The 72,089-nt window shown below is 32.6% G+C and overlaps 1 protein-coding gene and 1 pseudogene across 1 annotated transcript; both read right to left on the bottom strand.

The window, feature by feature from the left end:
* Nucleotides 1-44,292: 44,292 nt before the first annotated feature.
* On the bottom strand, nt 44,293-46,123 carry LOC120119874 (annotated as a pseudogene).
* Nucleotides 46,124-52,021: 5,898 nt separating this feature from the next.
* Nucleotides 52,022-55,004, bottom strand: LOC120119200. The gene is made up of 5 exons (XM_039139059.1): nt 54,957-55,004; nt 53,162-53,875; nt 52,900-53,091; nt 52,224-52,349; nt 52,022-52,137 (listed from the first exon to the last, which is right to left on the bottom strand). The coding sequence occupies exons 1-5, from the start codon at nt 55,002-55,004 to the stop codon at nt 52,039-52,041; spliced, it is 1,179 nt and encodes a 392-aa protein (XP_038994990.1). The 3' UTR covers nt 52,022-52,038.
* Nucleotides 55,005-72,089: the final 17,085 nt, after the last annotated feature.

Raw genomic sequence — 72,089 nt, 5'->3', positions numbered from 1 at the left:
TCATTCAAATAAGAGAAAATAACTTCAGTGACCGAAAATGCCTTATAATATACGATTTTAATCAACCTTTTTTTTGATTTGCGAAAATGACCAACAAATTCGCAACGCGAACTCCAATTTCGCAACTCAGTTTCCAAATTCGCAACGCGATTTTCAAATTCACAACGCGAATCTGTAAATCGCAACACAGAAGTCAAATTCGTAACGAGATTTCCAAATTCGCAACGTGATTTACAAAGCGTTGCGATTTACAAATTCGCAACACTGAATTTCAAATTCGCAACTCGATTTCTGAATTCGCAACTCGATTTTCGAATTCACAACACGAATTTTAATTTCGCAACAGGTTTTATTTTCGCAACACAAATGTTTTGGGTATATAACTACGCAGCAGCATCAACTCATAACCTAAATCCCTAAATCGCAACTCATTACATCTCCATCTATCACTCTCTCCGGCGACATTCGTTCCTATATCCAACGACATCCTTCCCCATCTCTAATTTTTTTTACATAATTTTATTTCTATATAATTTTTCAATGATTTCTCTCCCAAATTATCAACTATCAACTTAATAAAGGTATATTCTTCTCTAAGTTAGTGATGATATGTAGTTTATAACTCGTTTGTTTAGTAAATTAATTTACAATTTGTAGAATGAAATCATCTAATGTTGATCATGTTTGGATAGATTTGTGGTTTGGAGGGTCATGGGAGAATGTTCATGGTGTTTTACGATATATGTCTTTACCCATGAATCTTCAACTAAAACTGTCATTAAAAAAGTTAACTTATGAAACTCTAATGTTACGTGTTGCAAAGAAATTGAATTTAGAGCCTCTAAGTGGATTTAGGCTATCTTATCAGAGAAAAGGTAAAGTTTATTTGTTAACCGACAATGAAGATGTTGAACGATTCATTGCTTACATTAGTGTTTCACAAGAAGATGATGTTACATTGTATGTTGTTGAACCTAGAAGTAGTGAAGTTGGGTCAGTAGCGGGTAGTAATCAACTAAGTTCTTCAACCCCAGTTTATGGTGCTCACAATGTACAACGTTATTATCAACCTCAAAATTTAATGGTTCTACCACAATTTCATGACCAATAAAATTTTGTTTCACCACATTTCCAATACCAAACACAATATCAAACACAATCTCGAAACCCACAACCTTTTCCTAATCCAAATCACAATCAACTTTCAGTACCAAATTCTGGTTTTCGTATTGAACAGTTAGACCATGATGAGCCAACAGAAAAAATTGTGAGTACTAGTCAGTATTCGAAATTTGATCTTGGTCAATACCCAGACTTTGATCTTGGTCAATACTCGGATTTTGATGATGTTTCAGAAGAAGAAACAGACCATGCGTGTAATGATTTTGATATTGGTCAATACCCGAATTTTGATGATGAAACAGCCACTGCCGAGGAAGATGTTATTGATGATAATGAGGAGGAAGTTATGTAACACCCCCAACCCGTATCCGATCCGGATACGAGTCCGAAGTGTCACATTGACTTTTCAAACATTTATTCGTATAAAATAGTGAGTAATTTAAAAACTTTGATAACATTTAACTTATTCAAAACGTTTACAAAATATATATCAGAGTTCATACAATTTATGTCTTTAGACTACATGCCAACTACACTCTATATACAGTACATATATTTCTGATCTGACAATTGGGTAAGGAGAACTGACCTGTCTTGCTCCTCTTAGCTCTTTACTCTTCTCACTTCTGTATCCTACGTGTGAAACAATCACACGCTAAGTCATTGACTTAGTGAGGCATAAAACATATAATAAAACTCTAACTCGTAATCATGCTTGAACAATTTCTACTAACATATCACATACAAGCATCATACCCACATATACATGTAATGATTCCTACTAGCACCTTTCATATATATATATATATATATATATACATATCCATGCATACATATAATTATCTTCTTTCCTATCATTATCATATTATCACCTTTCATATTTCTATTCTCTTGTTCATATAATCAATTAAGCTCATATCATATATCTTATAGCTATACAATAATCACTAACACATATATCATATACAGTACATTCCATGTTATCTCTTATTAGCCCATGTGCACCTGTGAGAACTGTAGATGTGAGTCTATTGAGGTTGTGCACCACTATGCTGTCACCACAGTCATATAAATGTCCCGAAGGACCTATCCAGAGGTCACAAAGACCCCGGTAACTGTCCAGAGGTCATAAAGATCCTCGGTAACTGTCCAGAGGTCATAAAGCTCGGTAACTATCCAGAGGTCATAAAGATCCTCGGTAACTGTCCAGAGGTCATAAAGATCTCGGTAACTGTCCAGAGGTCATAAAGATCCTCGGTAACTGTCCAGAGGTCATAAAGATCCTCGGTAACTGTCCAGAGGTCATAAAGATCCTCGGTAACTGTTCAAAGGTCATAAGATCCTCGGTAACTGTCCATAGGTCCCGAAGAACCTAGGTAAACTTTCCATATGTCTCGAAAGACATAGGTAAACCCTCGACTCTTGGCATGCCAACTATACCCTAGCTCTCATGACACATAACATGGGCGTTATCATTAATTTCATTTCAAATATTCACATAAACTTGTAATTCACTTTCACATATCACGTATCGCATAGCTTCTTTTCATATCATCACATAGTCATATATCATGTTTTCAGATAATTTCTATCATTTCTCACCCAATCACATTTATTCAGGTAAACATACTTATCATATCTTATTCACATAAAATCATATACTTCATATAACATATAGAAACACCTAGAACACTTTCACGTAGCTTATAGTCATGGGTCTTATCTCAAACATATCCTTGTTTTCACATATATTTCATATCATTTCTTATACCATCACATAATTCCTTTAACATACATAACATATAACATTATAATAGAAATACCTATAAGTCATATCATGTAACATAAACATAACATGTATAGGCTTACGGTTTTATCACCTATCATGTTATTTCACTTATACACTTTTATATCACATAAACTCATATATATAGATCATGTCACATAACTTATCTCATAACTTATTTGATATTCCTATATATTCTCATATTACCCTATATCAACCATACTTTGTTTATCTCACTTTTCATATCATTCATTCAAAAGCATGTTAACACATATAATCATGCATACATACAAATTATGTCATGCATATACATATAATCATATATTCATGCATTAAACATAGGAAATAGACTTGTCACAAGTCTTGTTTCCATATAGCACCATAAATGAATTAATATGCACTCACCTGGCCTCACTAGTCCATTTCAATCTCTTATCTTCCCTTTTTATCGATCTTACTTGTCAATGATTCTGGAACTCGTTTAGGCTCTGAATCTACATAATTATACATTTTAAAACAATTATTAGATACCTACACCTTTTAATTGGATACTAGAAACTTAAACGAACTTATTAAACCAATATTAACATTTTCCTTTAGGGGGGAATCGGTTCCCTCCTGTGGGGGTATCGGTTCCCCTCTGGCATTCTGGAATTCTGTCGTTTGAAGGGGTATCGGTTCCCCTTGAATGGGTACCGATTCCCCTTGCCCAGAAATCATATTTCAACCCGAAAATTACTTCATTTTCTCTCAACACTTCATATATCATCCCCTTTTCATTCTTAACTCTAGTACACATACTTAAACCAATCTCTATTCATTATTTCATCTTAAACCTCAAAATCCTATCTTCCATATGAGATTCAAAAATCATACCAAATTTTCTATATGTTCTAAATCCAATTATATCACTCCAAATCTCTTAATTTAACTATTGACAAGTCAATTTAACTTCAAATTCTACTTATCAATTCCTTCCAAAATTTCATATAAAAAACTCCAAATCTTTAATCTCTCTTAACCCCTCCATCCTTGTTTTTAAGATGATTTAAGCTTTCCTTAAGCTTAGTTATCATCTAATATCAAAACCCAACCTTAAAATCAACAATTCATTTACAAACAAAGAAACTTACCTTTGGCTTGCTCTCCCACGTATGAAGAAGAAGAAAGGAGAAGAGCACTCTGGAGAGTTCTCTCCCCTTTTCACGTGTATAAAATTCCTTGAATGATCAAATGACCATTTAACCCTTAATTTCCTTTAATAATTACTAAATAACCTTCAATATATATTCAAATAATCATTGAATTATTTCATTCTTCTACTTTAGTCATCAAATTCTGAAACTTTACAATTTGATCACTAACCCGGTATTGAGGATGTTACAAATCTCCCCTCCTTATAAGAAAATTCGTCCTCGAATTTTCACTGCACCTCTTAATAGGAACATATCTTCTAATGTTCTTATGTTGCTTCCCTGACTTATTCTTTCTTGTCATCATCAGAAACTTACTTTTCAATCCTTTAGTTTTCTAACTATCTTTTTCGTTTATACATTTATCTTCTGTTGCTTATTATATAAGCAATAACCAGTAATACCAATCCATTGTTGTCTTTTCTCTCATTCGATTATGCATTTTTTTTTCCTTTGACCTTTCTAAAATTCCATGTATCATGACAGTAACTCACATCCATCTCTCTCTATCATAAATCCATCTATTCTTCATAACTCTCTAATTACCTTATAACCATACCAAACTTGTATTTCGTCATTGACCAAAACAACTTTAATCTTCTTCAATTGTGATTAAACATATAGTTTAAGGAGTCAAACAATATTTTCACATCACCTTGCACACTTTTCGTGTTTCTATATCGAACATATCATTTACACTTCCATACGAATCCTCACTTCATTCACTATATCACATTTACGTAATCAAAATATACAACTATATCCAATACAATTTCATCACAAAATCTTATTAGTCAACGCTAACTCTTTCATTCTAAAGTACAAATCCTTATCATCTCCACACTTTTTCTTATACACAATACTATCCCTTGTTTCAAATTCATAACTCTGATTCCATTCATATAATGTTACTTATCCTGTAGACAGTAACATCAATTCTTATCACTCACATCAAAATCAATCAATTGATTTCTTTCCTCATTTTCTAATTAATTCACCGCAATCCAACTTTTATCATTCTTTCATCCTTGTCTGTATTACGATACACATAATCTCTTTATCATTTTAATCCTTTCATTATCAAATCTCTTATAACATAACTAAACTATATCTTTTCATAACTTTGATAATCAACTTTACTTGTATAGAACCTCATTCTTATCATCTATTGTACTTGTATTTCCTTCAAACATACAAATCTTTATCTTCTTCACCACAACACCTTACTATGAAACTATACAACTGTATCCAAATCCTCTTCATATTGGTTATCATAACCTGTCAATATATTATAATTCCATTACATTTCATCACATACTCTTGTTAGCCAATGCTAACTCTTTCCATCTAGAATACAAACTCTTTTACAAACAATAACCGCGTCACTTGATCTTTTAATATCCTTATGGTGACATCGTTCACCATATTCCATCTTATCCACATAATAACAAGCTTCTCATTTAATTTCTCCACTATGGAGAAATGAACATCTTCTAGCATTATCTTCATATCATATCCAAAGGTCTGTAACAACAGAGCCTTCCTCAAATTCCCTTGAGATCGGGTGCTCATAACTCTTTTAACTATTTCGATACATTCATTCTATGAGTTAACAAGTATACAATTTAAAATACATCGAAATATCATTCAACATCATGAATCATTCTCTAATCTTATACAGGCATTCCCTGAGGTTTTCGCTCTTCTCCCTGCCTGGCCAGGGCAGGTGAATGCTATTACCTTCAGGTCTATCGCCTTGTGCTTCACTTTGGAAGCTCTCATATATTTATGTGCTCATATCATTACTTCTATCAGATATCACATGTGCATATGCTCATCCAATTCATATTGTATAACATATGTCAATTGCATATGTTCACATGTCATCCATCATATCATATAAACATATATAGATTCATAAATCATTCTTAGTATTCACTTATCTTATATAACATAACAATTTAACTCTATTAACAAGACAGCACACTCCTTATCCTATCAGATCAGAAATATATTTTTTTTTCTCACTTTGTGTTGGCATGTACACTTTTTAAAACACTTTCGACTTCGTTTTAAGCCTAGAATCGGCTAAACCGTAGCTCTGATACCATTAAATGTAACACCCCCAACCCGTATCCGATCCGGATACGAGTCTGAAGTGTCACATTGACTTTTCAAACATTTATTCGTATAAAATAGTGAGTAATTAAAAACTTGATAACATTTAACTTATTCAAAACGTTTACAAAATATATATCAAAGTTCATACAATTTATGTCTTTAGACTACATGCCAACTACACTCTATATACAGTACATATATTTTCTAATCTGACAATTGGGTAAGGAGAACTGACCTGTCTTGCTCCTCTTAGCTCTTTACTCTTCTCACTTCTGTAACCTACGTGTGAAACAATCACACGCTAAGTCGTTGACTTAGTGAGGCAAAAACATATAATAAAACTCTAACTCGTAATCATGCTTGAACAATTCTACTAACATATCACTTAAGCATCATACCCACATACACATGTGATTCCTACTATGCACCTTTCATATATATATATATATATATATATACATACATATCCATGCATACATATTATCTTCTTTCCTATCATTATCATATATCACCTTTCATATTCTATTCTCTTGTTCATATAATCAATTAAGCTCATATATATCTTATAGCATATACAATAATCACTAACACACATATATCATATACAGTACATTCCATGTTATCTCTTATTAGCCCATGTGCACCTGTGAGAACTGTAGATATGTGAGTCTATTGAGGTTGTGCACCACTATGCTGTCACCACAGCTCATATAAATGTCCCGAAGGACCTATCCAGAGGTCACAAAGACCCCGGTAACTGTCCAGAGGTCATAAAGATCCTCGGTAACTGTCCAGAGGTCATAAAGATCCTCGGTAACTATCCAGAGGTCATAAAGATCCTCGGTAACTGTCCAGAGGTCATAAAGATCCTCGGTAACTGTCCAGAGGTCATAAAGATCCTCGGTAACTGTCCAGAGGTCATAAAGATCCTCGGTAACTGTCCAGAGGTCATAAAGATCCTCGGTAACTGTCCAGAGGTCATAAAGATCCTCGGTAACTGTCCATAGGTCTCGAAGAACCTAGGTAAACTTTCCATATGTCTCGAAAGACATAGGTAAACCCTCGACTCTTGGCATGCCAACTATACCCCTAGCTCTCATGACACATAACATGGGCGTTATCATTAATTTCATTTCAAATATTCACATAAACTTGTAATTCACTTCACATATCACGTATCGCATAGCTTCTTTCATATCATCACATAGTCACATATATCATTTTCAGATAATTTCTATCATTTCTCACCCAATCACATTTATTCAGGTAAACATACTTATCATATCTTATTCACATAAAATCATATACTTCATATAACATATAGAAACACCTAGAACACTTTTACGTAGCTTATAGTCATGGGTCTTATCTCATAACATATCCTTGTTTTCACAATATATTTCATATCATTCTTATACCATCACATAATCCTTTAACATACATAAATATCATGTAACATTTAATAGAAATACTTATAAGTCATATCATGTAACATATAACACATAACATGTATAGGCTTACGGTTTTATCACCTATCATGTTATTTCACTTATACACTTTTATATCACATAAACTCATATATATAGATCATGTCACATAACTTATCTCATAACTTATTTGATATTCATATATATTCTCATATTACCCTATATCAACCATACTTTGTTTATCTCACTTTTCATATCATTCATTCAAAAGCATGTTAACACATATAATCATGCATACATACAAATTATGTCATGCATATACATATAATCATATATTCATGCATTAAACATAGGAAATAGACTTGTCACAAGTCTTGTTTCCATATAGCACCATAAATGAATTAATATGCACTCACCTGGCCTCACTAGTCCATTTCAATCTCTTATCTTCCCTTTTTATCGATCTTACTTGTCAATGATTCCGGAACTCGTTTAGGCTCTGAATCTACATAATTATACATTTTAAAACAATTATTAGATACCTACACCTTTTAATTGGATACTAGAAACTTAAACAAACTTATTAAACCAATATTAACATTTTCCTTTAGGGGGGAATCGGTTCCCTCCTGTGGGGGTATCGGTTCCCCTCTGGCATTCTGGAATTCTGTCGTTTGAAGGGGTATCGGTTCCCCTTGAATGGGTACCGATTCCCCTTGCCCAGAAATCATATTTCAACCCGAAAATTACTTCATTTTCTCTCAAACACTTCATATATCATCCCCTTTTTCATTCTTAACTCTAGTACACATACTTAAACCAATCTATATTTATTTCATCTTAAACCTCAAAATCCTATCTTCCATATGAGATTCAAAAATCATACCAAATTTTCTATATGTTCTAAATCCAATTATATCACTCCAAATCTCTTAATTTAACTATTGACAAGTCAAATTTAACTTCAAATTCTACTTATCAATTCCTTTCCAAAATTTCATATAAAAACTCCAAATCTTTAATCTCTCTTAACCCCTCCATCCTTTGTTTTTAAGATGATTTAAGCTTTCCTTAAGCTTAGTTATCATCTAATAATCAAAACCCAACCTTAAAATCAACAATTCATTTACAAACAAAGAAACTTACCTTTGGCTTGCTCTCCCACGTATGAAGAAGAAGAAAGGAGAAGAGCACTCTGGAGAGTTCTCTCCCCTTTTCACGTGTATATAATTCCTTGAATGATCAAATGACCATTTAACCCTTAATTTCCTTTAATAATTACTAAATAACCTTCAATATATATTCAAATAATCATTGAATTATTTCATTCTTCTACTTTAGTCATCAAATTCTGAAACTTTACAATTTGATCACTAACCCGGTATTGTGGATGTTACAAGTTACGACTGTGAATGAACATGTTGAACATCCATTTTATAATTCATATAACCCTGAAGAAGACAAAAAAGAAGAAGAAGTCCCCGAAGAAAAGAAAAAGAAGAAAATGCCACGGGAGTATAATTAGAATATGTCAGAATTACTTCAGATACCAGAAGAAGAGTTGGTAAAGATAACAGTTGATTGTTACACAAAAGTTATTCGTATCAAGAAAAATGATTGTTTTGATACAAAGGAAGACTTGAAGATAGCTTTGTATACGAAATGTGTGGAAGATGGCTATCAACTAAAAGTTAACAAATCAAGCATAGATCGTTTCGAAACAAGATGTATGATTGACAAAAACTGTATGTGGCGTATGATTGCAAAGAGGATAAAAGATTGTGAAATGTTTCAAGTTAGGACTTTTATTGATAAACATACATGTTCAAGAACCCAAGTTTTTTTTCACCGTAGACAGGCAAACAAAAAAGTGTTGGGTGGTTTTCTGGCTGAGTTAATGTTTTTGAATGGCAGGGTATATCGGGGACATGAAATTATGTCTGACATGAATGCTCGGTTCAAGATTAGTATATCATATTCTCAAGCTTAGAGAGCCAAATGTTATGCCTTGGAATTGTTGAGGGGGTCGCCAGAAGCATCATTTGCCCAACTGCCGGCTTATTGTCACAATTTAAAGCTGAAAAATCCTGGGTCGGTAACTCATATCAAAACAGATAGAGATGGACGCTTTGAGTTGCTATTTATTGCCATTGGTGCTACGGTTAGTAAATCAATATAATTTTGTTGACTTATTTTTTTTAGTTACATGCATTTCACATTTAAATGATTATATTTCTTGTGTATATTATTTTGTAGATTCGTTCATTTATTACTTGCATGTGCCCAGTTATTATAGTTAACGGAGCACATTTGAAATGTCGATACCTTGGAGTAAACTTATTAGCAGTAACCATGGATGCTAACAATGGGATACTTCCAATAGCTTACGGGGTTGACAAATCTGAAACCTCTGATTTATGGACATGGTTTATGGGGAATCTTAGGGATTACATAGGTCCTATTAGCAATATGAAAATCATATCCGATAGGGCAAACTCAATTGACAACGTTGTTAGAAGGTGTTTTCCAGATGCTTTTCATGGACTTTGTGGTGTTCATTTGTATAGAAATCTAAAATCAAGGTCTGCTAGTATAAAAAATCACAAATGGACATACTGGAAGGCTGTAAAAGCTTATCGGGAAGTGGATTTTAATAAGCATATAAATTGTTTAAGACGTGTTTTGCCTCAATGTGCTCAAACACTAGAAGATGTCTGGTTTGAAAGATGGTCAAGAGTACATCAACTTGGAGCAAGATATGGTTTCATGACGTCTAATAGTGCAGAATCAATCAACTCTCTAAGTCGTCATTCCCAAAAATTACCCATTACTATGTTAATGGAGTTTTTTCGAGCCTCTATTCAACAGTGGTACTACAAGAAAAGAAACCATGCAGGTATTATTTCTTTAAATTTGTAACTTATCATATTTAATATATATTTTACTAAGTATTATTTATTTAAATTTACAGGAACATTGGAACGCCGTGTTACACCATGGACTGAAAACAAGATAACAAAATGTGTTGTGAAGTCAACGTCATGGAGAGTTGAACCATGTTCAAACACTTTGTTTGAAGTATTGAATAATAACTTAAATGGGCTTGTCGATCTAAATACAAATACGTGTAGTAATATGAAATGGAAAACATCTGGTTATCCGTGTGTCCATGTTATAAAAGTTGCTCTTCATCTAAACCAAGATGATTCAAGCGCATACGCTATGGATTGCTACACTACAGAAGTATATCGACAGACTTATGCCGAGATTGTCTACCCTATTCCACATCCTTCTGAGTGGGACATACCAGATGACTTACAAACAGTTTTGCCACCAGTCATAGACATCAGGCTACCTGGCCGACCAAAAAATCGCGATCGTATACCATCTAAGGGTGAAGAGAAGAGGATATCAACATGTAGTCGGTGCAAGGAAAGTGGTCATACAAGGTTGACCTGTGTATCACCAGTGCCATCACAATCATCTTTTCCTCTACCAAAATATGGATCCTCATCAAAATCCAAAGCTCATATGGTGCCAAGCAAAAGGAAATCAAAATCGCAATCAAAATTAAAATCTCAATCACAACCGGCTTCACCTTTTGGGACTATTAATCAAAATATGCATACATTTTCAGTTAGACATACATTAGTAACTTGAGTTTGAACATTGCTATGATCTGTTCAGTTGTTATCACTTATCAAATTGTTGTCTTTTATCTTTTTCAGTTGTATTTTATGTAATCAAATATGCAACGTGAAAATCAAATTCGCAACGAAAAAATCGCAATGCGAATTTGACTTTCGCAATAATCGTAACGCAAATTTTACTTTCGCGTTGCGAAAGTGTACCTTCAACATAATGCAGATTGAAAATTAAACAATAAATCAATTAAACATTGTTGTGGGTACATTATTTGAACATTATTATGGGTATATTATTTGGAAAATAATATTCTGGACTTCGTTAGAAATAACCCTTTTTCATCGGATTAATTTCGTTGTTGTGTGTACATTATTTGAATATTGTTATGTATAAATTTGTTGTGTATGTATGTTTTGGTTTGATTATATTGTATGTATATTTTCATTCAGATAGGATGAGTTGTGCATAACAAAACAATCTATCTCTTCCATGTGAGTACTTTATTCCCACCATGTGACAAGTGTGACAACCACATCAACTCATAACTAAGCTTTCAACTCAATCAATATTATCTTTTAGCTTGATGGTTCATAAAGCATGTTACTTGAACATTATGAATTAATTATGCAATTTTCATGTTCAATTTAACACTACATTTCAAATTCATTTCATATGTAATTAGAGTTTGAATTTAAATTTCAATTTGAGTTTAAATTTCAATATAAATTTCGACTCCACTATAAATATTAGCCCAAGCCTTTGTTCCATCCAAACAACAATTTACTCAATGGAATAACTTAGCTAATATGCATGTTATCATTGATTATTCATAATTTCCATTGTTTTTTCCAACTTTAAACGCGAGGAAAATCCCGACCATCGTAATTTTTGGTTAATAAGCAGGAAGATTGGATATCCGAAAAATGCTTTTCGGATACTATCCATTTCAGTCAGCTCACTGAGGTAGGTTAACCCTAAACCGAAACTATCTTAGCCAAACATACTTAATGTAGAACCAGCTGCAAATTTAAAATCTCAATGGTGATGCATTTGGTTCTCAAACAGTTAAAGCGTCAAAAACGTTTCGGACGTATGATCTGGGTGGTACACGGGAAATGCAACAAATGGCAACTAAAAATCACGATAATTTAGGGCTACAACTTGTAATAATAACAAAAATAATTGAAGGGTACACGTGTATAAACTATCGATACTTTGCTATTCTACCGGTGCAATGGTAATAGGCGTACATGACAAGCGTCTCAACTTGTCATTTACGACTATTTTCATTATACCGGAGAACTTTTATCCGTTTACATTGTTAATTGTATCGATACTTATGCTTTACATGTGTATCTTCCATTATTTTAACATTATTATTAAAAGATCTAGCGTTTAATTCTCGAGAATTTTTTTATGCATTTTGTTGCATTACCCGTGTACCACCCAAATCATAAGTCCGAAATGCTTCCGATGCTTTAAATGTTTGAGAACCAAATGGATCGCCTTCCAGATTTTAAATATGCAGCTGCTTGTACATCAACTATGTTTCTCTCAGACTGTTTCGATTAACGGTTATACTATCTTCATGAGCTGGATGAAATGGATAATATTCGGAAGGCATTTTTTTACATAATTTTATTTCTATATAAATTTTCAATGATTTCTCTCCCAAATTATCAACTATCAACTTAATAAAGGTATGTTCTTCTCTAAGTTAGTGATGATATGTAGTTTATAGCTCGTTTGTTTAGTGTTGAGTTAATCGATCGACGAAATCGGCCAAGAGGGGGTGAATTGGCAATTAAAATTTTGGTGAAAGCTTTTGCAGAAAATTAAAAGTAATTGCACAGCGATTTAGAGTTTTTCGACTTTCTCAATCAAAGTCTACGTCCACTACCTTAGCTATCCACACTAAGGATTTTCCGATAAATTCACTAATTTGTTCTTTCTTTCGATGCCAAAGAGATAACCTTATGTTGAAAACATTTTGATGTTTCGATATAACAAATGAATTTTAAGATTTTGCAAATGATTTTCTAAGTATATTCGATATAATTATTCGAATATCAAAATATTACTCCAAGTCTTTCAAAGTTCATTTTAATCCTTACTAAAGTGTAAAATTGTGTTTTATACTTATCTATTTTAAAACAATTTTACAAAGTATTTCGAGCTTTAATCGAGCTAAAAATATTTTCTTTTTAAAGGGTTTTAAGAAAAATCAGATTACTCAGGGGGTACCGATTTCCCCCAGGGGGAACAGATTCCCCCTTGTCTAACGGTCAAAAACAGATTGCAATTATGGAACCGATTCCCCATGAGGGGGTACCGATTCCCCCCACGCTCCAAGCTATTGTATTAATTGTTTCTCATCCCCAAATGGCTCCAAAATATCCCCAACGACTATATACGACTTCAAACACATTCCAAGCTATAAATACAAGCTAAGGACACTTGAAAATGTAAGAGAACAACTATCCAAGCAATCAAACACAAGAGAAGAGTTTTTCATTCTTATTTCATTTCTTGTAAATATTTTGTTCTTGTGAGCTCAATCTTGTAAACAACTACCTTAGAGAGGTTTTCTTGTTTACTTATTTTATCCTTTTGTAAAGGGTAAAGGTTCTAGCTTATCCTGTGTAAAAGCTAGGGAAATGTTCTAGTTTAGCCCGGAAAAACTAGGGAGTTGTAAGGTTATCTCTTTGTCCTCAAAAGAAAGAACAAATTAGTGAATTTGTTGGAAAATCCTTGGTGAGGAGCTAAGCTAGTGGATGTAGACTTTGGTTGAGAAAGTCGAACCACTCTAAATCGCTGTGCAATTTTCTATATTTTTCAATCTCCTTACTCCCTAAACACAAAACCGTTCTGACCCCTCTTTGTAAACCGTTCCGGTTGTCGATTCGAGCTTCCGAAAATCCTAACAATTGGCATCAGAGCCTAACTCGTTAAAAAGGTTTAACCACCTTGAGACGATCCTAGAAGAAGCTCTACCAATTCCCGACGCAACCGACAAAGAAATGACTTTTTCCTCCGGTGCTTATTATCTTGAAGAATATCCTATTATGGATTCACAACCGGTCAACAAGCCACCCTTCTTCAATGGAGCAAATTATGCACATTGGAAGAATAAGATGATGCACTTCATTCAATCATACAATCTAGGAGCTTGGTACTCAATCATGGACGATTACTCCTCTCCACCCGGCAAGTACAACGATTGGAGTAGAGAAGAGCAGAAAAATTTTCAGCTTAATTCTAAGGCTATACATATTCTATTTTGTGCTTTAGACCCAAATGAATATGGAAGAGTCTCATCTTGTTCCAGTGCCAAAGAGATTTGGGATAATCTCCAAGTCACTCATGAAGGAACCGACGAAGTGAGGGAATCAAAGAAAAGTCTTCTCAACCATAGCTACGAGAACTTCAAGATGAAACCCGATGAAGACATAAAAGCTATGACGGATAGATTTTCTATGATTGTCAACGGTCTCAATGGATATGGAGAAGTAATCCCAAATGAGAAGCTTGTGAGGAAGATGATTTACTCTCTTCCAAAGGAGTGGCAATCAAAAAAGACGACCATTATCGAAGCAAGAAACCTAAAGTCTCTCACTCTCGACGAGCTAATTGGTTCCCTTCTCACTCATGAGATGATGGTGAAGGAAGATGAAGAAAGGGAAGAGAAGAAAAACAAGAAGAAGAATGAGGACATATGCATCAATGAAAGCTATTCAAGTGATGAGGTGGATGAAGACGATGATGAACAAAAAGAAGAGATGGTCAAGCTCTTGAAGGAACTCAAGAGATTCATGATTTCCAAGGAAGTGAAACATGAATCAACCAAGAAGAAGAGTCCCCCGGTATGTTTCGATTGTCAAAGAAAGGGGCATGTCATGTATGAATGTCCTCTTCTAAAGAAAAAGGGGAAGAAGGCATTTGTTGCATCTTAGAGTGATGAAGATGATTCCATTGATGAAGATGAAGTAGTCAACCTATGCCTCATGACCACTCAAGAAGAATTCGAGGTATCTTCTAACTCAAATGAATTTAATTCATTTACTTTTGATGAGTTACAAGATGCTTATAATAGGTTTTATTTGGGATTTAAGACCATGAATTCCAAATATACGAAATTAATTTCAAAACTCAAAATTGAAAATAAATCGATTTTGAAAGCTAGAGTTGATTTTGAAAATCAAAATGAAATTTTGAAAAATGATTTAGAACTTTCAAAAATCAAAATAAATGATTTAGAAAAGAAAATTTTTGAGTTAGAAGTTAAGCTTGAAAGTTTAACAAAAGAAAAAGAATTAATTTCTAAAAACAATCTATTATGTTTAAAAATGGCAAAATGCTCACATTGTCATTATCATGGTCATATGGAACATACTTGTCCTTTGAAGAAAGAAAAACATTTTAAAATTAGGCAAGTATGGTTTCAAAAGTAACAAGGGGCATTGTAACTAACGTTAAAGGATCCAAAGCAATTTGGATACCAAAATCTACTTAAATGTCTCTTGTAGGTGTATGGAAGCAATTGTGATGAAAATGATGATATTCAAGATGCTCTAGCCACACATTAAAAGGAATGGGTAACCTCTAAGCTTAATACTTTTAATTTTGGATTATTTGGTTGCTCATTTGATTTTAAGCATGCATGAGTTTTGGTTTTAAATGATTATGCATCATTGTTTTAATCTCATGTATGTTGAAAAGATGATTATGATGAACATTTTAAAATTGTAATGATTTTTCAGAATTTTTAGTTCATCATAATAAAATTTTGGTCAAAATTTGTTTTAATGTAAATGATATCTCTCTAACAATTGATATCAACTTTTCAAATACTTTGATTTTTATAAATCTTTAAAAAACATTGACCTAAATTTGAATGTTTATGCATATGGTTTAAATAAAAATGATATCCCTCTAATAATTGATATCAAAAATTTTCAAATGCATAACATTTTTAGAAAACTTTATGCATATGATCTTAAATTCAACAATTGGTATTGCATAAAGTATTTTAGTCTTGGATATATTGAATTTCATATGCTACTAACATATTTGTTATTCTTTGTTGAAATTCAATTTTGTTTAAGTGTCAAGATCCTAAAAGCAAAAATTTATTTGGAATGCATTTATTGAGGGGGAGCTTTGATTTTTTCAAATGATTTTTAAAATGTCAAATTTACTACTTACTCTCCAAAGTTATTTTGAACTTCAAAGATTAGAGTCTTTTTGATTTAACAAAAAGGGGGAGAAGTGTTAAGGTTTTAAAGGGGATAAGTGTTAAAGTAAGGGGGAGTAATTTCAAACTTAAATTCAAAATCTTAAAATTACTCAAATATTTTGTTAAATCAAAAAGGGGGAGATTGTTGAAAACATTTTGATGTTTCGATATAGCAAATGAATTTTAAGATTTTGCAAATTATTTTCTAAGTATATTCGATATAATTATTTGAATATCAAAATATTACTTCAAGTCTTTCAAAGTTCATTTTAATCCTTACTAAAGTGTAAAATTGTGTTTTATACTTAACTATTTTAAAACAATTTTACAAAGTATTTCGAGCTTTAATCGAGCCAAAAATATTTTCTTTTTAAAGGGTTTTAAGAAAAATCAAATTGCCCAGGGGGTACAGATTCCCCCCAGGGGGAACAGATTTCCCCCAGGGGGTACCGATTCCCCCTATCTAACGGTCAAGAACAGATTGCAATTAGGGAACCGATTCCCCATGAGGGGGTACCGATTCCCCCCACGCTCCAAGCTATTTTATTAATTATTTCTCAGCCCCAAACGACTCCAAAACATCCCCAACGACTATATACGACTTCAAACACATTCCAAGCTATAAATACAAGCTAAGGACACTTGAAGATGTAAGAGAACAACTATCCAAGCAATCAAACACAAGAGAAGAGTTTTTCATTCTTATTTCATCTTTCTCTTGTAAATATTTTGTTCTTGTGAGCTCAATCTTGTAAACACCTACCTTAGAGAGGTTTTCTTGTTGACTTATTTTATCCTTTTGTAAAGGGGAAAGGTTCTAGCTTATCAAGTGTAAAAGCTAGGGAAAGGTTCTAGTTTAGCCCGGAAAAACTAGGGAGTTGTAAGGTTATCTCTTTGTCCTCAAAAGAAAGAACAAATTAGTGAATTTGTTGGAAAATCCTTGGTGAGGAGCTAAGGTAGTGGATGTAGACTTTGGTTGAGAAAGTCGAACCACTCTAAATCGCTGTGCAATTTTCTATCTTTCAATCTCCTTACTCCCAAAACACAAAACCGTTCCGACCCCTCTTTGTAAACCGTTCCGGTTGTCGATTCGAGCTTCCGAAAATCCTAACACCTTATAACTCCCTCAAGAATATACCCCAATTCTTGAGAACACTCTTTCTCAAAGAGAAGATTACAAATTTGCAAACTTACAAGGAAATCCTCACAAGGTAGAATGTTTGCACAATTCTAGAACAAAGAAAAGAAAACTAAAAAATGAATATAATTGAGTACAAATAGTGTTCTTGAAAGCAAAATGAATATTGAATGAAAAATAGGCTTGAAATGCTCAAACTTGAGGTTTGATGTTTTCTCTTTGATTCTCTCTTGATTCTAGTTGAGTGTTGTTTCTTGTTATTGATTAATGGCTTATAAGCTTGTTTAAATACACCTTCAAATGATTCTGAACGTTGGGGATGCTTAGTGGAGTCAATAGAGCCGTTTAAGTGTGAAAATAATTAATAAATTCAGTTGGGAGCGTCAGTTCATCGATGCATACCCATGGTGCTTCGGTGCATCATTGTGTAAAATTCAAATATTTTGACCGTTGGACCCTTAGTGCATCGGTGCACTAAGAGTGCACCAATGCATCAAGTGCATTCGATGTTTCAAAATAGCCAGAGTGCATCGATGCATGGTTGGTGCATCGATGCATCAAATGCATTCGATGTTTTCATAAAATCCTTAGTGCATCGATGCATGGTATGTGCATCGATGCATGAAATGCATGGTATGTGCATCGATGCATGAAATACATTCGATGTTCAATTTAATTCATGGTGCATCGATGCATGGATTGGTGCATCGTTGCATCACTTTGAAAAATTGATTTTAGGCTTGATTTTGGCTCAAAATACTTTGTGAAAATTATTTCAAAAATATATTAAGTATAAAACACAATTTTACACATTTAATAAGGTTTGAATTTGAACTTGAAAGACTTGGAGTAATAATTTGATATTCGATTAATTAAATCTAATATACTTAGAAAATCATTTGTAAAATCTTAAAATTCATTTAAACTTAATTTGTTGTATCGAAACACAAAAATGTTTTCAACAATCTCCCCCTTTTTGATATAACAAAACATTTGTGTTGTTTTAAGATTTTCTAAAAATTTGAAATCAATTTTGAAAAATTACTCCCCCTTACTATAACACTTCTCCCTTTTAAAACATTTTAACACTTAACATTTCTCCCCCTTTTTGTTAAATCAAAAAGATTTTTAAAACGTTTGTAAACAAGGTTTTGAAAAACATAGCCAATTGATTAAATATATATATAGCTTAAGTTCAAAATCCAATCATCCAAACCATAACAAATTCAAACATTAAACAATCCAAAACAAACAATCCAGAAACATCAAAATCAATCCAAGTTTTTTTTTAAAAACAAGACAAACATGAAAAAGGTCTAATCCATAGGAGGGTCGGGAGGAGGAGGATAATGAGCTCAAACTTCAAGAGTGAGTGTGTCTATACGTTCACGTATCTCCCGCTGAAACTCAGTAATCTGAGACTCCATGGAGGCAAACCTCAGATCAAACGACTCCAAGATAGATCGAAAATATGGTGGCATTTGATCTTCTTGCCGTACCGATTCCGGTGCAGACTCATCGTCTGGAACGTGATCGTCGATATCTTGCATAAGTTGTTGAAACTCAGGATCATCATCAGCAACCGGTGCCGAAAGAGGAGGAGGAGCACGAGAAGAGCTAGGAACAGCTCGTGAAGAGCTAGCTCCCGGTGTTTGCTTACTGGGTCGAAATACCCAAAGACCAGTTTCCTCGTCTTGTTTCCAATCCGTTTTCTTCAAGGAAGTAAGATTGATTTGGTTTTGGAGTGGGATAGGATAGTCGAGAGAGACGTCTAGACCAAGTTTGATAAAGAGGTTACTAAGAAGACATCCATAAACTAATGTTTCGACATGTTTTGAAGGAACAATGTTTATGACATCAACTAGTTGACTGAAGATAATGTGGGGTAGATTGATTTTGATCTTATTCTTGAGACAGTTCATCCACCACAAATCCCTAATACGAATAGTGGAATACCTACCTCCGGATGGTCTAAACCACCAAGAGATTATCAGATGAAGAAAACGATCGTGATGAGATCGTAGAGTACTAACACTAGCATTTAGAACATAGGGATATTCTACAGTTTCATTCTCATTATATAACCCATCATCATCTAATCCAAAACGTGAAGTTATAATCGCGGGGTCAATATTAATATATTAGCCTAAAAGATATGATCTAATGGCTATAGTCCCACATTGAGTTTTGTTTTGAATACATACTGCATTGGAATAGAAAATGCGGACTAACTGTTGATATACGATAGGTTTGAGCTGAAACATTTTATCAAACTTCCAAGCTTTAAGAATCGAAAGGTATTCAAAGTCAATATCTATCATAACTTGAAAAGAAGGAATACGCTATTCCCAGATTCTATAAGTTTGAAAAGAATTTCTGTACCTAGAGTACAATTCGTCTCTACGACGCTCATGCATGTTAAAACAAGATCTTAATAGAGATGAAGGTGGGGGAGGAACGAGATTAAGAGGTTGATTTGAACGAGAACGACTCGATGAAGTTCTAGGGCGTTTGGGATTATACATAGTTTAGGAATCAGAAAAAGGAATATAACCTGCATATTGAAACACAAGTATGAAATTTAATCAATCCCAAAACTCAAATGAGTCCGCAATAATTCAAGGTTCTCTAAACTAAATTCTAATGGGCATAGTTTTTGAAAAACTATTTAGAAAACAACGTTTGCAAATTATAATATGTATAGTTTTTCATGAAGAAAACATAATTAAATCAAAAACATCAAATTTAAAAACTAAAATCAGATTTTTGATTTTATTTTTTTAATTTCGAAAATTCAAAAATTCATTAAAAATTTGTGAGTTTTTGATGAAATTGGTTGTAAAATCTAGTTTATAATCATCAAACAATCAATGTCCGATATAATGTTCATCCTAGAACTAATCTAAACTAGTCTTAAGATCAAAAATTAATGAAATAGAGTTTTTGAAATATTACCTTGAAAATTTTCGGATTTGAGGGAATATGATGTTGTTTTGCACGATTTGATGATAAAAGCAGGATTAAGAGTTGAAGAGCTCGAAGATTTTGACAAAATTTTGTTGATTTTGAGCAAGAAGATAATTTAGAGAGTGAGAGGGACGAGCGGTAAGAGAGATTTATTTTTAGGGTTTGAATCAAATGAGAAAAATAAGCCTTTTAAACCCAAAATCTGACGGATGCATTGATGCATGGCCCTGTGCATCGATGCACATTCAAGGCGTGCATCGGTGCATCAACATGATGAATCGATGCACATTCAAAGGGTTGCATCAATGCACATTTAAATGTATCGATGCATGAAGCACAAAAATGTCAAAAAATCCGTTTTAAACACTCAAAATGCTAAATTAATTGGCTCTCGTGGTATTGGTAACTCATATATTGAAAATTAATCATGTTCAATCAATCAAATTAATCCTTTAAACTACTTTTGAACATAAAATTAATTTTCATCAAGCAACATAAACTCCCCCTAACTAATAGCAAATAATGCAATAAAAAATTATTATTATAAGCATTTTTCATTTATATTTAAAAGTGCTAAAATTATTTTAAACACTAAGTGAAAATAGGTCAGTTAAACCTAATTCTCTCCTAAGTGTCCAAAATCTTTCTTTGTTTAAAGGTTTTGTAAAGATATCCGCTATTGATGCAAAGTATCAACAAATTCTAGAATTACATCTTCCTTAGCGACATGGTCTCTAGTGAAGTGATGTCTAATTTCAATATGCTTAGTTCTAGAGTGTTGGATGAGATTTTTAGTGAGACAAATAGCACTAGTAATAGGAATGATACATACTTTAATTCCATAATAAAAAAGTTGTTGTTTCATCTATAAAACTTGTGCACAACAACTACCGGCTGAAATGTATTCCGCTTCAGTGGTAGATAATACAACACAATTTTGTTTCTTTGAAAACCAATAAATCAGCATATTTCCAAGGAATTGGCAAGTACCGGAGGTGCTTTTCCTATTTAGTTTGCATCCTCCATAATCTACATCAGAGAAGGCATGCAAGCTAAAGCTAGAGTCTCTAGGATACCAAAGTCCTAAACTAGGAGTGTCCTTAAGGTATGTAAAGATCCTCTTAACAGCTAGTAAATGTGATTCCTTAGGATATGATTGAAATCTAGCACATAAGCAAACACTAAACATAATGTATGGTCTACTAGCAGTTAGATAAAGCAAAGAACCAATCATTGACCTATATAATTTAATATCCACACATTTACCTCCTTCATCTATGTCAAGCTTTGTCGATGAGCTCATTGGAGTGTTATGTGGCTTCCCATTTTTCAGTCCAAACTTCTTGAGCATATCTTTGACGTGATGCAATCTTTTCTTTGCTTGATTTGGAGTCCCAAGAAAAATGAGAGCTCCCCCATCATGCTCATCTCGAATTCACTTTGCATTAGCTTAGAAAATTCTTGGCAAAGAACATCATTAGTAGAACCAAATATTATATCATCAACATAAATTTGAACTACTAATAAATCTTACCTTTATGCTTTAAAACAATGTAGTGTCAACCTTCCCTTTTGAAAAACCTTTTTCAATTAAAAAGTTTGACAATCTTTCATACCAAGCTCTAGGAGCTTGTTTTAAACCATAAAGAGCTTTTGTTAATTTAAGAATATGATTTGGAAATTTTAAATCTTCAAAACCTAGAGGTTGTTCCACATACACTTCTTCCTTTATAAAACCATTTAAAAATGCACTTTTAACATCCATTTGATATAATTTAAATTCATGAAAACATGCAAATGCTAATAACATTCTAATTGCTTCCATCCTAGCTACATGAGCGTATGTTTCATCATAGTCTATGCCTTCTTCTTGAGTATAGCCTTGAGAAACAAGTCTAGCCTTGTTTCTCACTATATTACCACTTTCATCAAGCTTATTCCTAAACACCCATCTAGTACCTACAGTAGATTTATTACTAGGCCTTTCAACTAATGTTCATACTTACTTCTCTCAAATTGATTTAACTCTTCTTGCATAGCCATAATCCAATGTTCATCTTTTAATGCTTCTTTAATATTCTTAGGCTCTATGCATGAGATAAATGCAAGGAGCTTATTTTAAACCATAAAGAGCTTTTGTTAATTTAAGAATATGATTTGGAAATTTTAAATCTTCAAAACCTAGAGGTTGTTCCACATACACTTCTTCCTTTATAAAACCATTTAAAAATGCACTTTTAACATCCATTTGATATAATTTAAATTCATGAAAACATGCAAATGCTAATAACATTCTAATTGCTTCCATCCTAGCTACAGGAGCGTATGTTTCATCATAGTCTATGTCTTCTTCTTGAGTATAGCCTTGAGAAACAAGTCTAGCCTTGTTTCTCACTATATTACCATTTTCATCAAGCTTATTCCTAAACACCCATCTAGTACCTACAGTAGATTTATTACTAGGCCTTTCAACTAATGTTCATACTTTACTTCTCTCAAATTGATTTAACTCTTCTTGCATAGCCATAATCCAATGTTCATCTTTTAATGCTTCTTTAATATTCTTAGGCTCTATGCATGAGATAAATGCAACATAATTACAAATATTTCTAAGAGAAGATCGAGTTGTTACCATTTTTGATGGATCACCTATAATCTCACCATCCTTGACATAGTTGTACTCTCTTGGGTAAGATACTTCCCTTTCTTCAATGGTTGGATTCTCGAAAGGATCTTGAGTTTTCTCATCTTTCGTTTCTTCCTTTGATGATGGTCCTCCAACGTCATTTATATTTATAATACTTACATCATCATTCAAACAAGAATCCTTCCTCGGAAGGGGATTATCATCGAAAACAACATGCATAGACTCTTCTACAACTAAAGTTCTTTTATTAAATACTCGATAAACTTTAGAATTTAAGGAATAACCCAGAAAAATTCCTTCATCGCTTTTAGCATCAAATTTGCCAAGATTGTCTATATTGTTGTTTAAAACAAAACATTTACATCCAAAAGGATGAAAATAGTTAATGTTAAACTTTTTATTTTTGAAAATTTCATATGGAGTTTTCTTTAAGATTGGCCTAATCGTTACTCGATTTACAACATAACAAGCGGTATTTGTGGCTTCCGTCCAAAAATATTTTGGCAAATTATTTTCACAGAGCATGGTTCTAGCCATTTCTTCTAAAGTTTGATTTTTCCTCTCAACAACTCCATTTTGTTTAGGGGTTCTAGGTGCTGAAAAATTATGACTAATACTATTAGAATTACAAAAATCAGAAAATCCAAGATTTTACAAATTTAATTTCATGATCACTCCTAACGCTAGTTATAGAGTAACCTTTTTCGTTTTGGATTACTTTTGAAAACGTGATGATTTTTTCTAATGCTTTATATTTAGTAATTAAGAATAGAACCCAAGTATATCTAGAATAGTCATCTACCAAGACAAATGCATATTGTTTTCCACCCAAGCTAGTAGTTCTAGTTGGCCCAAAAAGATCTATATGGATCAATTGTAATACTCTACTAGTTGATACATCATTAATGGATTTAAAAGAAATTCGCTTTTGTTTTCCTTTAGCACAAGCATCACAGATTTTATCATTATCAAATTTAAGCTTAGGCAACCCTCGAACTAAATTTCCTTGAATTAGCCAGTGCAAAACACTCATACTAGCATGTCCTGGTCTCCTATGCCATAACCAACTATCATGCTCATCCTTAGCAACTAGGCATAAGTTAGTCATATCAATAGAGTCTAAATGCACCATGTATATGTTTCCTATTCTATGACCAACAAGCATAATTCGATTAGATGCAATGTCAATAACTTTACAACCATTAGTTCCAAACATGACATTGAATCCTTTATCACATAATTGACTAATACTTAAGAGATTATGCTTTAATCCATTCACATATAAAACATTTTTAATTTGTATGGAAGAGGTATTACCTATAGTACATATACCTTCGATGTGACCTTTTGAATTATCACCAAAAGTCACTTATCCATTTTTGGCGTTAAGCTCTATTAACCGGTTTTTATCTCCGGTCATGTGTCTTGAGCATCCACTATCAAGGTACCATGAGTTTGAATTTGTTTCCCATGCCTTGTAGCAATGCTCATTTTCCTACAAACATAGATTAATTTCTAATTTTTGATACCCAAATTCTTTTGGGTCTATATTCATTAGTTTCCAAAATCCTAGTCTCCTTAGGTATCTATTTGTGTAGGATATATTTATATTTAGTAGTAATAAGTCCTTTAGGAACCCATATACTTCTAACAATTTTTCCATTAGAGGTTCTTCGGGGACCTCTATGATTTTAGTTTTTAAAACTTTTTCTAACAAAGTTGGATTTTGAATTTTCTCTATTTTCAAAACGTTTTGTTCAATCTTTATCAAAAGAAGTTTTAAGATCATCAATTTTCTTTTGATGATCATCATTGACATTTGAAAGTAAACTTTGCAAATCCAAATTTTTCTTTTTAAACTCTTCTAGTTTGATTTGCAAATCTTTGATTTTACTTTCAAGATCGTTATTGGTTTTGGATATGAGTTTATTTTCATTTTTCAATTTTGAAACATCATTTTTATATTTTAAAAACAATTTCTCATAATCTGATGTCAACCCATTATATTCTTCTAATAGCTCATCATAAGATAAATCATCAAATTCAGATGAGTTAGAGGTTACCTTAGAATCTTCCCCGAATGTCATCAAGCACAAGTTTGCTACTTTTTGTTCCTCTTCATCGGAACCCTCTTCATCGCTCCATGTAGCCACATGAGTATTGTGCTTAATTTTTGATTGAACATTTCTTTTCAATTGTGGGCAATCATATTTTACATGCCCCGCCTTTTTGCATTCATTGCAAATGATAGGATTCTTCTCTTTTGGTTCATTTTTGAGGCATTCATTTCGTTTGAATTTTCTTCATCGGTAAGGTCTCATCATTTTTCTGAACCGTTTGGCAAATAATGGCATTTCCTTGTCATCGTCATCTTTATCCGAATCACTCTCATCTTTTGTGGATTTGAGAGCAACTCCAATGTTTTTCTTCTTCTCCTTCTCCTTTGGTGTCTCGTCAATCTTATCGAGGTACACCTCATCTTCAAACATCATTTCATGAGTGAGGAGGGAACCGATTAGCTCTTCAAGAGTTAATGACTTTAGGTTCTTAGCCTCGATGATTGCTGTCTTCTTGGATTGCCATGATTTTGGAAGTGAGTAAACTAACTTCCTCATAAGCTTTTCGTTTGGAATGATCTCTTCATATGATTTGAGAACATTGACAATAGTTAAGAATCTATCCGTCATAACTTTGATATGTTCATTTGGTTTCATCCTGAAATTTTCATAGCTATGTGTTAGAAGACTAATTTTAGATTCTTTTACCTCGTCGGTGCCTTCATGAGTGACTTGTAGTTTATCCCATTTTTCTTTGGCGGTTGTACAAGATAAAACTCTTCCATATTCATCTGGTCCAAGAGCATAAAATATGATATGGATTGCTTTGGAGTTGAGCTGGAACATTCTTGTCTCTAATTGACTCCACAATCTTGGATGAGTGAGAGGCTTGATATATCCGTCTTATACAACATTCCATTCTCCCATGTCAATTGCTTGAATGAAATACATCATCATATTCTTCCAATAGGCATAGTTAGCTCCATTGAAGAAAGGAGGCTTGTTGACGGGCATCGAATCGAGAACGGAGTCGATATTTGAAGTAGAGGCCATTGATGACTTGACAATCGATGTAACTCTTCCCGAATCGAATCAAAAGGAGATTAAACCTTCAAATGAGTGAGGCGATGATATCAATTATTGAGTTAATCGATTGACGGAATTGGCAAAGAAGGGTGTGAATTGGCAATTAAAATTTTGGTGGAAGCTTTTACAGAAAATTAAAAGTAATTGCACAGCGATTTAGAGTGGTTCGACTTTCTCAATCAAAGTCTACGTCCACTACCTTAGCTATCCACACTAAGGATTTTCCAACAAATTCAATAATTTGTTCCTTTTTTTTTAGGCCAAAGAGATAATCTTACAACTCCCTCAAGAATATACCCCAATTCTTGAGAACACTCTTTCTCAAAGAGAATATTACAAATTTGCAAACTTACAAGGAAATCCTCACAAGGTAGAATGTTTGCACAATTCTAGAACAACGAAAATAACACTAAAAATGAATACAATTGAGTACAAGTAGTGTTCTTGAAAGCAAAATGAATATTGAATGAAAATAAGCTTGAAATGCTCAAACTTGAGGTTTGATGTTTTCTCTTTGTTTCTCTCTTGATTCTAGTTGATTGTTGTTTCTTGTTATTGATCAATGGCTTCTAAGCTTGTTTAAATACACCTTCAAATGATTCTGAACGTTGGGGATGCTTAGTGGAGTCAATAGAGCCGTTTAAGTGTGAAACCAATTAATAAATTCAGTTGGGAGCGTCAGTGCATCGATGCATACCCGTGGTGCATCGGTGCATCAGTGTAAAATTCAAATATTTTGACCGTTATACCCTTAGTGCATCGGTGCACTAAGAGTAACACGATGCATCAATTGCATTCAATGTTTCAAAATAGCCAGAGTGCATCGATGCATTGTTAGTGCATCAAATGCATTCGATGTTTTCATAAAATCCTCAGTGCATCGATGCCTGAAATGCATTCGATGTTCAATTTAATTCATGGTGCATCAATGCATGGATTGGTGCATCGGTGCATCACTCTGAAAAATTGATTTTAGGCTTGAGTTTGGTTCAAAATACTTTGTGAAAATTGTTTCAAAAATATATTAAGTATAAAACACAATTTTACATATTTAGTAAGTTTTGAATTTGAACTTGAAAGACTTGGAGTAATAATTTGATATTCGATTAATTAAATCTAATATACTTAGAAAATCATTTGTAAAATCTTAAAATTCATTTAAACTTATTTGTTATATCGAAACACAAAAATGTTTTCGACATTTAGTAAATTAATTTACAATTTGTAGAATGAAATCATCTAATGTTGATCATGTTTGGATAGATTTGTGTTTTGGAGGATCATGGGAGAATGTTCATATGGTGCCAAGAAAAAGGAAATCAAAATCGCAATAAATCTCAATCACAACCGGCTTCACCTTTTGGAACTTATTAACTTAGGTGAATTTTAAATGCAAACGTTGTATTATGTGTATTTTATGTGTGAATGCATACATTTCAGTTAGACATTCATTAGTAACTTGAGTTTGACCATTGCTATGATCTGTTCAGGTTGTTATCACTTATCAGATTTTTTGTTGCGATTGTTGCGAAAGTCAAATTCGCAACGCGAAAGTCAAATTCGCGTTGCAATTGTTGCGAAAGTCAAATAAGAAACGCAAAATCGCAACGCGAATTTGACTTTCACTTTGCGAATTTCATTTTCGCGTTGCGAATTTGACTATCGTAACGCGAATTTAACTTTCGCATTGCGAAAGTGTACCTTCAACATGTCTTTTTTGCCTTCAACATAATACAGATTGAAATTTAAAATTATTGAAAACATTTTTATATTTCGATATAACAAATTAAGTTAAATGAATTTTAAGATTTTCCAAATGATTTTCTAAGTATATTCGATAGAATTATTCGAATATCAAAACATTACTCCAAATCTTTCAAAGATCATTTTTAATCCTTACTCAAAGTGTAAAATTAAGTTTTAATCTTAAAACAATTTCAAAATAATTTTACAAAGTATTTCGAACCATTTCAAAGCCAAAAATTCCAGATTGCTCAGAGGGAACCTATTGCCCCCTAAGGGGGTACCGATTCCCCCCTGAATGGTTTGGCTCCGAGAATTCCAGTATGCTCAGAGGGAACCGATTCCCCCCAGGGGGTACCGATTCCCCCTTGTATAACGGTCGAAATATTTGAATTTTACACTTAGGGAACCGATTCCCCATAGGGGGTACTGATTCCCCCCACGCTCCAAACTGTTTTATTAATTGTTTTTCACACTAAAACGGCTATATTATTTTCTCTAATTATCTCCAACGTTCAGAAGTGATTCAAGGTGTATTTAAGCAAGCTTAGAAGCCATTGATCAATAACAAGACACATCAAGCAATTAGAATCAAGAGAGAATCAAAGAGAAAGCATCAAACCTCAAGTTTGAGCATTTCAAGCCTATTTTTCATTCAATATTCATTTTGCTTTCAAGAACACTTATTGTGCTCAATTGTATTTATTCTTGAGTGTTCTTTCTTTGTTCTAGAATTGTGCAAACATATTTGCCATGTGAGGTTTTTCTTGTAAGTTTGCAAATTTGTATTTCTCTTTGAGAAAAGAGTGTTCTCAAGAATTGGGGTATATTCTTGAGGGAGTTGTAAAGTTATCTCTTTGGCCTCAAAAGAAAGAACAAATTAGTGAATTTGTTAGAAAATCCTTAGTGTGGATAGCTAAGGTAGTGGACGTAGACTTTGGTTGATAAAGTCGAACCACTCTAAATCGCTGTGCAATTTCTTTAAATTTTCTGCAAAAGCTTCCACAAAAATTTTTTTATTGCCAATTCACCCCCCTCTTGGCTGATTCAGTCAATCAATTAACTCAACAATTGGAATCAGAGCCTAACTCATTTGAAGGTTTAATTGCCTCTTGAGTCGATTCGAGAAGAGTTATATCGATAATCAAAGTCATCAATGGCATCCGCTTCAAACTTCAACTCCGGTCTCGACTCGATGCCCGTCAACAAGCCTCCTTTCTACAATGGAGCTAACTATGCCTATTGGAAGAATAAAATGATGTACTTCATTCAAGCAAGTGACATGGGAGCATGGAATGCTGTAGAAGAATGATACATCAAGCCTCTCACTCATCCAAGGTTGTAGAGTGAATGAGAGACAAGAATGTTCCAGCTCAACTCTAAAGCCATCCATATCATTTTTGTGCTCTTGGACCAGATGAATACGAAAGAGTTTCATCGTGTACAGCCGCCAAAGAAATATGAGACAAACTTCAAGTCACTCATGAAGGTACCGATGAGGTAAAGAAATCTAAAATTAGTATTCTAACGCATAGCTATGAAAATTTCAAGATGAAACCAAATGAAGATATCAAAGCTATGACGGATAGATTTTCAACGATTATCAATGGTCTCAAATCATATGGAGAGATCATTTCAAATGAAAAGCTTGTGAGGAAGTTAGTCTACTCTCTCCCAAAATCGTGGCAATCAAAGAAGACGGCAATCATCGAGTCTAAGGACTTAACGTCCTTAACTCTTGAAGAGCTAATTGGGTCACTCCTGACTCATGAAATGATGCTCGAAGATGAGGTGGACCTCGACAAGATTGATGAGACACCAAAGGAGAATGAGAAAAAGAAAAACATTGGAGTTGCTCTCAAATCCACAAAAGATGAGAGTGATTCGAATAACGATGACGATGACAAGGAAATGGCATTGTTTGACAAACGGTTCAGAAAAATGATGAGACCTTATCGAGGAAGAAAATTCAAACGAAATGAAGGCCTCAAAAATGAACCGAAAGAGAATGACCCAATCATTTGCTACGAATGTAAAAAGCCAGGGCATGTCAAATATGATTGCCCATAATTAAAGAAAAAGGGTCAATCAAAGAATAAGCACAAGGCTCATATGGCTACATGGAGCGATGAAGAAAGTTCCGATGAAGAGGAACAAGAAGTAGCTAACTTGTGCTTGATGGCATTTGGGGAAGATTCTAAGGTAACCTCTAACTCATCCGATTTTGATGACTTATCCTATGATGAGTTATTAGAGGAATATAATGGGTTGGCTTCGGATTATGATAAATTATTTTTAAAATATAAAAATGATGTTTCAAAATTGAAAAATGAAAACAAACTCATATCCAAAACCAACAACGATCTTGAAAGTAAAATCAAAGATTTGCAAATCAAACTAGAAGAGTTTGAAAAGAAAATTTTAGATTTGCAAAATTTACTTTCAAAGATCAATGATGATCATCAAAAGAAAATTGATGATCTTAAAACTTCTTTTGATAAAGTTGGAACAAAACATTTTGAAAAAGGTGGAAAATTCAAAATCCAACTTTGTTAGAAATTTTTTTTAGAAACTACAATCATAGAGGTCCCCAAAGAACCTCTATTGGAAAAATCGTTAGAAGTATGTGGGTTCCTAAAGAACTCATTACTACTAAAGATAAAAATATCCTACACAAATGGATACCTAAGGGGACTAGGATTTTGGAAACTAATGAATATAGGCCCAAAAGAATTTGGGTACCAAAAATCAAAAATTAATCTATGTTTGTAGGGAAAGGAGCATTGCTACAAGGCACGGGAAACAAATTCAAATTCATGGTACCTTGATAGTGGATGCTCAAGACACATGACCGGAGACAAAAGCCGGTTCATTGAGCTTAACGCCAAAAATGGAGGAGAAGTGACTTTTGGAGACAATTCAAAAGGTCACATTGAAGGTATTGGTACAATAGGTAATACCTCTTCCATACAAATTTAAATGTTTTATATGTGAATGGATTAAAGCATAATCTATTGAGTATTAGTCAATTATGCGATAAAGGATTCAATGTCTTATTTGAAATTAATGGTTGTAAAGTCATTGACATTGCATCTAATCGGATTATGCTTGTTGGTCATAGAATAGGAAACATATACATGGTGCATTTAGATTCTTTTGATATGACTAATTTATGCCTAGTTGCTAAGGATGAACATGATAGTTGGTTATGGCATAGGAGACTTGGACATGCTAGTATGAGTGTTTTGCAACGGTTAATTCAAGGAGACCTATTAAGAGGGTTGCCTAAGCTTAAATTTGATAATGATAAAATCTGTGATGCTTGTGCTAAAGGAAAACAAAAGCGAGTTTCTTTTAAATCCATTAATGATGTATCAACTAGTAGAGTTTTACAATTGATCCATTTAGATCTTTTTGGGCCAACTAGAACTACTAGCTTGGGTGGAAAACAATATGCATTTGTCTTGGTAGATGACTATTCTAGATATACTTGGGTTCTATTTTTAAATACTAAAGATGAAGCATTAGAACAATTCATCACGTTTTCAAAAGTAATCCAAAATGAAAAAGGTTACTCTATAACTAGTGTTAGGAGTGATCATGGAACTGAATTTGAAAATCTTGGATTTACTGAATTTTGTAACTCTAACGGTATTAGCCATAATTTTTTAGCACCTAGAACCCCTCAACAAAATGGAGTTGTTGAGAGCAAAAATCGAACTTTAGAAGAAATGGCTAGAACCATGCTCTGTGAAAATAATTTGCCAAAATATTTTTGGGCGGAAGCCACAAATACCGCTTGTTATATTGTAAATCGAGTAATGATTAGGCCAATTTTAAAGAAAACTCCATATGAAATTTTCAAAAATAAAAAGCCTAACATTAGTTATTTTCATCCTTTTAGATGTAAATGTTTTGTTTTAAACAAAGTTAAAGAAAACCTTGGCAAATTTGATGCTAAAAGTGATGAAAGAATTTTTCTTGGTTATTCCTTAAATTCTAAAGCCTATCGTGTATTTAATAAAAGAACTTTAGTTGTAGAAGAGTCTATACATGTTGTTTTCGATGATAATCCCCTTCCGAAGAAGGATTCTTGTGTGAATGATGATGTAGGTGTTATAAATACAAATGACGTTAGACATGACGTTGGAGAACCATCATCAAAGGAAGAAACGAAAAATGAGAAAACTCATGATCCTCTTGAGAATCCAACCATTGAAGAAAGGGCAGTATCTTATCCAAGAGAGTACAATTATGTCAAGGATTGTGAAATTATAGGTGATCCATCCAAAGGGGTAACAACTCGATATTCTCTTAGAAATATTTGTAATTATGTTGCATTTATCTCATGTATAGAGCCTAAGAATATTAAAGAATCATTAAATGATGAACATTGGATTATGGCTATGCAGGAAAAGTTAAATCAATTTGAGAGAAGTAAAGTATGGACATTAGTTGAAAGGCCTGGTAATAAATCTATTGTAGGTACTAGATGGGTATTTAGGAATAAGCTTGATGAGAGTGGTAATATAGTGAGAAACAAGGCTAGACTTGTTGCTCAAGGGTATACTCAAGAAGAGGGCATAGACTATGATGAAACATACGCTCTCATAGCTAGGATGGAAGCAATTAGAATGTTATTAGCATTTGCATGTTTCAATGAATTTAAATTATATCAAATGGATGTTAAAAGTGCATTTTTAAATGGTTTTATAAAAGAAGAAGTGTATGTGGAACAACCTCCACGTTTTGAAGATTCAAATTTTCCGGATCATGTTTTAAAATTGACAAAAGCTCTTTATGGTTTAAAGCAAGCTCCTAGAGCTTGGTATGAAAGATTGTCAAATTTTTTAATTGAAAAGGTTTTTCAAAAGGGAAGGTTGACACTACATTGTTTTTGAAGCATAAAGGTAAAGATTTATTAGTAGTTCAAATTTATGTTGATGATATAATATTTGGTTCTACTAATGATGTTCTTTGCCAAGAATTTTCTAAGCTAATGCAAAGTGAGTTTGAGATGAGCATGATGGGGGAGCTCTCATTTTTCTTGGGACTTCAAATCAAGCAAATAAAAGATGACATCTTCATCAATCAAGCTAAGTACGTCAAAGATATGCTCAAGAAGTTTGGACTGGAAAATAGGAAACCTCATGACACTCCAATGAGCTCTTCAACAAAGCTTGACTTAGATGAAGGAGGTAAATGTGTAGATGTAAAATTATATAGGTCAATGATTGGATCTCTACTTTATCTAACTGCAAGTAGACCGGATATTATGTTTAGTGTTTGCTTATGTGCTAGATTTCAATCATGTCCCAAGGAATCACATTTACTAGCTGTTAAGAGAATCTTTAGATACCTTAAAGACACTCTTAGTCTAGGACTTTGGTATCCTAGAGACTCTAGCTTTAGCTTGCATGCTTTTTCTGATGCGGATTATGGAGTATGCAAATTAGATAGGAAAAGCACCTCTGGTACTTGCCAATTCCTTGGAAATATGCTAATTTCTTGGTTTTCAAAGAAACAAAATTGTGTTGCATTATCTACCACTGAAGTCGAATACATTTCAGCTGGTAGTTGTTGTGCACAAGTTTTATGGATGAAATAACAACTTTTTGATTATGGAATTGAAGTAGGTACCATTCCTATCAAGTGTGATAATACTAGTTCTATTTGTCTCACTAAAAATCCCATCCAACACTCTAGAACTAAGCACATTGAAATAAGACATCACTTCATTAGAGACCATGTCACTAAAGAAGATGTAGTTCTAGAATTTGTTGATACTTTGCACCAATTAGCGGATATCTTTACAAAACCTTTAGACAAGGAACGATTTTGGACACTTAGGAGAGAATTAGGTTTGATCAATCTATCTTCACTGAGTGTTTAAAATAATTTTAGCACTTTTAATAATAAATGAAAAATGCTTATAATAGCAATTTTTGATTGCATTCATTGCTATTAGTTAGGGGAGTTTATGATTCTTGATGAAAAATTAATTTTATGTTCAAATATCGTTTAAAGATTAATTAAATTGTTTGAACATGATTAATTTTCAATATATTAGTTGCCAATACCACTAGAGGAAATTAATTTAGCATTTTTGGTGTTTAAAATCAGATTTTAGCATTTTGGTGCAGAGGGAATCGATCCCCCCTTGAGGGAACCGATTCCCCCTTTGAAGGGGAACTGATTCCCCCCACAGGGGAATCGATACCCCCTAGGGTTCTGGTTAAACACGAGCAGAACCCTTATTTTTGTTCAAAACCCTTCTTCCTTCCGCCATTTCTCTCCTTCTATTCACTCAAATCTCCATTTTTGCCTCAAATCAACATTTTTAATCGGAATTCACTTCAAATATCATCCTCTAAACCTGTTGGAATCATCAAAAACGTGCAAACTTCATCTAATCTCACTCAAATCCGAAATCATTCAAGGTATTTTTCCAAAACTTCTTTTTTATCAATTTATGAACATAGAACTAGTTTTAATTAGTTCTAGGTTGAATTTTTGATCAGGCATTTATTATTTAGTGATTAGAAACTAGATATTACAACTAATTTCATCAAAAACACAAGATTTTTCCAAAATTTTCTAAATTTTCGAAATAAAAAAATTAATTTTCAAATTATTGTGTTTTGATTAAATTATGTTGTTATTATGAAAACTATACATATATTGTTTTTCAAAACCATATTTTTCAAAAGTTTTTCAAAAACTTTGCCCATTAGGATTGATTTAGAGAACCTTGAAATATTGAGGACTCAATTGAGTTTTGGATTGATTGAATTGCATACATGTGTTTTCTAAATTGCAGGTTATCAATTCTATTCTGATTTCCTAAACCATGTCCAATCCTAAACGTGCTAGGTCATCATCTAGTCGTTCACACCGTCAACCAAATCCACCTCCAAATCCTCCTCCTATTCCAATTTCTAATCCTAATCTCATTGATCCTAACTTGACTATCCAAAATTCGTGTTTCAATCATCATGGTCTTAGAAATCATCATTTTTGGTATTATCAATATTTTGACTCTTACAAAATCCGGGAAGAACGTATTCCTTCTCATCAAGCTATGTTAGCTATCAATTTTAAATATCTTCCTCTTTTACAAGAGTGGAAATTTGATAAACTCTTTGACCTTGAACCCATCGTTTACCATCAACTTGTTCGTATTTTCTATTCTAATGTTGTTTGTGTTAAAAACCAAACTGAAACCGAAACCATATGAATTCGTTCCTACCTTCTAGGACAATTCTTATATATTGACTCGGCTTACATAGCCAATACATTCGGATTAGATAATTATGGTATTTAAAATGAAAAACAGGTTTTAGGATCTCGTTATAAAAGAAGGGATAGTGCAAGTGTCTTAGACCTTCATGAACGTTTTCTTCATCTAATGATTTCTTGGTGGTTTCAACCATCCGGAGGTCGTTATTATACTCTTAGAGCCTTAGATCTTTGGTGGTTACATTGTTTCGAAAACAATATTAAAATCAACCTACCTCAGATTATTTTTGCTAAAATTGTTGAAACCGTAAATCTTGTTCCTAACAAAAAACTCTGTTCATCTCTTGTTTACGGTTGCATTTTGAGTAATCTGTTTTCCAAAGCTGGGCTTAGAATCGGTCTAGATGTCGTTTTTCCCCTTAAGAAACAAATTAACCTTCTTTCCTTAACGAGAGTGGGATAGATTAAGGATAAGGAAACCGGTGAATGGGTTCGATCTTCTGCAAATACTCCAGGAGCTAGTTCTTCACATGCTCCACCCGAAGCTGACGAAGATCTCGAGCTTGAGAAATTAATGCGAGACATCGATGAAGCCGAAGATGAGCCTGAACAGCCCAAGGAGCAAGCACAACAAACGCATCAAATGCCTCCATATTTTCAAACATTTATGGAGACATTCGATTTTCGATATGCTACCATGGATTCACGCTTTACTTCTATAGAGTCCCATTTATCCACAATGGGAGCTCAACAATTAGAAATTCTTCGGGAAATGCGTGCAAATAATGAAGCAACCAACGCGCGTATTAATGACCTCACTAACGAAATGGCCGCTATGCGAGCTCGTTTTCCTCCTCCTGATCCGGATATGTGATTCTATGTTTTGCTTTGAACTCCAAACTTATTGTTTTAACATTTTGAATATTTTGAAATGTTTGAATTTGTGGATTGATTGACTTTGAATTTGGTTTTTTATGAATGCTTAGAAATTATCTATTTGGATTGCATCATTTACTTCATGATTAGATAAATGACCAATTTTGCCATTTCACATTAATTATGAATATTGATTATGAAACTAATGGCTAACGTTTCTCTTTCTTGTGATCTTAGCAACTTATATTATATATAATCAATTGGCTAAATGATTTCAAAACCTTGTTTAAATTCTTTAAAATGTCTTTTTGATTTAACAAAAAGGGGGAGAAGTGTTAGTGTTAAAGTAAGGGGGAATAATTTCAAAACTTGATTTCAAAATCTTAAAATTACTAAAATGTTTTGTTATATCAAAAAGGGGGAGATTATTGAAAACATTTTGATATTTCGATATAACAAATTAAGTTAAATGAATTTTAAGATTTTCCAAATGATTTTCTAAGTATATTCGATAGAATTATTCGAATATCAAAACATTACTCCAAATCTTTCAAAGATCATTTTTAATCCTTACTCAAAGTGTAAAATTAAGTTTTAATCTTAAAACAATTTCAAAATAATTTTACAAAGTATTTCGAATCATTTCAAAGCCAAAAATTCCAAATTGCTCAGAGGGAACCGATTGCCCCCTAAGGGGGTACCGATTCCCCCCTGAATGGTTTGGCTCCGAGAATTCCAGTATGCTCAGAGGGTATCGATTCCCCCCCAGGGGGTACCGATTCCCCCCTTGTATAACGGTCGAAATATTTGAATTTTACACTTAGGGAACCGATTCCCCATAGGGGGTACCGATTCCCCCCACGCTCTAAATTGTTTTATTAATTGTTTTCACACTAAAACGGCTATATTATTTTCTCTAATTATCCCCAACGTTCACAAGTGATTCAAGGTGTATTTAAGCAAGCTTAGAAGCCATTGATCAATAACAAGAAACATCAAGCAATTAGAATCAAGAGAGAATCAAAGAGAAATCATCAAACATCAAGTTTGAGCATTTCAAGCCTATTTTTCATTCAATATTCATTTTGCTTTCAAGAACACTTATTGTGCTCAATTGTATTTATACTTGAGTGTTCTTTCTTTGTTCTAGAATTATGCAAACATATTTGCCTTGTGAGGTTTTTCTTGTAAGTTTGCAAATTTGTATTTCTCTTTGAGAAAAGAGTGTTCTCAAGAATTGGGGTATATTCTTGAGGGAGTTGTAAGGTTATCTCTTTGGCCTCAAAAGAAAGAACAAATTAGTGAATTTGTTAGAAAATCCTTAGTGTGAATAGCTAAGGTAGTGGTCGTAGACTTTGGTTGATAAAGTCGAACCACTCTAAATCGCTGTGCAATTTCTTTAAATTTTCTGTAAAAGCTTTCACAAAAAAAATTTATTGCCAATTCACCCCCTCTTGGCTGATTCATTCAATCAATTAACTCAACAAAAACAACAAATCAACTTTTACAAATCAATTAAACAAGCAAAAAATAATTATTATTTCCTAATCAATTAAACAAATCAACTTTTACAAATCAACTTTGAATATATCAATTTCACACAGACATTTATTTATGCACAAATACATTAATTTCACGCAGCTCACTTCAGGATTAACCTGCAGAAACCAAATATTTGCTCAAAAAACACTTTCTACACATATAAAATCAACAAACAACAAATTATTGAATTTTAGGTATTTAACTAAACATTTTCAAACCAACAAAAAGTATATATGTTAACAACACTTGAACAAACTTACCAATTGTTTATGTACACTTTCAGCACACAGATGCAGGTAGACAGCGTCTCGTATATATCCCTCTAGCCATAAAATACAGAAACCACAAGCCTACTGCAGCTTTATCTCTATCTGTGGGAGGTAGAAACTGTTTACTTCCTCTCGTCAAACGTTCCAAGCACATGCATATGAGATGACCACAATCCCCTATGGCTCCCTACGTTTGTTGTGGCGCAGTCTCGTCTCTGATTATTGTAATTTTGAACTTCTTTGGCTTCTTGTTTCTAGAATTAGTCCAATAATCAATCGCATCCAAGTATTTAGCCAAATTAGCGCTCCATCCCTTACAAATAATATCTCTCAAATCAGACAATAGTATGTAATTTAACGTGTTGTCATATACCATTATTTTCAGGGATGAGAGTTGAAGCTTGACGAGAAGCCAATGACGACGTTCTAAAATAGGGATAAACACCTACAATCATAAATAATAATTCAATTACGCACATCAAGTTTTTATTTATTAACACCTTTAAAATATTCAAAAATAAATACTAACATTATCGATCTCCCACCACGCAGGATAAAATTTAGCTTTTCCATTACCCAACACATATGAAGTATCTATATGATCCTTCAAGTGAGCTACGTAAAAAGACGTCGGCATAATAGTTTATCACGTATTTTTTATTTTCTTCAATTTCCTTATTATCAGAAGACGTGACACCTATGCATCAATATACTGATTTATAAAAAAAATACATATATTAGTGGATTTCATAAATTTAAAAAAAAAATTAATCAAAATGCAATATAAGAAGAATATAAGACTTACCCCCCGTCGAAATAGCCATTGTCTTCAACCCCTAATAACATACACCACCAAGACCGATTAAGAAACAAATGCATATCATCGTCGAGTTTTCATATGTCAGCGTAACACCCCTGGCTCCACTCATGTATATAAAAATCAACTGCGGTATAAGCCCAAAGGGTATTATCCATAATTGTGTCTGGTAGTGTTCTCCTCTCCACTTTAGATACCGAAATTGTACTGACCGGTAACTCATACGAAAACCAACTCTCATCCATCATGTCGGGCACTTGAGAGGGTTTACAATATGCCGACATATTATGCTACGTGAATCGGGCTCTCAAACAGTGGTAGGGACCTCTTGAACGATGACAATGGCCTCTTGATCGGTGGGAGGGGCCTATTGAAGGATGATAAGGGCCTCTTCAACGATAGGAGAGGCCTCTTGAACGATGACAGGTGAATCAGACTTCTTCTTACGGAGTCTTGGCACTATTGGGGTAAACAGAGACGTAATGGCACGTGCACAACGTCTGATGCGTGAACCCCATTGTGTAATAAAAACCCGACATAAAGCATCTACCTTATCGGGCCGCTAAAAATAAATTAATACATAAATCAGTAAATAAATAAATAAATAATGTCGAAAAAAAGTTATTTGCATATAGTATTAAACAAACTTACCTCATTCTGCAACGATGCAACAATCTTACGTAGAGCGTCTACCTCATCACGTAAAGTAGATACCTCACCACGTAAAGTACCATTGTCATCGCGTAAAACCTCTACCTCATCACGTAAAGTACCATTGTCATCGCGTAAAACCTCTACCTCACCACGTAAAGACCGAACCTCATCACGCCATGCACCATTATCTTCACGTAAAGTACTGACCTCCTCACGCAAAGCATTAACCTCATCACGTAACTCCCCTAACTCATCCCGTGGAAGTGAAGAACATGGAGATAAATGTCGTGGCATCTTTGTCTATCGCCTATCATGAGGTGATGGTGGAGAATAGGCTCGATGATGTGATTGAATAGGTGATGGCTCTCGTTGAGGGGGTGTATAATCTGCCTGATCAGATGATGGCTCTGTGTGAGGTGATGGCTCTCAAAGTGAGGGTTGCTCATCATCCGTGCCATCAAAAAAACGCTTACTAGCTTGTTACCAATCAATGACAAACTCAGCCTCTGTGGGTGTCAGCCTCTGTAATGGATAATTGTCCTCTTAACAATATAAAAGCTCAAACAAAGTTAAACGTCTACTAGTAATAACTTGTTTATATATGATAATATTTGTGTTAACTTACATCATTCATCGTCGTATATGGTAGTAACTCTTCCCAATCCAACAGTCGGATCCTCCTCTAGGAAATAGCCCTATGAATATCATTTGAATTTTTAATTGCATATGTCCGCATGCTGGAAAAAGCCTCAAATATCCAAATCTACAAACAATATAATATACAAACATTAGTAATTGTTAAATAATTAATTATAATTTTAGAAACATTATATAGAAATTTTTACCTTAAAGGCCCAAATAAAGCCTGCTAAAGTGTATTTAGAACCATGACCACGCAAACTTTTTCGGTCCTCAAAGGCAAACGACAACTTTTTCCAGATAGCTTTCTATAAATATGAACCCCACGGAAACAGGTTCAATGCATTTAGGTCATCTACCAGTAATATTAGGTTCTCAGAAATAAGTTGTCTAGTCTATTTGCCTAAAAAGTCGGTATGCAAAAGTAATAATGGCATACTCGGATAACATCGAGGTCATTCATCCGAGTAAAACCATCTTTAACAAATAATCTCTTCAAGTCGTTATCGTGTAAACTCGGTTTCGCCTTTACCAGCTCAGGAAAAATCCGAGATAACCATGATGGGCGGGCGATATGACTAATGTACCAACCTACATCATCGTGTCCAAAGCGTAGACCAGTGATTAAGCAAAACTCTTCCCGCCCAAAACAAGTATACGCCGGAGGAAAATGAAATCATATCTCTTCATCATCACGTTGTATCCTCTCGGGTAGATCATTAGTCATGGTCTAAAGAAACAAATGGGTCAACATAGCATCTCCACCCGGATGTTGTACTTTCAGCCATGACCCCGAAACAAGTATCCTTAAACAATTTTCTTTGTACAGGTATACGCGTCGACACAATTGTAGTTACTAGGCTTAATTTATTCCTTAAGGTCAATGAAGCCAAAAAAAATTCTACAAAAACAATAAACATACCAAGTTAAAATAAATGGCTGTCCTTTTTTCCCATATATATGGGGTAAGGGAGAGGTAAGATAGTATGCTACCCCCAACACCAGGTTGAGAGCAGCTTCCGTAAGAGACCTTCGAATTATGAAATGCCCTCCGTGGGACTCGATCCCACGACCTCAAGGTTAAGAACCTTGTGCTCTATCAACTGAGCTGGATGGTCATTTCACCAAGTTAGATATACCAAAAACTATAAATTATACACTATAAACAGGCATGTTATTAAACAGTGAAAACAAAGTCAAATATGTTTCAAACTTGCACGGTATTCACCCAAGTCATTATTCTATCATAGTTCACAAAATACATCAGATAACATTCCAAAAGTAAGCACCTATATAAACATTTAAAAGAATAACATATAGGTTTAGTACAGGTTCAAGGACAACATAAAGAGTAGTAGTTTATTCTTGAAACTTAAATTCGCAACACTGTGAAGTTAGTATTTGTCTTTGTTTTTTGGTTGGAGTAATGCAATTCATTAAAGTTTCAATTTGCAGAAGAATAATAGTTTCTGAAACTTAAAATCGTAACACGAAAATGAAAATCGCAACGCGAAATGAAAATAGCGTTGCGATTTTCATTTTCGTGTTGCGAATTTAAGTTTCAAATAGTCTTCTGCAAATTGAAACTTGAATAAATCGCATTACTTCAACCAAAAGACAAAACAAAGACAAATACTAACTTCACAGGGTTAAAGACTAAACAGTTTAGCAGTATTGGCAGCAACCGAATGAATTTACTAAGCAATCTAAGTGAAATGATTAATCTATTACTGAAATTACCAGTAAATTTATCATCAATTTAAATATAAAAAATCTAATAATAATACAAAATTTTCAAAATAAAAATAATTAAAAAAACTAACACTCGGTGGTTAATTTTCCATTTCTGACCGTGAATGGTTGTAAAGGTGGCTCTGAGAGGTGGAGATAGACGGATTTCACCGGATATGGGGACGGATTTCGTCTGAGATGGGGACGGATGTCTCCGTAGAGAGTGAGAGATGGAGATGAGACTGAGTTGTGATTTAGGGTTTTAGGTTATGATTTGCGATCATACTGTTTATATTTGTGTTGCGAAATTAATATTGTGTTTTGAATTCAAAAATAAAATTCGCGTTGCGAAAATAAACGTGCTTTGCGAATTTGACTTATGTGTTGCGATTTACATATTCGCGTTGCGATTTCGAAAAATCGCAACACAAATTCGTAAAATCGCAATACGATTTATATATTCGTGTTGCAAATTTAGAAACTAAGTTGCGAATTCGAGATCGCGTTGCGAATTTGTTGGTCATTTTCGCAAATCCAAAAAAAATTGATTAAAATCGTATATTATAAGGCATTTTCGGTCACTGAAGTTATTTTCTCTTAAAATAATATCAATTTTGTTAAAAAGTTTTATATGAGTAACAGAATAGAAAATTTGATAAAATTTTAAGAAAAAATGGAACTTTATGACTAATGGTCAGGATTGGAAGTACGGGGTGTGTGGGGTCCATTACAAGGCTGCTAATTGTTATGTTTGGAAGGTTCATTTTTTTAGGTTTAAGGGTGTGTTTGGTTGGTCGGAAATGTCATTCCCGATAATATTATATTACCAATAGTAGATTTTTGGGGTATATTACTGGGAATGTCATTACCTCCCTTTCCTTAGGTATTGTTGGATTATCGACGTTTTGGACTAAAATGCCCTTAATTTTTTTTTTCAAAAATATCTTTATTCTGTCATTGAATAATAAAAATTCTAAGAATATTAAATTACAAATTTATCCTTAAACTATTTTAGATTTACAAAAAAAAATCTATAATTAAAATTTTATATGAAGTTCAAGGGTTAAAATAAAATTTTACCCTTTCATTAAACCTTTTTATATTTTCAATTTTGTAAAAAAATATATATATATAATTTTATGAATTTAAATTTTTTAATGAAAATATATAAATATTTTTTAACTTGTTAAAAAAATAAAATATATAATAAGGACAATTTGGTCAAATATACATTATAATAATCTTTTATTTCTTTAACCAAACACGGTAATCTTACATTCCTACTAAACCAACCAAACACAAAATACAACATTCCCAGTAATCCTATTCCCTAATAATCTTTTATTTCCACTGGTAATCTTACATTTCGTGAACCAAACGCGACATAATAGTTAATTTTTCATCCATTTTAGTTTATTTTATGCATTTTTAATTTATCTTTTTATTGTTGTTCTGTTTACCACTTTATTTTAAGTATCATTATCTGGTGTAAGAAAAATAAATAAATCTGAAAGATATATAAAATTTAAAAACCCGTCAAATTTTAGAAAATATCAAAACAATTCTAAAAAAATCTCTATTTTTTTATGAAATTAAATATTTTTTAAAATTATTTTATTTTTAATTTTTTAAAACAAAAAATCATAAAATTATAAAAATGAGAAAACAAAAAAATCTAAAAGAAATATGATTTTAAAAAATAAATTTTGGGTCTTAAAGTTTTTTTTAATATTTTAGTTTTAAAAATTATTTTTGAAAAAGAATTTAAATGTTATTTTCATAACATGTGACATGTTTGATTTGATATCATCATATTTTTTAACATTAAGAATCAGATGATAAAATTATAGATAAAAAATTGCACATTTACAAAAATTAAAAAAAAATAATAATACAGGGGTTAATTTGAGAATTAAATTAAAGTACATGGAGTAATAAGTTATTAAATGTTAAAGTTTGAATTTTAGTATTTTGATATAACAAGAAAATGTAAAAAAAAATTGAATTTATTTAAATTTATCGAAAATAATTTAAACTTTAAATTAAATTAAAAACTATGTTATCGGTCCAATTCTAAAAAGATTGATCTTTTGTCAAAAAGATATTTTTAAGAACCATGACGGACCAAACATTCCGTCATACATTTAAAGTAATAATGTTTGTAATATTACACTGAAAGAAAATTTTGAACACCTATATAGAAAAACGTGTATAAATTAGTCACTTTTCTCATTGAGCCTTAATTTAACTATTTTAAATCATTATTTAATTGAGTCCAAAATAAATAAATAAATTGATAATCACAATAAGTAACAAATTACAGTACCTTCCTGTTGCTAAAATAACCCGCTAAGAATTCAAACGTTGTATCGGCCTTTAGCGGATCTTTCCCTTCGAGAGTCGTCCTGTGACATGCAACACAGTAGGTCACGAATCACGATAACAATAATATACACCCAAAATCACAAGTATCGGTCAAATGAAAGCTTACATGGAAGCTATAGTTAAGTTTATCATTGATATCAATGATCTCCTTCCACGTCCTTCCAATACCCATCTGTATCACACAGGTTCCGGTTCAAATCATCAAAGGTATGCAATAAACAACAAGTGCCATTGCAATATCGAATTGCGACAGCATACTTTATAAATGTGAAAACAATAAGCTCACACGCAAAGGAAATGAGGTTTAGAGGCATCACCGGCAAAAGATGACCAAAGTGTGACTAGTCGAACACCGAAACGGGCTGGTTACCAGAAAAAAGCTTAACTTTTCAAATTCTAAAAAAAGGGATGAATCATGGATTGAAAGGGGCACCTAATTGTTACATCAAGATAAATAATCTTATTTCACATTCTAATTGAATACATGAACCCGTGGTTGCAAGAAAAGCTTTAGCTGATTAAACACGGAATCAACTGTATGCAATGCAGCGGAAGCAATCAGATAGGTTTAAGCCATTTACTGACTCATCAGAACAGAAAACCATCAATGTAGATACGATCGTATAATTCCATGCATGTAAACTAAAAATAATTTCTTAAAGAGTGATCACCAAAGAAAGCTCCAAGTAGAAATTCATAAAGTTCATTCATGAGCACAAGGATTCAAACAATAGAACTTATATAGTGAAAACAATATGAAAGATAGGTTACACATATTACAAATGGTGGCTCGACAAAAAAATAGGTTCAGATTCGAAGTAGCAACAGTTACTAAGATAAAGACCTGAGCATCTTCATTAGGTGCTGTTTTGTCCACAACGCAAGTTTGTCCTGCCTTTGGCGAACACTAGCAACTACGCCACAAATCTCGTCTGTGTCATCAAATTGCTCCCCGATCAATGCCAGCAACTGCCCATAAAACGTGACCGGTTAGCCAAATAAGGTAAAGTACCAAACATAGGAGTAACAACATACTAATAGAGGCAAGAAACTTACAGTTTCAACTTTCAAGCCACATGCTCTAAAGATTAGACTTCATGTTGCTAGCAACAGACCACTTTCCTCCATTAGCACACTCAGCATCTTCCCATTTGGGCTCAATACCAGCCTTGAACAAGTGAAAATCAGCATTTCCGGGAAAATTGCTGGGCTTTAATATTTGATCATACAAACTGAAACATAACACAAAGTATGTTACAGCCTTCATTTTCAAAGCAAAATAACAATTAAAGTAATGGAAACCAAGCAAATTCCCTTGAAACTTACGAAGAAAAATATCAGTAACTGAATCAAAAGGAAAGAGGACATGCTAACAATTCAGATTAGATTTCATATAATGAAAACAATGAACAATAAAATCCACTTCTTAAAAACCCATAATACAATTTTTCAATAGAAAAATAAATCATCCTAAATCAACAGATCTTTTAAAAAAAACATTAAAAAAAGTGCGTTTTTGATAAAAGTACCACCAAAATTCTTCAACAGTGTCAAAGGTGTAAACTTTTGATTGGTTATCAAACCAAAATGTCCACTTTCTTTCGAGCTTATGTGGCTGTTTCTCAGCAACTGTTGCGGGTGTTTCTTCTGCCTCCGCCGCTGCAGTGACGTTAACTTCAGCTGCCGCCTCAGTTGCCATGAGCTTTATATTTGTTGTTCTTTCCCCTTCAGGCTCTTCGAAGAGGAACTGGAAAAGGACAGAGAGGATTCGATTTTAGTCATCATATAATCTTTTGTAGTTTTGGGTTTTCAATTGTTGATGGACTTTGGGGCTTAAATTAGATGGGTTTGTTCTTTCAGTGGTCTTTCTTATACTTTCTAAAAGCCCACTTAAACATATTTTTCTATTAATTTAAGTGTTTAATATTACCGATTTTTATTATTTATGTGCCTCAAATGTAACAGGCATTAATATTTGTAAAATCCTTAACTCCAGAGCATTTACCACACTCGACAACTCTTCACAGTCTCTGCAGCCCTTATCCATCGCTTACCGCCCATCGTCGATCATCAATCATAGTTTCAAACTCTTAAAATTCTGATTTTTTTTAATTCAAACCTTAAATCCTAACACACCTCTATTTCAATCAGTGGATGAGTGATCGACAAGTGGTCGATGGATTGGTGATCGTTAAAAACAATTTCAAGTGAGACAATTTTTTTTTAAAAAAAAACAATCTTAAGTGAGATAAAATTTGTTTTAAAGAAAATAATCTCATGTGAGATAAAATCTTGATTGAAATGATTTTGAGTTTTAAGGGAATCTATCTCAAACGAGATGACGTTGATCCAACTCCTTATGTAATGGTATCGAATCTTCAAAAAGTTATCATATAAAAACATCCTACACGAAAGTATTATAGATAGACTGAATGACTTATCATCTTGCTCGAAAGACTTATAGATGACCTGAAGGATTTAATCATCATGCTCGAAAGGCTTATTGATGGCCCGAAGGACTTACTCAATCTTTGAAAATTAAATTCCGGTTTCTTTAGAAATTGTTTGAAAATATCATATTAGTCGGGTAACATGTCTCACTTCAAAGTAATGATTGTTTTATGGATTAGGCTTCTAGATTATTGAGGTTCTTCTATTTTGAATGTAATTCCCTTCATTTGAGGCTTGAATTTTGTTTTTTCCTTTCTTTTTCTTTTTTCCTTGAAAGATCTGTAAGAATTATGCATCTATATATGAATGCAATTTAATGTATCTAAGTGTAATGTATAAGGTTCTCGTATGCAGAAATGTTGATCATCAATATTCTTCTGGCTTTTAAAGTGGAGACTTAATCTTCCCTCACTTGATCACTCTCGAAAAGACATTGACTCGATATTATTGTGAAAAGTTGTCAGTTTAGGGTTGCATATTCTAGAGAACACTCTAATTATCTTGTTTCATAATGTCTTATTTATCTTCTGTCTTGAAAAAAAATGTTTTCTCTCTTGAATTCTTGTTATGATCATATATATGGTTTGATGCCCCGTCTTTCTTTAACTTAATTTCTCTATCAAATTTGTTTTCTTAGGACCCCTCTACCCACCGAAGCATGAATGGTTTAATTTTCCAAGGTAAAATCTTCTTATCTTTATATTCTGCCCATGACATCTCAAACGACGAAGTTCATCTTCAATGTCTTCTTGATCTGAATCTCGTTATCTCAACATGATCCATGTTTTTGGAATGCCATAATGTGGGTATTTCACGGCTCACTTTTACTTGAATGGTAAGAAATTAGACTTCAAATGGCCTCGTCCTCGTGCTATTTATCAATAATCACTTGCTATCAACTTGAGAAAATAGAAGTGTCATCAAATATCTTTCTTCCTTCTTATTCTGATCTAATAATTTAAGGGCCTCTCTCTATGAGGTCTCAAAACCAGATGGACACTCAAGAAGTGATCAATGCTGTAACACCCCCAACCCGTATCCGACCCGGATACGAGTCCGAAGTGTCACATTGACTTTTCAAACCTTGACTCTTAAGAAAAATCCCGGGAAATTTAAAACTTTATTTAAATCAAAATAAAGACTTTATCAGAGTGCTCGTACTTAATGACTTATTACATGCCAACACTTTATACATAACCAAATACATACTTCGTCAAATATTTCTGATCTGATCTTTTGGTAAGGAAAACTGACCTGTCTTGCTCCGCATCACTCCTTACTCTTCTCGAAACCTACGTGTGAAACAATCACACGCTAAGTCGAAGACTTAGTGAGGCATAACAACTTATAATGCACTTTAAAACATATATTGATACATGCATGTTCTGTTCTATCATGTTATAGCAATTCCATGCATTTTTCATATCGTATAAAATCATATCAGATTAATTGCAGTAAATACATACATACACATAATTCATCATTAACAGTTTATCATATAATCACATACTTTTTCAATCAAACACTATACACACAACATCATATCATTTCTATAGCATTTATCATACCACTAACTTATATTTGTTCATTTCTCTGGATTAGCCCATGTACATATGTGAGAACTATCGATATGTGAGTCTATAGAGGTTGTGCACTATGCTGTCACCACAGCTCGTATAAATGCACCGAAGTGCCCCGTAGAATTGCACCGTAGTGCCATATAATGATGTCCATAAGGACCACGTAGAATTCTTTAAGAATCATATACATATGCTAGGGATCAAGTATGTGTCTTTCCAGACTTCACACATGTTCCAAAGAATATACATATGTCCCGAAGAACCGCGTAGAATTGCACCGTAGTGCCATATAATAATGTCCATAAGGACCACATAGAATTCTTTAAGAATCATATACATATGCTAGGGATCAAGTATGTGTCTTTCTAGACTTCAAACATGTTCCAAAGAATATACATATGTCTCGAAGAACCGCGTAGACCCTCGACTCTTGGCATGCCAACTATACCCCTAGCTCTCATGACACATAACATGGGCGTTATCATTTATTTCATTTCAAATATTCACATAACTTGTAATTCACTTTCACATATCACTTATCCCATAGCTTCTTTTCATATTATCACATAGTCACGTAGTTCACTTATACGTAGATCATTTCCATATAATTCACATGTCACATATCTCATGTTCTTGTATTCATATAACATATAATCACATAGATTACTTTCACATCACATAATTCATAGTTATGATTTCCTATAGTTACCTAATTATAAAGCTAATTCACCTATACATGTTTTCATATAATTTCTATCATTTCTCACTCAACCACATTTATTCATGTACACATACTTATCATATCTTGTTCACATATGATCATATACTTCATATAACAGATAGGAACACTTTCACGTAGCTTATAATCATAGGTTTTGTCTCATAACATATACTTGTTTTCACATATATATTTCATATCTATCTATATATATATATCCTTAAGATTATCCTAATATAAATCATATAGCACTCTTATATTTCGTATTCATATTCATCTAGGGCAGACTTATAAACATATATCACTTCTATTATTTCTCTATATATGATCTAATATGTTTACTTAATTCAATTTCATATAACTCCTATAATCTTCTCATATAACTTCATAATTTTCTATCATACAACCCATGTGTTATAGTTTTATTTAAACATATGAATCCTTCTCATCTAGCTTATCTTATATGTTCATCTTATCATTTATGTTCAAATCTCCTAGTTAGTGTACTATTCTCACTTCATCCTATAGATCAACATTATCCATCTTATTTCACTTATCATATAGTAATAATTATATTTTACTATGATCACATAGTTTATATCTCATATAATTCATAACCTTTCTTATGTAATTACTTATACTTTATCATCTAGCACATAAAAGAACAAATCAATCCATATACTCAAGCATACATACATGCATATTCAACTCATGCCTTTAATCATGCATTCATGTGTAACACTTCAGGAAATAGACTCATCGCAAGTCTTATTCCCATTGCACATCATATACTATTGAATATGCACTCACCTGGCCTCACTATTCAATTCCAATCTCTTATCTTTCCCTTGATCGATCTTACTTGCCAAACGTTCCGGAATTTCTTTATGCGTAGAATCTACATAAATGTACATTTCGAGGTAATCATTAGATACCTACACCTTTTAATTAGATACTAGCAACTTAAACGAACTTATTAAACCAATATTCCCATTTTTTCTTTAGGGGGAATCGGTTCCCTACTGAGGGGTATCGATTCCCTCAAGACATTCTGGAATTCTGTCGTTTGAAGGGGTATCGGTTCCCCTTGAATGGGTACCGATTCCCCTTGCCCAGAAATCATATTTCAGCCCGAAAATTACTTCATTTTCTCTCAACCACTTCATATATCATCCCCTTTTTCATTCTTAACTCTAGTACACATACTTAAACCAATTTATATTCATTTATTTCATCTTAAACCTCAAAATCCTATATTCCATATGAGATTCAAAAATCATACCAAATTTTCAATGTGTTCTAATTCCAATTCTAACACTTCATACTTCTTAATTAGATTGATGACAAGTCAAATTCATCCATAAAACTTCAACAACCATACCATATCAAAATTTCATCTTAAAACTCATATTGCAAATTCCTTCATAATTCCTTTATCTTATTGTTTAAATCCCATATAAGCTTTCCTTAAGCTTATTTAATACCCAAAGAATCAAAACTAAGCTTAAAACTCCAGAATTAACCAACTAAAATTAAACTTACCTTTATGAAGTAAACCAACGGGAAGAAGAAGGAAGAAGAATGTAGCTTTCCAGATACTTCCTTACCCATCAGCTTATCTCTTTAAATAAGAGATAATTATCTTTTACATAAAAAGACCATAATACCCTTTCAATTCTTCCATAATTACCATTTAATCCACTATCAAAATATTACACTTTAAATCCCTAAACTTTTCAATTTAGTCACTAACCCGGTATTGAGGATGTTACAAATGCTTCTAGAAAAAATGTCTTGAATCTTGGCTATGAGTTGGGATATCAGAAAGTCTCAAACTAAGTCATGCCACTTCTTATTAAGTGATTGTCTTCTTGTTGATGTTGACAACATCGCAAAGAAGTTTATTCTTGTGTCTTCTAATATTTCATATTTTATTGCTTAAAAATCAGAGAATGTATTCATTACTCTTGTATGGTAATTAGGTCACATGTCAAATATTGATTGGTTGACTTATTTTTAACGATTTCTTTAACGGATGTTACGACATAGACAACTAAATGACAATGTTAATAATGTTAGACGTCTAAGTATACATACCTTTCAAAATACCCATATTTTACCCTTATTCATTTGATATCGATAGTTTTAAATCTGTGTAAAAAGAAAAATAAAATTACACTGTATAAGTGGATCCCAACTAATATATTGTAAAACCTTTTCGTTTTACAATGATGATTATGATATATATATATATATGTGTGTCTTAGTATTCACTTAGACAATGTAAAACTATTTTAATTTTACACCGATGATGATAATTAAGGTACTATATGTTATTTTAACTTATGATGGATGGTATGATGAATAAATTATATTCATTTTTCTATATTTTCATCTAAGTTATACATTGACTAATATGATTATAAGGCTATTGTTATTGGAAAATAATTTATAAATTAAATGATTTGATTATAAATCATTTGACAATCAACGTTTAAATTTTTGTATACGCGATGTTTAAATTCGGGATCTCAAGGGATAGTAATAATCCCTTAATTATTGAGGTTGTTTGATTTTAATTGTTACGACTGGATTATCATGTGATATTTGTTTGTGACATAAATTATGCTATATAAATTGAAATTATTGATAAATCAAATAATGACTTGCACATATTATTCAAGCTACATAGTAAAGGATAGTTTATGTAAGTAGTGTTGTACTTTATTTCATGATATAAATGTGAGTGAAGCAAACAGAACTACTTGTTTAGGCTCACAGCCTAACATAAAATTCAACATCTTCAACAAGTGATTATGGCAATTAAGGAATGCCATAATAACATGGTGATTATGTGCAGGACAATAAAATTGAACTTGATACAATGGGAATTACCATATGATCTACAAAATTACAGTTTTATTCACTATTCTATTAATAATCCCAACTTGATTATAGTTTAAAACTATTTAAATCCAGGATTGGATTGGGAAGTTACATTTGAAAGAGTTAACTCCACTTATGTGAGCAAATGTATCAGACATCTCTTCCTCATCTTTCACAACAACCTGCTTATAAACCAAACCAAAACTTTCTCATCAATACATGTATAAAAAAAATGAGATTTTTATTAATAAAAAAAGAAGACACTTACTTCATCATCATATTCTTCTCCATGATTGCTACAAGCTTGCCTATGTGTCTCTCCAAATTCATCATTTTTAGCAAACCTTCCCCTCACTCTTGGCCTGCTATCTGCTAATGTCTTGCGGCATGCATACTGCATATTTGATTATAAACATCACTGCTTCAATGCTTAAAGGTACAATGACAAAATTATCTTCCAAACATTTGTACAAATTGTCACTTTGTCCTTTATCTTATTTTTTTTGGAGCAATTTGACCTTCAACGTTCTAATTTTTAGTCGAAATAGACCTTGATAAATGAAAACTGTTAGTTGAACGGTCAATACATATTACTGACGTGACATTCTATATGTGTTCAATTATTAATGTGACACATGTGACAACATCACTTTGATGATGTGACACATGTCATGTCATCACTTTAGGTGATGAAACATGTTGCATTATCACTTCATGTATCATGTCATCAATTGAACACATGTAGAAATATCATGTCAGCAACATGCGTTGACTGCTAGTCAAGTATCGATTTTCATTCATTAGAGTCTATTTTTGACGGAAAATTAAAATGTATTTGTTAAAATGCTACAAAAAAATATCAGGGGATAGTTTTATCGTTATTCCATTCTTAGAATACCAAAGTGTGTATATGTATACATATGAGAGGGAAAGAGTATAGGAACCTTGATTTTCTTGCTGAAGTTCCTTTCATTCCTTTTCTTCATGTACCTATGGATCTTCTCCTTCCTTTGTTCAACAGAAAGTTTTCCAATCTTACTGAAACTTGAATCTTCCAAAGTTGAAATCTCTGAAGCTAATGGTGCAGAGCTTGTTGTTGCTACTCCAACAAGCTGCTGATTATTAGAGCTCAGGCCCTTTGTAAAAAACCATTAGAAAATGAGATGCATAAGATAAGATATGAAATGATGAATATCGAACAAGTACCTGCAGGACTCCAGGCTTAAAAACTCGTTGGACAGAATCTCTGCAAAAGATTCCACCATTATCACCCTGGAATTCCAAGTCATGTGATTGAAGTTCAGAGTTCAAAAGAATTCTGTCAGGGAAAATCCCAGAAGTAGTGCCAGCAGGCATGAATGAAGCCATTGGATGGCCAAGGAAAGAGCAAGAAGGAGATGAAGGGTTTAAAGGTAAATAAGAAGGAACCGAAGACAAGCAATCTTCATCGAAAACAGATGACAGCGGCGGTCCTAATAGCGGTCCGACCGTGTCGGTCGTGTACTGCGAGAGTCCCTCCTGTGAAACGTCAGGTAATTGGATTTGAGATTGCACTAAAGAAATGTCGAATTGGTCTTGATTGGTTAGAAATGGATGGACTGAAAAAGATGGAGATTCAGAGAAGTCTATGGAAGCTGAAATGTCATCAGGTGAATCGAAGATAATGGATAGATTGTTGTTGTTGGCGGCTTCCGTGGTGGTCGTGGCGGTGTTGCTGGTGCTGGTGGAGGCGGTGGTGGCGGAACTCGTGTTCCCGTTGTTTTGGTAGCCGTTGAGTTGTTCAATGTCCGGTGGCATGTTAAGATTATTGCCATAGGAAGAGTTGTCATCAGTGACCTCAGAGTTCTGCCGGGCGTCTGAGAAAATATCATTGTCTGAAAAATAAAAATTTGGTCCAATGATCGGACTAGGTATATCCTCCTGAAAATTAAAACGAAAATCTATGTTTATATCAATGAAATTATAAATGATATAATTAATACAAAGAAGAAAAGGATTTGTGCTCCATGTGACATGTATATGCACTGAGAGCACTCCTAATGTTTTAGCAAAATAATAACTATAAGAATAAGAAGAAAACATTGAATGGTCTTAATGAGATTGTTGTTTTCTCATGAGGTCTAGGATTCGAATAACTGTGTCCGCATGTGTTATCAATAGTAAAAAAAATTATGAAAAAGTAATACTTTGTAATAACTCTAAATTATTAAAAAAATCTGAAAAATTAATGCTACATTATATTTATTTAGTTTAATGGGAAAAAAACCCAAATTTAAACAAACAATAGGAATATAATAAAAGGAAAATAAAACTACCAAGACCCCATTTATGTTTTTCCATGTGAAATGTTGTGTTTAGGATCTTTCACCCAACCTAGGAGAAAAAGAAAAGAAAGAATCGCAATTGCAAATGCTTAAACAATAAGCTTGAAAAGTTACTTATTCCATTAAGATCAAAAAGAAAAGTTGGAACAAAATATGGAGAGGAAAATACCATTGATTGGATTAGGAAGATGATGCTAACCTTGAGAAAAAAGTGACATTTTTGAAACGAGAAATGTTTATGTTAAGAAAATAACTTATATGCATATTATCAAGAGAATTTAATATCCAAAAGAAACTTCAAACAAAATTTTAATGTCTTTTTCGAGAAATAAAATGATGTTATTTTATTTTCAATTTTGTTTAATAAGGGTACTGGATGAAATGAAGGAAAGCCTAAAACTAACGCAGTGGCATTAATTTGGTCAAAATATAAACTTGTAAAATTTCACATGAAAAGGAAAGGCATGAAAATGATTCAACTTAAACGATATGAAAAAGAACAAAGAATCAAATGGACAATAATATTAGACAAAAACTCACGTAAACCTTGTAATAGTTAGGATGAAAACCTAGGCATTAAAGAAAAGAATCTTTGTTATGATGCATACACAAACAAAAACGATGAATTTCTAAACATATTAAAAATAAATAAATTAAAGAGGAGTTGAGAGAATTACAATGGGAAGTTGTTGTTCCGGTGGTGGATGAATCATGTCTTCCAACATGGTTTAGTCTTGGATGAAAAGCTCTCCTTCGAAATGAAATTACAAAAAAAAGGAGTTTTACTACTGAATTACAGACAGAAGCTTAAAATGTAATAAAACTAAGGTGGAAGAAGAAGAAGACGACAAATTGATTCGAAAACAAAACACAGATGTAAGGTGTAAGAAACGCAAGAAATCTGGGAGATTTTGTCTGTGTTTTGAATATGAAAAACGTTGGCTAAGAAAATGGAAGGCATGGGGTGTCAAAACTTGGTTATATATAGTGAGTTTGTGGGAGGGAAGTTTAATTTTGGTGTTTGTGAAAATCCCAAAGCACCTTCTGCGTCAACACGACAATTGCGAGGAGCCATTGGTTTTTTTTTTTTACTCACTTTCAACGTGGATTTTTCACAAACTATAAACCATCCTCATTCATTTTTTGTATGTATGTAAGTTGCTTATAAGAAATTAATGACTTTCATATATACAAAATCAACAACGATCACAAATTTTATATCATGGTAAGACTTTAAAAGATATATTAAAATTTTAGTGAGTGTAAAATTAGATTATTAATAAAAAAAATTATATAAAAATTAAAATTCTTAAAAAGGGCGACTGCATCATTTGTCTAAAATCGAATATGATTTTATCAAACATCTTTGTTAGCTCGTATGTCCATATTTGGTGTCTATATCATATCAGTTTATAGAGACTAGAATCAAACATACATTTTTAGGTTTGGAGTTATGATAGGTATCCAAGATGTTCATGTCCCTCCATAAGCCCAAACTTTCCATGATCGATCCTCGTGATGGGCTTTTATGCTATTTTTTCCCCTTCAAAATTATAAGTTGGTTCACAGATGAATCAAAGAGAATGGGGGCAGGCAATCTTCCTCTAAAAACATTTTTAAGTTAATTTTTAAATATTTTAGATATTTTTTAATATTTTTCTTATCATCTATTTTCACCTCTAGAATTTAATAAATTTATCTTATAGCATAAAATTAACCTTAATAACTTATACCGGAAAATTACTAATCCAAAATAAAATGTTAGTACTGATTGAAAATAAAATAAAATTTGATTGCATCTTAAAAGAAATAAAATAAAATTTTATTGTATCTTAAAAGAATTATTGTCTTAAAAGTAAAATAGTTGTAAACCTCAAAATGGATGTTGTCCATGAAGTTACTATCATCCTTCAAAGATTGTAAGGTAGTTATGTTATACGACATCATAATATAATGTTAAAGAATTATGCTATCAAAAATATTAATATTTTTTAATATTTTTTGTAACGCATTTCATTAACTTTATATTAATTTTAATTAATGCTAATTAATTGATTTAATGATTAAATCAATCACTACGAAATTACAATGACAGTCAAAACACAAGAAAATGAAATTTATATTATTTAGCATTTCTAACATCTCAACTCAAGAAAATGATGGAGAGAATCTTAGCATTGTAAGATAGTAAGGAAGTCGCAAGGATTGAAAATGCTCACATGAGATAGCTTTAATTAAAAAAATGTGTTACCGATTTTGTTACTATTTAAATAATAAAACAGGTAAAAAATGACTTGAAACATTATTATTTCTACCGGTTTTATTATTATTGGGTTCTTTATCGGTTTTAGTAATATATTCGGTAAAGCACTATCTAAAACATTATTTTTTTTACCGCTTTTTTCTACCGAGTTTACCAATATCAATAATTATTAATAATAATAAAATCGATAAAAATAATAATATTTCCAATCAATTTTTACCCATTTTATTAAAAATAATAATCAAACCGATAACACATTTTTTAATCTTATATTAAAACCGCCGCTACAAGGATTTGTATAAAATCTTAATCACATGGAAAAAGCATTTATGCTTGTTGATCCGTACTAGACTACTGTGTCTCTTCATTCTCCCAACACCCCTTTATGTGTCGGTTTTTCATTTGTCGCTTTAAGCTATTTGGTTCGATGTACGGCCACAGGGCTTCCTGGTGACTTTATTCTTCATCTTCTATAGGAGGTTCAAGTCTCAGAAATTTACCCAAAAAAAGTATTTACGCTGAGATTTGAATTAAAATCATCTAATCATAATTTTATTTACTTGGTTTATAATATTGAGTGATCTCAGCAAAAAAAATATTTTCTTTACATAATCTGAATTTGACCAACTACATCTATAAGATATATGTGTTATCAACAACTAAGAAAAATTTTGAATATATATCATTATATAATTACCTTATGGAAAATTCTACGGTATACGTCGCATACCGTAACATATCACTAAAGTGATGCACCGAAACATATCACTAACTAAATTATTTTTATTAAGTAAATATTAAAAGAATAAATTACACATTTTGTACATAAATTATCACTTTTGTTTAATTTTAATATTTAAACTTTAATTTCTTTTAAATTATTTACGATAATATTTATGTGGCATGACATGTCAATTTTTTTAATTACCACATCATCTTTTTTTATTTTTTCAGTATTTCTTAATTAATTTTTTTCAACTAATTAGGTGGTGACACATGTCACCACCTTTGGGATAACAAGATAAAAATCATTTATGTTCTTAGTAAGAATTGAAACTTGAGTACTTTATATGAGAAACAAATCACTGAACCATTGAACTAAACTAGTTATTTGGATAAATTTGACCGCATTTTGTATTTAACTTATATAACAATATAAACACAAAATCAATATTCTTCAATTATAATAAGATTCACATACGAGACACTTTAAATTAATCACCGAAAGCTTAGTCACTCAATTATAGTGTGATTTTTTTTATTATATTAAACTTAATACTTACTTATATCATTATTAAATTAAAAATCTAAATTTTCACTTTATTTTGAAATAATAAAATAATTTATATATTTTTCTAAAAATTATATAAAATAATTACAAAAAAAATATATTTATAATATTATAAAAATATTTATTTATTTTTAAAATTTTAATTATTTATTTATTTGAAATAATATTATTTTAAAAGTATCTATTTAATTTTAAATAATTTAGATTTAGGATAAATTATACGTTTACTATCCAATTATCACTTTGGTTCCGTAGAATATTACTTAAAACTAAATAGATAATCTAAAGATGATATTATTTCAAATAAATAAATAATATGATTTTAAAAAATAAATAATATTTTTTAAAAATACATAATATAATAAATAAACTTTTTAGAATATTTTAATATAAATTTTATAAATAAATAAAAGTAATTAGTTAATTATTTTTTTTATTTTCAAAAAAAGCAAAAAAATATTCTTTAATTCAATAATGATACTAGTAAGTATTAAGTTTGATATAATAAAAATATATTTGCATTATAATTGAATGATTAAGCTTCCGATCTTTAATTTAAATTGTCACATATTTGAGTTTTATAATATTGGAAAATATTGATTTTGTGGTGATATTATTATATAAGTTAAATACAAAATATGGTAAAATTAACATAAATGGTTAACTTAATTCAATAGTTTAGTGTTAAACATATAATTTGCCCTTTTAATATTTAATTAATAAAGACATTTTAGTTAGTGGTATATTTCAGTATGTTGCAGTATACAACGTGCACTGTAGACTCATCCATCACCTTATACCATTAAAAAAATTAATTAGTTGCAGTGATCATTTCTTCATTGCAGGTTGTATTTTAGTTCTTGGTTTATATTTCCTTTAAATTTTAAAAATATATGTATCGAATCAAAATTCAATAAAAATATATAAATAGTTTGAGTCTCTTTTCATTATTTAAAAATATATGAAAAATATTTTACGTTAATATTTTTTATTAAGCTAAATTGATTATAAAATAGTATATGTTATAAATACTCTATATCATTTGATAGTAAACACTTAATCACCCTGATACAATCACTGGTGTTCAAACCCGTAACCTCTAAAAACAACATTGATTACTTTAATCATTGAGATAAGTTGGTTCGTGCATTTTACGTCAATATTTTTATAATTAAATTTAAATAAAAATAATATATTTTTACTATTAGGTTTAAATAAAAAAATTTAACCAGTAGAACAATATGAGAGTGAAGAAACATTCTTTTCCACTGTTTCTTTTGAAAGAATTGACAAATAATTAAAAGAAGTCAAAAGTTTTATTCTTGAATCCGCTCTTGTTACTGACTGAAAAATGATATCTAGAACAGTGTTTAACAAGCGATTATAATTAAATTATTCAAAAGTTTATATGAATTTAATATTCTTTTGTATCCAATGGTTTATCGACAGACAATTTGCTGTCCCATCCCCTTCTTCCTTGAAGCAACATTTCCAAATTCAAAAAGAGCAATGGATTTGTTCCTCGTTTCTTACTTCAATCCAACACTCTTGTCAGTGTTACAACTTAGAATCCATCTTTGTAACACACACACATGCATGCTACATATAATCTTATGTGTGATCATCTTTCAGTCAAACTTGTTCTCTAAGTATATTTAAGAATTTTAATCCAAATTGCTTGAACCATCAAGTTGTTTTAATTGTTTTATTGATAAAAGAGAATATAGTTCTTTATAAAAGATCTAAATTCGAACAGTTGCATCTACACATGATGTGTACACCTTGTAATCATCTCAGATTATTTAAAAGAGAAACTTTAACCTAGTTTTTGTTCAATCTACTTAATTTTGAATCCCCATTTCTAGTTTTCTTATGCTATTGCATTGACCTGATGTTCGTGTACATAGAGATTGCAGACAAATAATGACCATAACCTAGGGAGAGTCTGAAATACAACTTGTTAATATAAGGTTAAAAACGGCATAAATTGGTTGTAACCAAAAATCTTATTGAAAGTGTAACTTTTTAGATTAAACAAGGTAACATTTTAGGTTGAAACCGAAAATATTACCTTATACTAAAATTTTTGTTGTAACTAAAATTATTATAAACTTTATAACATTTTCTATTGTAACCAAAAATGTTACAAATTGTATAACTTTTCAAGTTGAATATGATAACATTTTAAATTAAAAACAACCTTAAATTAACTTTAAATTATGTTGTCGCACAATAAAACTATCTCGATTATTTATTAGTAATCCAATCATGTTGATTAATAAAAATAAATAAAGAGATTTATTCACATATAATCTTAAATTCCTTGAGCAGTGCAAGGGAACCTATGGACGAAATAAGTCGTCAGGCATCTGCATTATTTTTCAGAAAATGTTCCTTTGTTTATATATATATTGCGAGGGAGACAGACATTGACATGCAAATCTAAGATGTATATATACCAACTTAACATCACTTTTTTTCCAGGTAATAGTATATATTTGTGTTTATATTACCAGCGGGAAGTTGTGGTTTGAAAAACAGTATATAAACCAAGATTCTGAATTTCTGATGAGTTGGAATGTCTCACCTTTTGTTTTAAAGAAGAAAGTGTGGAAACTGGCCAATACACCTTTTAAATATTCATGTTTGTGTTTGATGAATGTTGTTCCTGATCTGGGTAAAGCCTGAAATTCTCGACTATTCTATAGTCTACACCGTATATGTATAGGTTTTCCCTTGCAGAACAATGTCAAGTTTGGTGATATTTTCTTCAAGAGAATTTCTAACCCACTAAGTTATATATTGTCCAACCTATCTTATTGGTGGTTCGAATGTGTTCATCTTTGAAGAGTCGGCATGTAATTGGTGTTATCATCGTTTATTTTGGTTAAGTTTAATCGAACATCTATAAGTATAGTTTACATCTATAACCAAAGTTACAGTCAGATTCGAAAGTCGATTACTAATGGGGAAGAAAAATATATTAGACTTGCATTGAAACTTTTAATAGTAGATAGACTCAAAGAAACAATGTATTATAATTGAAACATAATTTTATAACTTTTAATAATTGAATAACTCAACAAAAAGATAAGAGAATCATTTGTGTACTTTAACATTCTTTATTGAAATATTCTTTTGTGGAGACTGGTTATAGCAAATTGGCAAATTGAAGTAGTTCCCGGCTATGCTTGCCATGGGCTTAACTACCATATTATCGGCGGGTTTTTTTTTTTTTTTTTTTGAGAATATGTCATGATCGGATCGGGTTCAGGTTTAGGGTAAAGAAATTCGACCCAAAAAATAATATAAAAATACTTTATATATTTTAAGGATAATTGCAAAAATACTCTTCTTTATATTATTTCTTTCAATTAAGTCCCTAGTTTTTAAATAAAATTAATAATTTTATATTATTTCTTGTCGGAGTAGGGTTTTATCTCAAAAGTCAAACCGGGTTTCGGATCAAGTGGAATTACTCTATACTCAGATCGGATTAGATTTCGGGATAGAGATGAGATAAACGACGACATTTTACTGCAAGAAGTGCTTACTCGCAACGCACTTTTGAGGGCTCTTTGGACATGTTATCTGGGTGGAGTGTTATTGCTAAGCATAGAGGGTTGCCGCGAGTTAAGTTAGTTGTTTGGATTATTTGATAAGATCGGCTTCTTTTAAATGAAGAGAGGGTAAGTCGCCATATGACGACAAATGTTAGTTGTGCTATTTGTGATGAAGCAGTGTATCAACTTATAAAATATTACTGACAAAAATATATTATCAATTAAAAGTAGAAAAAAAATCTAAAATATATAAATTTAAAATATTTTACTGTTCCCACCCGCCCTTTTTCAATCCATACTCGGATCCAAATGGTTGCTGGGTTGGACCGACTGATCACAACTACCCACAACTGCGTTACCCGATTCAAAAGGACCAAGTCTTGTTTATGAGGATGAGTTCAAAGCACTTGAGTCACGTACTCAGGCCTTATGATATACGTGTTTGGGTACGAGTCTTCCTTGACCAACAACAACTGATGGGTTGAGCCTATTGAGTAATTTCGGGTCACAAATATTATCTAAATTCATATGTGGTTCTAAATTTTTTTAAATAAAAATAATTTTGGGTCACAAAATTAATTTTTAATATGAAATAAAATTTATAATATTCAAATATATTTTAAAACGATTATTCAACAGAAAAAAAATATATTACAGACTATGAAATTGATTATGCTTGGGTACGAGCAGGATCTCCTAAAATCGAAAAAGAAACTGAATCATCTAAAAATCAAATGACTGACACAATTGGGAATTCTATCAAATGGTTTGATCATCAATGGAACTTGGCCTATTAATTGAGCGAATTGAATGTCGAAATTCCAGAGTTTTACAGTTTTAAACTAAAAAGAGTTTCGGGTGAACAAATTTCAAGCTCTTAAATTTATTGGAATATTGCTGTTTTGTGAGCCCAAAAACGAAGCGATCTAACACAAAAGATTCAAACACAAAGTAACGATGGCTTTGTTTTGCATGAATGTTACCAGGCTCCACACTTGCACGAAATCACTTGGATTCAACTTTATATTATCCAACAACGAAACAAGCCCACTTTCACTTTAGTTTCTTCTCCATGGACTTGTTTACAAAGGTGCAATCTTTGAATCCAAGTGATCTCGTAAATGCGCAGCATTAATATCACCATAGTTTATCATTAAATTATTGCAAATCGATTCTATTTTAAAGTTATAGTGTTTAAAATAAAATAAAACCCTAAACCCTAAAACAAAACAAAACAAGAACAAAAACAAAATTGACTCGGGATAGTTTACCCTTAATTTATAGGCATATATTTAAAAAGTCTCCCATTTTGGCACATATTCTTTTTTTAGAGCATTTTGACTCTTCAAAGTTTTATTTTGAGGCAAAAAAGGATGGAAACGGTTAGTTAACAATGGTTAGTTAACATATAATTAATGTTCTAAAGAAAATATATTTTTATGTTAAAATGAAACCTTGAGGATTAAACTGTTATAAAAAAATCCAAAGTTATTATTAAGTCAAATAGTAAGGGTAATTTTACCCTAAAATAAAAAATTATTATCAAAAAATATATAAATCAAAATAACCATTTTGATAAATGTTAGGGACTACTTTTTATATTAAAAAGTTAAGAAAATCCATCTTTCAAATTTCATCTTCTAAAATTAAAAGGTTTTTTTAATAATTTTTATCTAATGGGAGGGGAAAAGAAATTTATTACTAATGGATATTGAATGAATAACTTATAGAAAAATGAATGAGCTAACTGAAAATTTTTCAATTGTCTAATTTAGAGATTATTGATAATTAAAAAGCTTTTTTTAGAGAAGGCCACCGCCACTTGTAAATGTACAACTTTAGGTCACAACTTTATAAAACAAAGTTTTGTGCGGTTTGTCGTTGAAATAGTAGACAACAAAATATATAGGGAATTAAAAGGATATGAGTTATGATAATTATAATAAACTTTTTTATTATTATTTGAACTTGTTAAAACACTCAATACCTTTACACTTTTAAACCCACTTTGCTTTTATTTTTTTATTCTAACACCTAAACTCTAATTAAAAACTTTTTTTCTTGCTTTGGTTATCATAATTATCATTTAAGAATATTATGTTTATTGCACGAACCAAGTGACTTTTGTGATAATTGTTGTTATTCTTTGAAGACTTGAGTTCTATTACCATAGATGACAAGGATGTGAACGTTCAATATCGAAAGGATGAGAGTTTTCTTTAAACATATACTACCTTATACTTATCCCACATTAATAAAGAAAATATTAAGTTTCCTTTTCTCTTTTTAATTTAATTTAATTATGTAATTGGATATCTTAAACCCATCTTTCCCTGCATTAATCATCATGTATACGTTTTAGGTCTCAAAGCGTGATCAAGATCTATTATTTTACTTGAGAATTTTCCTTAATAAAAAGAATACATCTTTTGTCAATCCAATGACCAAATCAAAGGCACTTTTTTTTAATCAAAAGATTTTATTGTCCATATATGTTTAGTTAACTAATTAAGTAAACATAATTTATCCCATGTATCCTTTAAAAAATCATAAAGGTTAACTTAAGACCAAAAAGCAAAACTTTAAGTAAAATTAATGCATGTTTTTAAATATTTTTCTTTAACATATCACACACCGTAAAATAGGCAAACTTTTTTTAGATAATGTAGTGGAAAAAATTAATGTAGGATATTGGAGAAATTGCCTCTTTAAATAGGACATACGTTACAGTGTCATTGAGAGTCGTCAAAATCATTTGACTTCCTCTGAAAAACATATGAAGAATATTATGTCTTCTCTTTTAAAACTCATGATAAAGGTTTTCATCTTCCCAAAACGAAATCACCAATAATCTATGTAGAAGACGTTATGTGATCATCTCATCTCCTTAAAGACACCATCTAATCAATGTATCATTTTGATAACAATGTAACAATTGCCCTATTTGGAAAAATAATTGGTTGGGGCATTACTTGGGGAAATTTTTTCCCATTGCATTATCTGACCAATTTTGCCCCCACAAATAGGTTATTCTTATTAGGGTAAACTATCTATTTGGCCACCTATATATTATTTAGTTTATGTTTTGATCATTCAATTGTTTTTTTAAATCACATTTAATGTTATATTTTAATACTATTTTAGTCACTCGCCATTAAAGGATTGACGGTGATATTGACGAGTCACCATAAATATATAATGTTATTATTGAAAATTAATTAAAAGATCATCACATCAATATCTTCATTAATTTTTTAGCAACAAATGATAAAAATAAAATAAAAATATAATTTTAAGTATAATTTTAAAAAATATACTAGTAATATTTTTTTCTGAATTAATCTACGATGATTACAAATGATAATTTATGTTTTAAAGACTTCTCAACCATTAAATAATAAACACTCAAATAATTTACATATACAATTACTTATGTTTGAACTTGAAATTTCTAAAGATAATAATTATTTATTTAAATATCCACATCGTTGGATTGGTGCTAAAATATAAAACATTAAATGTATACTTTACGTTAGTAATTTTTTTAAGAGAAAATAACCTCAGTGACAAAAAATGCCTTATAATATACGATTTTAACCAACTTTTTTTGGATTTGCCAAAATGACCAACAAAATCGCAATGCGAAATAAAAATCGCAACGCGATCTCTAGAATCGCAAATCAGTTCCCAGAATCGCAATGCGATTATGAAGAATCGTAATACGATAGTACAAATTCGCATTGCGATTTTCCAGAATCGCAACGCGAATATGAAAATCGCAACGCGATTCTGACTATCGCAACACGTATCCGTAAATCGCAACGAGAATACATAAATCGCAACGCGTATCTGTAAATCGCAACGAGAATACGTAAATCGCAACGAGAATACGTAAATCGCAACGACAATACGTAAAATCGCAACGCATATCCGTAAATCGCAACGCGATTTTTAAAGCGCCATTATAATCGCTACGCGTATTTTATTTTCAAATTCCAAACACGAATATTAATTATCGGAACACTGAACCGTCCACAGTATATCCCGTAATCGCAACTCATAACCTAAAACCTAAAAAAAAACACAACTCAGTTCCATCTCCATCTCTCACTCTCTACGACGAAATCCGTCCCCATCTCCGAAGATTTCCGTCCCCCTCTCCGACGAAATCCCTCACAACCATTCACGGTCAGAAATCCCTCACAATCATTCAGAAATGGAAAATCAACCTCTGAGGGTTAGTTTTTTTAATTATTTTTATTTTAAAATTTTTGTATTATTTTAGGTTTTTCATATTGAAATTGATGATAAGTTTACTGGTAATTTCAATAATAGATTAACCATTTCACTTAAATTTCTTATTAAATTCATTTGATTGCTGCCAATACTGCTAAACTGTTTAGTCTTTAACCCTGTGAAGTTAGTATTTGTCTTTGTTTTGTCTTTTGGTTGAAGTAATGCAATCCATTAAAGTTTCAATTTGCAGAAGAAGAATAGTTTCTAAACTTAAAATCGCAACAAGAAAATGAAAATCGCAACACGAAAATGACTATCGCAACGAGAGAAATGAAAATCGCAACGCGAAATGAAAATCGCAACGAGATAATCGCAACGCGAAACCAAAATCGCATTGCGATTTTCATTTCGCGTTGCAATTCTCTCGTTGCGATTTTAATTTCGCATTGCGATTCTCTCGTTGCGATTTTCATTTCGCGTTGCGATAGTCATTTCCGCATTACGATTTTCATTCTCTCGTTGCGATTTTCATTTCAACCAAAAGACAAAACAGTGTTGCAAATTTTAGTTTCAAGAATAAACTACTACTCTTTATGTTTATTATTTTTGGTATATCTTCACAGTGTAGTTTTTGGTATATCTAACTTGGTATGTTTATTGTTTTTTTAGAAATTTTTTTCGGCTTCATTGACATTAAGGAATAAAGTTAGCCTAGCCACTACAATTGCTTCGAAACTTTCACCTGCACAAAGAAAATTGTTTGAGGAAACCTGCTTCGGGCCATGGCTGAGAGTACAACATCCGGGTGGAGATGCTAATTTGACCCATTTGTGGCTTCAGACCATGACTAGCGATCTACCCGACAGTATACAACGTGGTGAGGAAGAGATATGGTTTCATTTTCCACCGGCGTATACTTGTTTTGGGCGGAAGGAGTTCTGCTTAATCACTGGTCTACGATTCGGACACGATGATGTAGGCCGGTATACTCGTCATATCACCCGCCCATCATGGTTATCCCAGGTTTTTCCTGATGAGTCAATAGAGAAGCCGAACTTACACGTCGAAGACCTGAAGAAATTGTTTAATAAGAAAGATGGTTTTACTCGGATGAATGACGTCGATGTTGTCCGAGTATGCCTTCTGGTACTTTGTATGCCGGCTTTTTAGGCAGAGAGGCCAGACAACCTATTCCTCAGGAGCTAATATTATTGGTAGAGGACCTAAATGCATAGAATCTGTTTCCGTGGGGTTCGTATATATGGAAAGCTACCTAGACTAAGTTGTCGTCTGCCTTTGATGACCGCAAAAGTTTGCGTGGCGATGGGTCGAAATACACTTTGTCAGGCTTTGTTTGGGCCTTTAAGGTAAGAATTTCTATATAATGTTTTCAAAATTATAATTAATTATTTAACAATTACTAATGTTTGTTATTATATTGTTTGTAGATTTGGATATTCGAGGCTTTCCCCAGCATGCGGACATATGCATTAAAAACTTCAAATGATATTCCTAGGGCTATTTCCTGGAATAGGAAACGTCTGTTGGATTGGAAAGACTTAATACCATATGCGACAATAAATAATGTAAGTTAACACAAATACTATCATATATAAACAAGTTATTAATAGCAAACGTTTAACTATGTTTGAGTTCTTATATTTTTAGGAGGCCAACACTCCATTACAGAGACTGATACCTACGGAGGCTGAGCTTGCCACTGATTGGTGGCAAGCTAGTCAGCATTTTTTTGATGGCACGAATGATGAGAAGCATCCACTTCCTCCACTTCGAGAGCCATCACCTCACCCAGAGCCATCACCTGATCGACCCGACTATACACCTCTACAACGAGAGCCATCACCTATCTCGTCACATCATCGACCCTCTTCTCCACCATCACCTCATGATAGGCGATCGGCAAAGATGCCACGACTTCTATCTCCATGTTCTCCACCTCCACCTACACGGGATGAGTCAAGGGAGTTACGTGATTAGGTCAATGCCTTGCGTGAGGAGATCGATACTCTACGCGATAACGATGGTGCATGGCGTGTGGAGGTGTCTACTTTACGTGGTGAGGTTGCCGCTCTACGTGAGATGGTAGTATCGTTGCAGAATGAGGTTCATACTCTACGCAACGAGGTAATTTTAAGATTTTCCATATTTAACTTGATGATAAATTTACTCGTAATTTCACTTAGATTAACCATTTCACTTAGATTGCTTAGTAAATTTATTCGGTTGCTGCCAGTACTGCTAAACTGTTTATTCTTTAACACTGTGAAGTTAATATTTGTCTTTTGTTTTGTCTTTTGGTTGAAGTAAATTTATTCGGTTGCTGCCAATTCTACTAAACTGTGTATTCTTTAACACTGTGAAGTTAGTATTTGTCTTTGTTTTGTCTTTTGGTTGAAAGTAAATTTGTTCGGTTGCTGCCAATTCTACTAAACTGTGTATTCTTTAACACTGTGAAGTTAGTATTTGTCTTTGTTTTGTCTTTTGGTTGAAAGTAAATTTGTTCGGTTGCTGTCAATTCTGCTAAACTGTGTATTCTTTAATACTCTGAAGTTAGTATTTGTCTTTGTTTTGTCTTTTGGTTGAAGTAATGCAATCCATTCAAGTTTCAATTTGCAGAAGAAGAAATAGTTTACTTTCGCAACACGAAACTTAAAATCGCAACGTGAAAAATGACTATCGCAACGTGAAATGAAATTCGCAACGAGAGAATCGCAACGCGAAATGAAAATCGCAACGACAAAATCGCAACGCGAAACTATAATCGCGTTGTGATTTTCATTTCGCATTGTGATTCTCTTGTTGCGATTTTCATTTCGCGTTGCGATAGTCATTTTTCACGTTGCGATTTTAAGTTCCATAAACTATTCTTCTTCTGCAAATTGAAACTTGAATAAATTGCATTACTTCAACCAATAGACAAAGACAAATACTAACTTGACAGTGTTGCAAGTTTGAAACATATTTGTATTTGTTATCTGATGCATTATGTGAACTATGATAGAATAATGACTTGGGTGAATACAATGCAAGTTTGAAACATATTTGCCTTTGTTTTCACTGTTTAAATATCATGTCTGTTTATTTACTGATTTTTGTATTTAATTATTTAGCGGCCCGATAAGGTGGATGCTTTACGTCGGGTTTTTCTTGTACGACGGAGTTCACGCATCAGACGGCGTGCATGTGCTATTAAGTCTCCGTACACCCCAATAGTGTGAAGACACCGCAAGAAGAAGCCTGACTCGCCTGTCATCCCTCAAGAGTCCACTCCTATCGTTGAAGAGGCCCCTATCATTCCTCGAGAGTCCCCTCCTACCGTTCAAGAGGCCACTGTCATCGTTGAAGAGGTCCCTCCCACCATTCAAGAGCCCGATTCACATGGCGTCATATGTAAGATTCTTGAGAAACCCTCTGACGTGCCGGACATGATGGATGAGAGTTGGCTCTCGTATGAGTTACCGGCCAGTACCATTCTGGTATCTGAAGTGGAGAGGAGACAACTACCGGACACAATTATGGATAACACCCTTTGGGCTAAGACTGCAGTTGATTTTTATCTACATGAGCGGAGCCATGGGTGTTTCACTAACATATGCAAGCTCAACGATGATATCTATTTGTTGCTTGATCGATCTTGGTGGGACGTATTATTAGGGGTCGAAGACAATGGCTATTTCGATGGAGGGGTAAGTCTTATATTTTTCTTATATTTCAATTTGATTATTTTTTTTAAATTTATGTAAGTTACTAATATATGTATTTTTTTGTAAAACAGCATATCGATGCGTGGGTGTCACGTCTTCTAATAATTAGGAAACTTAAGAAAAATAAAAGAAATACACGATATACAATTATGCCGACGTCTTTTAACGCCGTTCACTTGAAGAATCAACGAGATGAATCATTTGTGTTGGGCAATGGACAAGCTAAACTTTATCCTGCATGGTGGGAGGTCGATAAGGTTAGTATTTATTTTAGATTGAGTTTAAAGGTATTCATAAATAAGTGCGCAAAAATAAATGAATTATTACTTATGATTGCATGTGTTTATCCCTGTTTTGGAAAGTAAACATTGGCTTCTCGTCGAGCTTCAGCTCCCATCCCTTAAGGCAATAGTATATGACAGCATGATAAATTACATATCATTGGCTGATTTAAGAGATATTATTAAGGGATTGAGCTCTCATTTGGCTAAATTCTTGGATGCGATAAATTATTGGACTCGTTCTGGAAACAAGAAGCCAAAGAAGCTCAATATTACAGTTAGCAGAGACGAGACCGCACCACAACAAACGAATGAAGCCATAGGGGATTGTGGTCCTCTCGTATGTATGTGCTTGGAGCGTTTGACGACAGTAAGTACACATTTTCTACCTCCCACCGATAGAGATAGAGGTGTAGTAGGCTTGTGGTTTTGGCATTTTATGGCTAGAGCGATATATGCGAGACGATGCCTACATGCATCCAAGTTATGAAAGTGTCCATAAACAATTGGTAAGTTTATAGGCTTTTGGTTTGGAAATGTTTGGTTAAGTACCTAGAATTCAATAATTTGTTGTTTGTAGGTTTTAGATGTGTAGAAAGTGTTGTTTGAGCAAATGTTTGGTTTCTGCAGGTTAATCTCAGAAGTGAGCTGCGTGAAAATGATGTATGGCTGCAAAAGTTGATTCAATAGTAGATGAGGAAATAAGAATTATTGCTTATTTTTTTATTGTTTAATTGATTTGTAAAAGATGATTTGTAAAATTTGATTTGTTTAATTGATGTGAACATAATTCTTATTTGTGCTTGTTTAATTGATTGAAATGTAATGGTTGATTTTGTTGATTTCAATTTGCATTATGTTGAAGGCAAAAATGACTATCGCAATGTGAAATGAAAATCGCAACGAGAGAATCGTAATGCGATAGTCATTTCCGCGTTGCGATTTTCATTTCGCATTGTGATTCTCTCGTTGCGATAGTAATTTCCGCGTTGCGATAGACATTAAGATGATTGCGAACGTCATTTCCGTGTTGCGATAGTCAAATGAATGCCTAATAAGTGATAACAACTGAACAGATCATAGCAATTTTCAAACTCAAGTTACTAATACATGCCTAACAGAAAATGTTAAAAGTTCACACATAAAATCCACATAATACAACATTTGCATTTAAAAATCACCTAAGTTAACAGTCCCAAAAGGTGAAGTCGGTTGTGATTGGGATTTTAAAGATGATTGCGATTTTGATTGCCTTTTACTTAACACTATATGAGCTTTGGATTTTGATGAGGATCCATATTTTGGTAGAGGAAAAGATGATTGTGATGGCACTGGTGATCCACATGTCAACCTTGTATGACCACTTTCCTTGCACCGACTACATGTCGATCTCTTCTTATCTTCACCCTTAGACGGTATACGATCGTGACTTTTTGGTCGGCCAGGTAGCCTTCTGTCCATGGCTGGTGGCAAAACTGTTTGTAAGTCGTCTGGTATGTCCCACTCAGAAGGATGTGGAATAGGGTAGACAATCTCGCCATAAGTATGTCGATATACTTCTGTAGTGTAGCAATCTATAGCGTATGCGTTTGAATCATCTTGGTTTAGATGAAGAGAAACTTTTATAATATGGCCACACGGATAACCAGATGTTTGCCATTTCATACAACTACACGTCTTTGCATTTAGATCGACAAGCCCATTTAAGTTATTATCCAGTACTTCAAACAAAGTGTTTGAACATGGTTCAACTCTCCATGACGTTGACTTCACAACACGTTTCGTTATCTTTTTTCCTGTCCATGGTGTAACACGATGTTCCAATGTTCCTGTAAATTTAAATAAATAATACTTAGTAAAATATATGATAAGTTACGAATTTAAAGAAATAATACCTGCATGGTTTCTTTTCTTGTAGTACCACTGTTGAATAGAGGCTCGAAAAAACTCCATTAGCATAGTAATGAGTAATTTCCGGGAATGACGACTTAGAGCGTTGATTGATTCTGCACTATTAGACGTCATGAAACCATATCTTGCTCCAAGTTGATGTACTCTTGACCATCTTTCAAACCCGACATCTTCTAGTGTTTGAGCACACTGAGGCAAAACACGTCTTAAACAGTTTATATGCTTATTAAAATCCACTTCCCGATAAGCTTTTACAGCTTTCCAGTATGTCCATTTGTGATTTTTTATACTAGCAGACCTTGATTTTAGATTTCTATACAAATGAACACCACAAAGTCCATGAAAAGCATCTGGGAAACACCTTCTAACAACGTTGTCAATTGAGTTTGCCCTATCGGATATGATTGTCAGATTGCTAATAGGACCTATGCAATCCTTAAGATGCCCCATAAACCATGTCCATGAATCAGAGGTTTCAGATTTGTCAACCCCGTAAGCTATTGGCAGTATCCCATTGTTAGCATCCATGGCTAATGCTAA

This window comes from Hibiscus syriacus, unplaced genomic scaffold (assembly GCF_006381635.1).
Source record: "Hibiscus syriacus cultivar Baekdansim isolate YM2019G1 unplaced genomic scaffold, ASM638163v2 tig00110332_pilon, whole genome shotgun sequence".
NCBI classification, from domain to species: Eukaryota; Viridiplantae; Streptophyta; class Magnoliopsida; order Malvales; family Malvaceae; genus Hibiscus; species Hibiscus syriacus.
The sequence above is the reverse complement of the archived record's forward strand: the minus strand, read 5'-3'. Positions and strand labels throughout refer to the sequence as shown.

Bases quoted from the DNA above. Each gene is read 5' to 3' on its own strand.
- LOC120119200 (XM_039139059.1), bottom strand. From the start codon at position 55,004: ATGTTGGAAGACATGATTCATCCACCACCGGAACAACAACTTCCCATT. The intron at 53,876-54,956 runs GTAATTCTCTCA...TTTAATTTTCAG, and splicing joins CGGAACAACAACTTCCCATT to GAGGATATACCTAGTCCGAT. The intron at 52,350-52,899 runs GTTCCTATACTC...TCAAATATGCAG, and splicing joins ACTTCAGCAAGAAAATCAAG to TATGCATGCCGCAAGACATT.